Source organism: Equus caballus, chromosome 8 (assembly GCF_041296265.1).
Source record: "Equus caballus isolate H_3958 breed thoroughbred chromosome 8, TB-T2T, whole genome shotgun sequence".
Classification (NCBI taxonomy): domain Eukaryota; kingdom Metazoa; phylum Chordata; class Mammalia; order Perissodactyla; family Equidae; genus Equus; species Equus caballus.
In genome coordinates, this window is record NC_091691.1 from 47,889,752 (window position 1) to 47,961,840 (window position 72,089).

Sequence of the window (72,089 nt, forward strand, 5' to 3'; positions counted from 1 at the left end):
CTCGCCCGTTGCTGCACGTCCATCTGGAGGATGGCCACCTTTTAAAAATGGATAGTGACAATATTCCAAATGCAGCAGCTTTGATCTCTCGGCCAGAGGACATCTGCTTGCCTGTTAGGACGTTTCTACCTTCTAGGTCGGGGCCAAGATTGTCCCCCGCGCCCCAAGCTGTCTCCCTGCTGGGCCAGTGCGCCTGCTCCTTGGTTCCCTTGGCTTCATGTTATCACCTTCTCCTTCCAGCCCTTTTGCCTCATCCCTCCATGCAATATTTTACCTCGGACGAATAGAAATTCTGCAGCTGACAGGCGACTGTATGGCCTTTGAAGTGTGCTGGCTCGAGGCTGGTCTCTGGCTGGAGAAACAACTTACTGGAATTACTTAGAAGTCTCCTTTCTGCTTTTGTTTCCTTCTCTGTGTTTATTCACGGAGGAGAATGTCAGCGATCAGGAGGGAAAGTGCCAGACAGTCGGTTCTCTCTGGGAATCAGCTGAGGATGCATTTTCCCGCTTCCTCCCCTCCCACAAAAAGGGACAATATTGAGCCAAGTCCCTCTTCCCTAACTACCTCCATTTCCCAAGCTCCCCCCCTCTTCCTGCCAATCCCAGCATCACCCCGACCTTGGCACTGAAGTTTAAATCAGGTGTTATCCACCTGGCAGGAAAAGCCCAACCAGAGTCTCCCCCCAAAGAAGCATGTCCTTTGGGTTTCAGCTGGGCCCCTGCTCCCTTGGCAGAATATGAGACTGGCATGGGCCTCAGTGGGTTACAAGGAGATTTGTTTAACCGCTTCAAAATTATTATTTGCATGCAGAATAACATGGAACAAAAGCCCCTGTGTGTAAAAATGCCACAGGATTAAGCTTTTGTTTGAGTCCCTCCTAAAAAAAGTGTGGTCACACAAATCGAAAGGACACCTGAGAGCTAAGGGAGCTATCAAATGACCTGGAGACTCGGCTGAGAAACCCAGCCGGTGCACACCTCTGCGCCTGCGCACACCTCCGTGCCCGCGGCACTCTGCTCAGTCACGCTCCTCGACTGGCCCTTGTTTCTCTACAAGTTGTGCCTTTGTCTCCAATACAGGGGTCTGCCACCAGGCCTGCTGGAGGGGCCAGCAAGGATGTGCAAGGGGGTGGGATAATTCAAGGATGGTATCAGCGGGTGCACAGTGCCGGCATTCACAGGGACCCAGGAAATGTGACTCGATGAGTCATTTGGGCTACGAAGACCACGCCCCACCAGTGACCAACCAGGATGAATAAACTGGAGTTAAGGTCTCTCCCAAGACTCCTGCAATTCTTAATTCAAAGAGGAAGAAACTGACAGCAAACCCTGCTGCCATCATGTCCCCACCACCTGAACAGTGGGGAATCACACAATCTGAGTAAGGAAAGAAACCTGAGCATGGGGTTGTCCTACCTCTCCTGGAAGTAGAGTTCCGGGAGGTTAAGGAGAATGCCCAAGGTCACACAGCAGTCTGTTGCAAATGAATTAAAAGTCTACATTTTAGGGACCAGCCCGGTGGCGCAGCAGTTAAGATCACACATTCCGCTTTGGCGGCCTGGGGTTTGCTGGTTCAGATCCCAGGTTAGGACCTACGCACTGCTTGGCAGGCCATGCTGTGGAAGGCGTCCCACGTATAAAGTAGAGGAAGATGGACACAGATGTTAGCTCAGGGCCAGGCGTCCTCAGCAAAAAGAGGAGGATTGGCAGCAGATGTTAGCTCAGGGCTAATCTTCCTCAAAAACAAAAACAATTCTACATTTTAGTGTGGGACTTTCATTCATTCAGATGCGCGCTCTAATGGGGGCATCCTTGGAAGTTTTCCTGATAAAAATGAAGTCGTAATTGTCAAGTTCCCCTCACCAAACAGCATTCCCGAACGCCACCCACACAGGCGGGGTCCCAAGAACAGCGCAGCAGTCACCACCTGCCTGCTGGGCAGCCCTGGGTTTCCACAGAGACCCAAAGCCCCCATCTACAGTGAACTTGGCAGCACCCCCGATCTCCACTGAAGTCCACCAGCATGATCCAGGGACCCTCTTCTGCTTCCTGGGGGTCGGCCTCACCTCCTGCCTGGATTCCTGCCAGAGACAGCCTTCCCATCACTTTCCCTGCCTCAGCCTCCGCCCCTTTCAATCCGATCTTCGCACTGAAGCAAACTGCCAATGTCCAAAATGCACACTTTGCCCTGCTGTTCCTCTCCTTCAAATCCCCACGCCTCCCCAGGTCTAGCAGGACAACGTCAGGCCAGACGGTGTCACACACCCAGCCTTTTGTGTCTAGCCTCTGCCTTCATTTCCAGCCTCACTGCTCTCATCAACCACCCCTGCCGCCCTGCCATGCAGAAAAACTCACATGGTCCTCGTCACCTCTGTGCTTTGGCCTCTGTTATTCCCTCTTCCTACAATGCTACACCCGACTTCTAGCTCCTGGACATAAGTCTACTCATCCCTCAAGGCTCAGCTCAAATGCATCTCCTCCAGGAAGTCCTCCAGTACTGCCATAACTCTTGTCGCAACTTGTGCAAACCCTGACCATGTTGCTGAATTAATGCTGACATTTCGAAGTTTTTTTTTTTTTAAGATTTTATTTTTTCCTTTTTCTCCCCAAAGCCCCCCGGTACATAGTTGTATATTCTTCGTTGTGGGTCCTTCTAGTTGTGGCATGTGGGGTGCTGCCTCAGCGTGGTTTGATGAGCAGTGCCATGTCCGCACCCAGGATTCGAACCAACGAAACACTGGGCCGCGTGCAGCGGAGCGCGCAAACTTATCCACTCGGCCACGGGGCCAGCCCCCATTTCGATGTTTTGACTGAACTATAAACTCCTGAACAGCAGGGACAGGACTCTGTCCAGCTTTGTGTCCCAGCGTATTGCCTGGAATGTAGGAGCTATGGAAGAGATTCTGGTTTACTAGAAGAAATGAATCGACTTATTGAGCATCTACTATATGCCTGGCACTAGGGCTACAGAAATGAATAGAACAGAAGAAAAATCCTTGCCCTTCTGAAGTTTACAGTACAATCTAGTGGGGGCATTGGCCAACAACCAAATGTGTAACCACATCCTGTCAGCTAGCAACAAGCACTGAGGGAGACAGGAGCTCTGAGAGGTGACATTTGGGCCTGGACCAGAATGAAATAGGGAGTGCCATTATAGAGAAGAATAGGGAAGAGCGGTACCCAGGCCCTGGGTTGGAATCTGTTTGGCATGTTTGGGGAGCAGCAAGGAGCCCCAGTGCGGCTGGTGTGCTGTGAAGGAGGGAGAGGAGCACAGGTCGAGGTTGAAGATGTGGCCAGGCCACATGGATCCACGTGGGCACACACACGCACATCTGCCAGAAGGATTTCTTGAAAAGAGAAACAATAAAGACAAAATTCAAGAGAGTGGTTACCCATAAGGAGGGAGGGAAGGGGGACAGGGAGGAGAACACAGGTCGCTGGGAGTCACTGTCAGGCTTCTGGTCCTGGGGTTCACCAGTGGCTTTGTGGGCGTTTGTTATAGAGAGAATCAGTAAGCGGCAAAGCCGTGCACTAACTGAAGGTGAAAGTGTGTCATGAGCCAGGAGTGAGCACCAATCTGATTCTGTGCACTGGGGAAATACAAAGCAAAGTACTTGACCGGGAGCTAATTATCTGATCATTTGTACTTAAAGAGAACATAAGTTAATACCCACTTAAGTGAGAAATTCTCTCTAAAGATTCTGGTGGATTTTCCCCCAGTAATGTGGGAGGTGTGGTTTTTAGTCCCCTCCACACAGTGCACTGAGCAGCATGCGGGTCATGGTGTCTGGACCTCAGGGTCAAGGGCAGGAGAGACTGGGCCCAACGGTGCTGGGCAACGTCCGCATGACAGCTGGCCCTGACGTGGAGCCGGTGACTCGGCAAGTCTGGCACTCAGAGAGGACATCAAAGCACTGTGTGGGGATCAGATAGACCCGAGCTTACGTCCCAGGTCTGCTGGCCCTCACAAGCTAACCTGACGCAAGCCCCTTAGCCTCCCTGAGCCTCCGTTTCTCAAACGTCAGCTGGACGGTATCAGTTCTCCAGGGCTGCCCAAACGAAGGACCACAAACTGGGCACCTCACAACAGGACCCTGTCCTCTCACAGTTCTGGAGGCTCGAGGGTGTGGGCAGGGCCACGCTCCCTCTGATGGCTCTAGGGAACGACCATCCCCTGCTCTTCTAGCTTCTGGTGGCTGCCGACATTCTTTGGCATTCCTTCACTAGTAGGTCAACGAGAGAATAATGATATATAACTCAAAGGGCCAGTCTAAGAACTAAATTCAATAACGCATATAAAGCACCTAGCACAATATAAGCATTCAGTACGTTTTAGCTATTAATATATTTATCATCATCATCATCCATCATCTCAGAGAAATGATTCTATTTCTGAAAATATTCCATGACGCCAGTTAAGGTGACCACAAGTGAAATGGTCAAACAGGTTCAAATCTTGGCTGGGCAACCTCTGGCAAATTACTCGGCCTCTCTGAGCTTCAGTTTCTTTATCCACACTAATGGGGATATATATATACACACACACACATATATATATATATACACACACACACACACATATATATGTATAGCTAACACTTAAGTGGCATTTACTATGTGCCACTGTGTGCCAAATCTAACAGATTTACAATATTCTCTCAGTCAGTTCTCAGAACATAATACCAGTGAGTTAGATGTTATTATTTTCTCTATTTTACAATCAAGGAAATTGAATCAGCAAGTATTTAAGACAGTTGCCTAAGGTCACGTAAGAAGTAAGAGTGGAAGCAGAATTCAAACCCAGGCAGTCTGGCTCTGGAATTCCTCCAAGATGAGACGACAAGGTTTAAATGAAGCACTTAGCCAGCGCTTAGTGTATCCAAAGCTGTGAGTAAATGGTGGTCTCCTACCCAGGGCCCCTCCTCCAAACCTTCCCCTTTGCCGACCTCAGGACTGCCCTTGCTCTTCCTCTTTCTCTCAGTTCTGAGGCTCCGGTCAACCTCCGTTGACATTAAGCCAGAGCCAAGACCCCATGTTTAAATGTCCAGGCTGCTCATGTCCCTTCAGTTTCCTGGGGCATCTTGCCCTCTTTTTCATCTTGTTCTCATTCTGTCCTGTGACCACTGTGTCTGGGAGGGTCTGAGAAGGGGAGGGGGCCGCAGCTCTTTCTGGCAACAGTGAGCAGACGGTGCCTGCTTCTTTCTTGGACTGGTGACAGTTAAGCAACACCTTAATGTGTAAGCCCCATCTTGGGGACATCCGCCCAATGGGGCCACCCTCTGGTGTGCTGTCCTTGACACAAAGATTCTTGAGAGACCCATCGTGGAACAAAACCTCCCCTGGATTTAGGAAAGCCACCATCAGAGGGGAAGGAGGAAAATGGTCCCATTGAGGATGTGGATCTGGAGCCATGATGGTGTCAGAGGCAGGAGGAGCAAGCTGACTCCTGAGCATCCACCCTGGGACGCAGTGGGCTCCTAGCTAGAGTGCCCATCCTGTCACCCTGCCCTGCACTACCCTGAGCAGGAGGCATTCACACAGCTCTAGTCCAGTTTTCTGGGACATGGCGTCAATGCCACCTGCTGCTAGGGAGGCTCTGGCCCTGAGAGCTGGAGCAGCAGGAGCCCACCCCAGCCCCGTTCTCCTCCTGCCTTTCTGGCTATTGCCAGAATCAAAGCCCCGACACGGTGGCTGTCGCAGAAGCTCGGTCATTAAGAGAGTGTGCACCCTTACCCAGGATGGGGTACTCGGCAGAGCCAATGATAACAAGCAACTTCTGGGCAGATTTGTTCACTCTCCCCAAACCAATGGCATGAGGACAGGCTTGCTCCAAGAGATAAAGGGAGGGACAGCACTTGGCAAACTGTGATGCAAGCAGTGTGCAGCTGCTGCTCCACCCTTCCCCTTTTGGGGTCCCTGCTCCTCCCTCCCACGGACCTTGTGCCCCTGTGCCACGTGGAGGCACCCACCCACTGAAAGAGCCCTGCCTTCCTCCTTTCTCCTCATGAGACATCCCTTTCCTCGCCCTAGACTTTTGAGGGCTCTGTCTCATTTGGGTAACGATAGAGGTTATCAAAGGACCAGATCCCTGCTAACGTGTCAACTAGCTATTGGGCTGCCCTTCCCGGGTGCCATTCTGCCTTAACCCTGGTCAAATGTGCAAAAGATGCAGCTGGTGGAGAGTCTTTAGTTAATTCCTAAATTTGCTGCTGCTCACCTGCAGGCTGCTAGGATGAAGGCAGAGTTTACACTTGCTGCTGTGAGCTGAGGGGGTTTTCCATGAGCTGGTTACTAAGCCCGTGGAAACACACTAACAGAAAGCAACAACCTTTGCGCTGGGCGCTGCAGGGAAGCTGGCCAGAGCTCTCATCCTCCAGGCCTGAGCTGCAGCAGGACTCAGGACTTAGGTCACAGTCCCATCGCGGCTGCCCAGCGTGTGCCCGCTGCACACCTGCTGCATTGCGGCTGCCCAGCGTGTGTCCCTGCGCACCGCTACCCTGGCGCTTCCTGCTCGGCTGCCCTGCCGGCCGCGCACTATGTGCCGCCCGCCGGAGTCCTCGCGACGCAGCCCGGACATTTCCACAGAGATTCGGAGCTCCCGAGGCTTGACATGAATCGTGCCCTCTAGGAAGCAGAAATTATCACCAATTTCTTTTTCTCTCTGGACTCCCTTTGCTTGCCTTTCAATTCTGTCTGAAAGGCATGGAAAACAGATTTTTTCCTTGCCTAATGCCCTCCTCGTGCTTGTTAGTATATTAGGAATATAGTAGAGAAAAAAATGCACATTTATTATTTGTCGATTTCAAGTACCCCACCTAAGTGGAATCATATAATATTTGTGTGTGTGTGTAAATCTCACATATATGAGGTACCTGGAATATGCAGAGTGATAGAACGGAGGCTCCCAGGGGCTGGGAGGAAGGCATGGGGCATCAGTGTTGAATGGGGCAGACTTTTGGTTCCAGAAGATGACAAAGTTCTGGAGATAGGCGGTGGTGATCGCTGCACAGCAATGTGAACGTACTTACTGCCACTGAACTGTACATTTAAAAATGGCTAAAATGGTAACTTTCATGTTATGTATATTTTACCACCAATATATAAGATGTATATTTTATCCTTAAATATGTATACACGTGTGTGCGTGTGTGTGTGTGTTAGCTCAACTCATTTAAATACACTTATATAACTAACTTCAGGCAGTTTACATTTTACTTTTTGATCTCTCTCCTCCTGTTTCACATTGTGTGCCTTGGTTTGGGCCTTTTATCTGCTAAATGCTTTCTGGATTTGGGTTTCACACAAACCAGCGGAGCGCCATCCGATGGAAGCCGCGCCCTCTCCTCCTCCTGCCTTCCCACAACCACCCTCTGCCCAGTCGCTTTTAGGCAAAAAGCTTTACTAGTTAAGGAGAAAGTCTGTGATTTTCAGTGGTACATTTAATAATTCATAAATCACGAGAGGTTCAAACAGGTTCAAAGTTTAAAAGTTTAAAAGTTTTGCTGAAGCTTTAAAGTTTAAACTGTCAGAGGCTTTGACAAAAAACTTTTCCTGTCTGGAATATTTAAGATTGTTGTGCCATAGTATATTCAGGACTCTGTTATAACCTCCTCTCCCAAAATGTGTCTCCTAAGAAAATCCTGGCGTCGAGCGTTTTCCTTTGCGGCCCTGAGACAGTAGGTCCTGGAGGCCAGCAGGTACAGGAGACAGCCGGGGGGGGAAGGGGGCAGCCTATGACAACCCACACTTTGGGGAAAAGCACTCGGTTGACCAGAACCGCCATTATGCAGTGATTTCTCTTTAAAAGAATGAAAATTGTAAAATGAGATCCTGGCAAATGTGTGTAACGAGGTTTTGGCGGAAGACAGTGAGCTGTGCATAATCTGCTATTTCAAAATCTGGAAGCAAAGAGGCCAAATCTTCCACTGGCCTCCAGCTGACCTCTAATATTTCAGGCATAGTTACTGTATTTGCATGTGCAATTGAGTGAGGTGTCAGCCACCGACGCCAAAGCCGTTTTTGGAGTTGGTTGGGACAGTCGTGTCCACTTCAGACTCTGTTTGACCAAGCAAGCGTAGGACACAGAGTCATTTCTGACATTCCGGCCCTGGACTCTGACGCTGCGTGTACTATGTTGTGTTGATAACGTCACTCTATTTCCGAGAAACCTACTGTAGCTCCCACTGGCCTTTCAGGTCAGATCCAAGGACTTAGTCACGAACTTCCAGTGCCATTACACGTCACGCCAGACACTACAGACAAGCACACCCCCCACCTCCCCTCTCACCTGCCTCACTCACTACCGCCTCCCACCCTTTCCTGCTGTTCCTCTCAGCTGAGATTTTCTTTCTCCTTTTCACGAAACACTTCCTTACATTTCTTCAAAATTCTCCTCTTCCGTGGGGTTCCACAAGTCGTGAGCATGATCAAAATCTTTTCCTAAGTTCCAGGATTTGGTGGCTGGATGTTGTAAAATGATCCTGTGACGTGAGTGTAGTAATACAGGACTCCCAACTTCGGTACCCACCCTTGGACAATAAAGACAGAACTTTCAGGTAAAGTACCTCCTTTTCTCCTAACAACCTCCCATCCACGCCTTCACCTCCTGTGGTGAGCCATCAATCCTAGGTGCTCTGCTGGCTTCTCCAAGGATTCCTAATGAGAAAACCCAAGACTAATTTTCAGGTCTCTCCTACGTGGCCTCCTGGTGGCATCTGATACTACCCACCCTTCTCCACTCAAATCCTTCTAATCTCTTGACCTTCATTGGCTCGTTTTTCCTATTTTTGTGCCTACCTCCACAACTCTCTGCGATCTCCTTCTCCAGCTCCTGTCCCTACAGCATGTGGGTGCTCCCCCAAGCACATTTTCAGCCCTTCGCTCCACACGCTGCCGCTGGGCAAACTCCTTTACCAGTGGCTTGAGCTACGACCATATCCTAGTGACCCCAAGTCTGGGTCTCTGCTCCTCAACTCTCTCCTGGCCCCGGTGCCACGTTTCCATCTCTCCACGGGCTCCCCAAACTAGAATCCAGCAAACTCAACAACCACTTGTTGATTGCCTACCATCTGAAATAAAAATCAGTAAGAGACACAGCCTGTAGTGTGGCTCACTCTCTCACATCCATCTCAAACTAGTATTTCATTTTCTTTCTGCTGATGCTCCCTTTGTATTTCCTATGTAGTCAAATACCTGCTTGTGCAAAGTAGAAATCCCAGAGTCATCCTTACTGTCTTCCCGCCCTCACCTTTCCCATCTGACCCCAGAGCAGTCCCCGATGCTTCAGCACTACGGACCTCTCTCCCATGCTCCTGCTCTTCTCCCTCCTGCTACGGCTTCCTGAATTCAGTCTTTCCTCATCTCTTCCTAACTATCGCAGTTACCTCCTTTCTGGTTGCTCTCCCCAGCCTTTCCTGCTTCCAGTCTTTACAGGGCCTGTAAAACCTGAAAACAGTCATGTCATTGCCTGTCGAGCGACCCGCTTCCCAAAGCTACAGTCCACACTCCTGGAAACGAATACAAGGCCCTTCCCAGACCGACCCCCATCGATCTCACCAGCTACACAGTCCCACCACAGCCCCCCTCCTCATCTCTCTCTTCGCTCTTTGCTCCAGCCGGACCAGACATCGTTCTGTTTCCTGAGTGTGCAGCCTTGTTCACATCTCCATACCTTTGCATACAGTTTCTCGTACCTGGAAGGATGTCAGCCTCCTGTATGCCTGGTAAGCCCCCATTCATCCATCGGGCTCAGCTCACTTCCACCATGAAGCTTTCGGGGCCTCCCGTCAGCAGAGAGACACTCCGTCTCCCTCAGGCTAGACCACCTGCTCTACCCTCTGCTGGACGTGCCTTCCTTACTTGTGGGACTCGGGACTGCTTATCTTTCATCGCTCAGCACCTAACACAGTGTCTGGCACTGCAGTTGCCAATCTCTCTTCTGAATGAATTAAATCTTGTGGCACTAAATCTAAACGGCACCCTCTGGATAACTAAGTGCGGTTAGGGTGGGAAAGCACAGTCCCTAATTTGGATTTTTTTTGTTTCCCTTCAGCTGCAATCTGATAAAATTTTCACTATTCCCGGATGGTAAGTGTGAAGTATTGGAGAGAAGAGAGGAAAAATTCTCATTTAGATGAATCCTCTCTCCCCAGCAGACTCGTCCCCCTTTCTCTGCGGGTTGTAAAATCCATTTGTCCAGTGGAACACGTTTTAGGTGTCATGTGTAATGTTCTGGTTTCTAATAGAGTGGCTGTAAATCATTTTATGCTAAAACCATGCAGATATGTGTAAGGTTCGTAGTTGAGTCTCTCTTCTGGCATACAAATTAAGGATATCTCAGAGAAATACAGGCACTGTGACACTTGTGAGGAGGTTTTCCTTTGCTTCAATCTCTGCGGAGATGGCATACCCTGCCCTTGTGTATGTCAGGCTTTGAAGTCAGACAGACCGGGGTCTAAACCCTGGCTCCACCAGCACGTGACCTATCACTTCACCTCTCTGCCTCAGTTTTCTCATCTGTAAAATGGAAAAAGTGATGCCTCACGGGGCTGTTGTAAAGATTAAATAAGATCCTATCTTTAAAGCATTTATCACAGAGGAAGCACTCAATCATTGCTACCACTTACTGTGCTAAGTGCTTTAAATACTATGTAACTACATACACACCCACATACAAACACACACACACACACACAGCCTATAACAACATACTCCTTACAACAATCCTAAAATGTAGGTACTATAATTATTTCCACTTTACAGATGAAGAAACTGAGGCAGGTTAACTAATTTGCCCAAAGTCACAAAGCTAGTAAGTAGCAGATCTGGAATTTAAACCTAGGCAATTCGGAGTCAAAGTCCGTGCTCTTAACACACATTAAAATGGCTCATAACACCTCAATGCACTCTTCAAGTCAACAAACGGTAACCATCATCATCATCATCATCATCTTTGCTGTCCAGGATTACCATGTCTATCTCATATTACAACAGTGCTCTAGCTGGGCCGGCTGCTCAGTCAGCCCTGGGTCGGTGACTCTGTTGCACAAACAATATTGTGTTCGTCTGGCAGCCTCTGGGGCTGCCCCAAAGGCCAGTGTGGTGCGACGCTCATACTCCGGTGGTAGGAAATACTGTCAAGGGAGGCCTCGGGATTCCGAAAGAGTGAAGCCAGGATACAAGCTGGCACAAAGTCAGAGTGTGTGGCCCTGGAACAATTTCATTTGCTTGTTGTCTTCCCTCTTTTAGTTGGAGAAAGAAACCAATTGATTCCTGCCTCCCAACCGACTCCAGCCAGACTGTGAGATTTTGTAATCGTGTCTGTCTCGGATCAGGGCCCAGAGAAATCAGATATGGAAGCACTCGCTTGGGTTGTCCATGCATTTCACCCCGAGCCAGGAAACGAGAACTTCCAACCCATCGTTATTGTCTTGTAAAAATCACAATTACTTGTACAAGGGGGACTCAGTGGACATTAGTGCCATGGGCTTATTTACCAGAAATTTCATTTGGCCTGTGTTTTCTTTTCTTTCCTGTCATGACTTACACTTACTGACTGTCTTTTATCTATCGTCCCTCAATTCTCATCTCCAAGTATTTTCTTTGTCTGGACCCCTATCAAGGGTCTCTGTCCTCTGTAGTCTGTACAAAATATGCTTTCCTGAAATACTCTTGTTTTTGGTATCAGGCAGGTCTGCCTTTCATTTCTGACTCTGATTAGCATTAGGCAAGTTGCCCTCTCTAAGCCTAAATTTTGCATATGTAAAATAGGTATAATAAAGAACCCAACTTGATAGAGGTGCTGTGAGGATTATACACAATAATAACAGTAACACACTCACTGAGGATTAACACCTTGATTATTACGCTAGGTGCCTTTCCCAAGCTTGCAGACAAAAATGCTGAAGGAGGGAAGAGATTCTAAGGTCCCATGTCGCACTTGGCATCTTTCCAGAAGGCATGGCTCCTCCCTGACGGAAGGGAAGGGAGACTGTCTCATCTGTGAGACCTCTGTACACAGCACCAGGGCACAGGCATCGTCTCATTTAATCCTCACAAAAATCCTGTGAAGAAGCTATTGTTTCCATCCCCATTCTAAAGACAAAGGACTGACGGTGGGAATAACTTGCCCAAGGTCACCCAATGACTAAGTGGCAGAGGAGGTACTCTTAACTGCCATGCAATGTAACAGTAATAAACAGTAGCAATAACAATTAGTGGTTACTGAGACTTCACCATGTACCAGGCACCATTCTAGAAGCTGTAGGTGCATTATTTCACTTAATCCTCATACCAACTCTGTGAGGTAGATACTATTATGAGGTCCATTTACAAATGTGTAGATTGAGAGGAAAGGGTGCTAAATTACTTGCTGAAGGCAGTGTGACAGAGCCGGAACTTGGAACCGGGTGGTCTAAATTCAGTCGGAACCTATCTTATGCTATCTCTTGAAAATGGAATAATGAAATATGCATATAAAGGGCTTAGCCCAGTGCCTGGCACCACTAATCTTCAATATGTTATCACTGCCGTTGTTACCACCTTGTTAATGATAGTCAATATTTGAACATTGCTCTGCTTTGTCATCTCTTTGCTCATCTGCAGGATGTGACCTCCAAGCACAAATCTGAGTGGACAGGAGCCATGTTCCTTGATTCATTTGATCTTTGCTCATCTTAACTGCCTTCTGCAAATGACAACAGCAAGATCCCCATCCTAACCCAGGTTTGTCGTCACCTCAAGCTTTCTCTTCCAGAAGCCCTTCAACTAAATGATCCCCCAAATCACTTTTTCTTTCTGCAACAGCTCTATATTAGTTTTCTATTGCTAGATCAAAAATTATACCAGGGGGCTGGCCAGTAGCATTGTGGTTAAGTTTGCCTATTCTGCTTCAGCGACCAGGGGTTCACAGGTTCAGATCCTGGGTGCGGACCTATGCACTGCTCATCAAGCCATGCTGTGATTGCATCCCATATACAAAATAGATAAAGACTGCCACAGATGTTAGCCCAGTGGCAGTCTTCCTCGAGTAAAAAGTGGAAGACAGGCAACGGATGTTAGCTCAGGGCCAATCCTCCTCACCAAAAAAAAAATTACCCCAAATTTAGCAGCTTGAAACAACCACCTTTGTTATCTCACAGTTTCTCTAGGCCAGAAGTCAAGGCATGGCTGAACTGGGTCCTCTGCTCAGGGTCTCACAAGGCTGCTCGTGAGGTGTTGGCCGGGCTGCGTTCCTTGCGGAGGTAAGAGTCCTCTTCTGAGCTCATGTGGTTGTTGGCAGAATTCAGTTCCTTGTGGTTGTAGGAGTGAGGGCCCCTGGTTCTTACTGGCTGTTGCTGGAGGCTGCCTACTGGTCCTGGAGGCCCCCTGCAGTGCCCAGCCGTGTGACTCTCTCCATGGGAAACCACATCAGAGCAGCTTGCTACTTCAAGGCCAGCCGGAGCATCTCTCCCTCCAGTCTACTAAGATGAAGTCTTACAGAAGAAAACACAATTGTGGGAGTGACATCCCATCACCTTCGCCATATTTTATTGGTTAGAAGTAAGTCACGGCTCCTACTCACATTCACGAGGAGGGAATTACACAAGCTGGGTCGTGGGGGGGTCACCTCAGGCTGTGTCCACTACAAGTTCTTTGGCTTCAATTTTTATTTCTCCCTCACTTGCCTCAATTTTGTTTGTCATCCCCTAAGAATACCATCTCTCATTCCGTCTCCATCTTCACATCCACAACAAAGCACCTTCTTACAGCGTCTGTAAAATTCTAAGATTCATTCTCCTCTTTTTTCCACATCAGTATAAAGTCAGGAATCCAAGCCAAGACCTCTCGTTTTCTCTCTGTTTCACCCAAGACCATAGTTTATTCATTTTTAACAGGTTTATTGGTATGTAGTTTACATACTATAACATTCAAAGAGTACTGTTCAGTGTATATTTACAGAGTTATGCAACCATCACCATAATACAATTTTAGAACATTTTTCATCACCCCAAAAAGAAACTTCATACCCTTTAGCAGTCAACACCATTTCCCCCTGTCTTCCTCAGCCCTAGGCAACAATTAATCTATTTTCTGTCTCTATAGAGACAGAATAGACTCTATTTTCTGGACATTTCATATAAATGGAACCATACACTATGTGGTCCTTTGTGACTGGCTTCTTTCACTGAGCCTAAGCTCCTAAGTTTCAAGGTTCTCCCTGGTTGTAGTATAAACAGTATTATTAAGGCTATATAGGATGTTTAGAGTGCTGTAGACAAAACAGCCAGAAAATGAAGAATTTTAACTTATAAAAGTAGGGTTAGGAAGAAGTATCTTTATTCAGTTTTCACCTCACAATTTTTTATGAAAGCTTACTATCTATAAGGCCCTGGAGAGAAGAAAAAATATGTAAGATTCAGCTGTTGCCCTTAAGGAGCTCAGACTGTAGAGAAAACAGGCAAACATACAACTCACACACCCCAGGGCTGACTTGTTATTCAGCACACAAACATCAGAGGAGGGAAATGCATAGTGAACTTTCAACTCACTAGGAGGAAATAGAAACCAAAACTAGTCTCTCTAAGATGTGAATGGTTTTTTAGGAAAAAAATGTTAAACAACACTCTTTGCTTTTACTTACATGCAGCTTAATGATTTTTGAAAATGGGGTGGGGGCTGTTTTGAGAGCTGTCACGTGTTGGGCAGGCAGAGGACTGGCTGGTCCATTAAGAGAACTGCAAGGGAGGGCAGGCTTTAGCACAGGCGCTGGTGTTCGCTGTCTTGACACCAGCCCCAGCGATCCCATTCTGCACGGATGTGCTCATGAATGTGTGCTCCAAGCCTGGAGGAGTTTCACTGCGACTTGACAATTTTTCATTTACCCAGAGGCCAGCATTTGAATATCGAAAACACTTCTGATTTAGACAAGCTGGGGAATGAGGAGACTAAATGGTTTCTGTCAGCAGGAGCTAACCTACATGTGGGAACTTTGGATGTTTCACAAAAGGGCAAGTTCAAGAATCCTTAAAACTACGAGGTGTCTATCACATCAGCTGAAGAAAACAGGAAGATAATGAAACATTTACCACAAATGTAATATTCATAGTGTTTCCAAACATTCCTCTGGGATAAGCGAGATTCTTGCTCAAGATTTTCAGACGGGGCCTCACGATTTCAAAGTCTGGTCATGGAGCAAGGCCAGAGTCTCGGCCATGGGACCAGCCCCTCCCACAGCCAGCAGCCTGGGCCTCCCGTTGCCAGCTGCTGGCCACCTTGGGGCAGAGCTGTCCTCAGGAGCAGACCTGTGGGAGCCTCAGGAAGACTGCTCACCCACGAGCCCCTCTCCCACTTGGCTTGTTGATCTGAAATTCCACCCTTAGAAATTTATATCCTTGCTCCAATGCAGATACTCCTGGGAGAAGAAACACATCTTCTATCAGCCATTTACACCTCAGTGCAAATGTGCTTATCAGAGCCCTTGCCAAAGAGTCTGTTCTTGGAGGGGAGGAGATGAAAGGAACTAAGAACAAAAAAATGCCTGAGGATGAAAAGTAACCAAAAGCCACAAAAGGACGGAAAGGAAGGCAGACAGGATGCACCAAAGACAAGGTCTGCGTCTTCCCAGGAGCGTTTGCTTAAGCGAGGCAAGAACTGACTCAAACTTGTCGGGATCAAATGGAGGGAAGAGGGGTGTGAAGTGGTTACAGAGATGCCGGGACCTCAACACTGTGCCTCTGGCTGGAGGAGTCGGGATCAGGACCTGGCCCCTGGTTTGGACGCGGTGCCTGTCTTCTCTCCAGAGGGACAGTCTCGTGATGGGGAGTCATCTGTGCTGCCCGGACAAAGGAGGAGGAAGCCCGCACCCGTCCTCCGACCTTCACCTTCGACCGTCGCCGTCGGGGGAGTGCTCTGTCCGCTCTAGCACTCCACCAAGAGCCTCACGTCTACTTAATCCCACACAGGCTTTCTGCATTTAAAGAAAGTGAGCAGTGTTGTCTAGCAGAATGTGATCGCACACCCTGTGAGGAAAGACCAGGCCCCAACGCTCACACTGAGCTACTGTTTCAGACCTACCAACAAGGTGACCCCAAAACCTGGCGAGAAGATTACCTGTCTACATAACACAATGATCTCACAACACTCAAAGGGGATTACAACTCAGAGCTATCCAGTGCCACCGGAGGTCAGGCAACCCAATGAGAAGTCGCTTTAGAATTAATTAATTAATTGCATTCAAAAAACTCCTCTTGGTTTCCTGTCGTTGGTATTATTCCTGAGAACCGTAATCCATAGCCTCTTGGATGAGCCCAAATTTCCCAAACGTGTAGCCAGTTTACGTTACTCGTAACAAACCCACAAATAGTTGGACTGTCTCTGCGTGCAGACCAAACCTGGGATATTGATAAATGACAGGAGTCAAGGGAGACATTTAACATCTATCCTAGATATGTGTATATCCCCATCGTCATCTTTAAGGTGAAAGTGTTTAGATAGTTCTTTTCCCAGAAAATATGTGAATTGCTATGCTCAAAGAATAGGAATGAAAGATTTACACAGGGGGCTCCCCAAATAATTTCATCTGCTGAAAACACAGTGGAAAAGCCTAGAAGAAGCAGCTCCAACTCTCTTTAATTTGCCTAACATCCGATTCTCATTCTAGAGAATTTTTATTCTGGACTTTGAGGAAGAAAATGCCTACCTCAGGAATTACAGTGTTAAGAGATCCTCCTTGTAGGTGAACGTTTAATGAACTGTCAAACCCATCATAAAACACTTCATATGGCTTTAGTTACTCCTTGAGCCAAACTACGCCTCAGGCATACAAACTGATACCTTGCTCATCTTTTCAGATGCCACGAGAGCCTAGATTCACAGTGTTCCTTTTTTCCCATCCCAGGGCTCTTTTTTTAAAACCTTTCTTTTTGGTTAAAAAGATTGGAGAATCTAATTGTATTTCTCTCCCTAGAAGGGACTGGTTCTGAAATGCTTTTTAAAGTATGTTTGTGGCATCTGAAAGTTCCCTACCTCCCACACTCAAGTTCTGAAGCTTGAAAGAATACATCATTTCTAGTTTGATGAATATCCAAAACTGAGAACACAATGCAAGGGAGTGTCTGCCATATTTCACTCCACAGCGGAGTCACCGATTTTCCTTAGACATGGTTTTAGCATAAAGTAAATTGTATTTCCAGGATTGCTGCCAAACACAACAACACAAATAATGACGACCAAAACAGCAAAATGCGAGTGAACCAGAAGTGATGATGTTTCATAAGGAAATCCCATAAATGTTCTAAAGATGCTTTGGTTTTACTTGAAGATTAATTAATTAAACCAGATTGGCAAAGTCCCAGCATGTAAAACTGTAGTAAAAGAGAATTCAATAGAAACCCAATGGGGATCCAAATAGAGATTTAACACTTCTTAAAGCAAACGTTAAGTTGCATCTCAGCAGTCAATGATTCTGAAGATGAAGCTTAGAGTAGTCTAACTGAGGTTTTTTTTGTTCTTTTAGTTTTTTTGGACTTGGCTAAATACTTAATAGTGACTGTTTTCCGGAATCTCTAAGTTACTCCATTTGCAGATTATAAGTATTTCTAGCAAATCGTCACATCAGCATCAAATCATTCGTAAAGCGTCCGTGTGAATGTGACTCCATAATATTCTTTACCTGATGAAGGGGGTGGGGGGAGGGGAACTAGCACTGATTCCACACGGGAACTCTGCCAGGCTGCTCCACGACTCTTCACGTCATCCTCACACCACCACCATGAGTTAGGTACTATCATCTCTATTTTAGACATACAGACATTTAAGTTCTGAAAAGTAAATTGTTCAAGTTCAAACATATTGCAGGTTTCAGAAAAGGAAACAAATAGGGGCTTTAGAAGAGCATTGCTCTATATACCCGACTTTACGTCGTTCAAGAAATTCCAGGGAAGGCATTGGCTTAGTTTAAAACTGCTTTCGACTCTGGCACTGTGTTCCGACAGCAAGGCTGCTCTGAGACTGCACCAGGTGGGGCTCAGTCCTACAGGCCTTCTGTCTTTAATGGTGCAGTGCTTTGCAAAAGTGAGAGACAAAAGGTTTTAAGCAGTACTATAATATGATAAAAAAAATCACTGAATCAAAATTATCCTTTTTCACTTCTGCTTTTCTCACTGAGGTAAAATTCACGCAACATGGAATTGAACATTTTAACCATTAACTTTTTAACCATTTAACATTTTAACCATTTTAAAGTGTACAATTCAGTGGCTTCTAGCCCATTTACAGTGCTGTACCTACAGTACTTTGCCTTCAATCCTTTAGTCTGTGTCACTGGAAAAAAAATCTCAGTTTGGTGCTGGTGTATCTTTAATAACTCTCTAGTATCTGGTAAATCCCCTTTAAAAAAAAAAAAAAGAGAAGCAGACTTAGATCCTTTGGTAAATAAGCATACAACTAGAATTTGATCATATAAATTTGGTGTCTTATTTGTATTTATTTTTTATTTACCCTGAATTTCTATTTATGTAGTAACAATGTCCTTATTAAATAACTATTTAACTAAAATAGTGAGTTGATGTAAAGAAAAATTTTAGGTAAATAATACCATTAGTGGTACATAGAGATGGCAAAAAAAAAAAAAAAAAAACCATAAAGAAGGGATAGTAATGACTGAAGTTCCAGAACCACTCTTCCGATGGTGGGATGGACAGTGACAACGTTCAGGTGACGAGCGTTTAGAAGGAGGAGGCTGGGCAGAATGAGATCACCCATCAAAAGGTTGTAGGGGTGAGGGGCTAGGACCTGGGAGGGTAGACACTAATAATAAATTCTGGAATGTGGGCTGGTCCTGAGTCCTCTTTCCCGTTGAAAGTCCACTGGCCTCGCCCGCCTTCCGCAGTGTTTCTGAAGGCCTGGAGACCCTGGAGTTGTCTCCACTCTGAATTAGAGAAAAATAGCCGGCCTCAGAGCAGGAGCAGGTCCACTCCAGAACAGCGGGGCAGCAGACAATGAAGGTTGTCCCCACAAAGGACAGGCAGGTAGGAAGCCCAGAGACGGGCCGAGAGAGCTCAAAGACTGGGCCGCAGCTTAACAACCGCAGGCTGTGGTACAAGGAAACATTGCCATCTCCCAGAGAGCTGTTAACGGACGAAGATGAGGAGGAACCGTAAGGCCAGGGGCTGGAGGTGACCTTTAAATGGAGTGCCTGTCCCTTTGCCCTCAGGCTTTTAGACGGAGGCTGTAGGGAGCACGCGTGTGGGAGTGTGGCTGTGTAGGGAGTCGTCTTTCTTCCACGGATCTGCTCACAGGGCCCATTTGTGCAGGAAACAGACGGCATGCCTCAGCCCTGAGGCTCCGCTGCTGGAAGATCCTCTCCGCAGGCAAATCTGTTTCTAATGACTCACCATTTGTAAATGGAACTCCCATCCCAGGCTCTTCATTAGTAAGAGGTTATCAAGAAGAAAAATGGGGCACCCCTCTCGAGATAAAATTCCCTGATGCCTAACAGATTGTCAAGAAGATTTCCAGCCCACTAGATGTGAAGACAATGCACGTACACACACACACACACATACACTCCAGAGCTAGTGTTTGCCAGAATATTCATTCATTCTAGGTATCCAATGTGTATTAGACACTCTGCCACACGAAAGACAAAGTTCCTCCTTTTAAAATGCAAATATATATAAAGGAAACCATACGTTAAGACATCAGTCCTGTACAGATTGTAATGTGATGCTTTCCCCTAACATCTTGGAGAGATCAGATAAACTGAGGAAAATGGGAGTTTGAGTCATAGAAATTGCATTTCCTTCCTGTTACTGCCACATTTCTGTGTTTCCTTCCTGCAAAATTTGTCTCATGAGCTGTTCGTGTCCCTTGTCTGTTTCTGCATCTCCTGTCTTCAGTCCTATCCAGCTTCCACCCGCACCACTCCGCTCAAACCGGTCTTGTCAAAGTTACCCGTGTCTTCACGTTGTCAAATCCAGTGGTCACTTTTCTGTCTTCCTCCTTCTGGACTCTTGGCAGAATTTGACACAGTTGAACTCCCTAATTTGAGGCACTGTCTTATCTTGGCTTCTGCAACATGAAACTCTTCTGATTTTGATCCCACCTCTCTCGCCACTCCTTCCCATCTGTGCCTCTTCTAAAAGTAGGAGAGCCCCAGGGCCACACCTCAGCTCTCTTCCCTATTCACAGCCTTTCCCTGGCTGATCCCATCTGGTCCTGAGGCACTGAAGGCTGACAACTCCAAATTTTTATCTCTAGTCCTGACTCCTGCCCTGAGTTCTGGGCTCAAATATCCAGCTATCTAATTGATAACTCTAATTATGTCTAATAGGCATTTCAAACTTAATCTGTCCTGAATAGAACTTTGATTTCTCCTCCCATATTTCTTTCTCTATCTTCCCCTTCTCAATAATGGCATCAATATCCAACCAGTGGCTAAAAACAAAACCACCATATCTTGCCAAGACTATTGCCTCCTAGCTGGTTTCCCTGCTTCCATTCCTCTATTCGAAACCCTCCAGTGGCTTCCCATCTCAAAATAAAAATCTAAATACTGATCTTAGCTTATGACTTGCCCACCCACCTACCTCTCCCTGACCTCGTCTCCTTCCTCTTCCTCTCTGTTCACTCTGCTCCCGCCACCAACGCCACCGCCGCCCTGTCTACATGCTGCTCCTCTACCAGGCTGCATGCCTCCACCCCAGGGCCTCCGCACTCACGGCTTCCTCTTCCTGGAGCACCCTCACCTCAGCTATCAGCATGGCTTACTTCCTCACTTCTCTGCTCAAATATCACCCCATCAAAGAGGATGCCCCTGATTATCTTATCTAAAACTAGCCACCCTGTCACTCCTCATCCCCTCACAATGCTTTCCTTACCTTCACTATCACTCCCTGACATGTGTGGTTTATTACCATCTGTTTCTCTCCACTAGAGTGTAAGGGTTAGGAGAGCAGCGACTGGATGTGTTTTGTTCACTGCTCTATCCCCAGAGCCTAGAAGAGCGCCTGGCATGTAGTAGGTGTTAAATGAATATTTGTTGAATTAATTAATAAATCTTTATTCTTCTTTCCTCCAACTCCTCATGTTCAATCCATCTGAAAAATCATCATGTCACCTCAATCCCAAATCCATCCAGTTCTATCCTAGCTTAAGCCACCATCATATCTTGCCAGGATCACTGCTTAGCATCCTGACTGGCCTCTCTGTTTTCTCTCTAAAATCCATTCTCCAAAGCACAGCCAGTGATTTTTTAAAAACACAAATCAGACCCCTTTTTCAAAACCTGTGAATGGTCCCCGTTGCTCTGAATAAAGTACAAACCTTTAACCGCGGTCTACAGGCCACGTATCACCTAGCACTGTTGCCCTCTCCTTGCTTGCTAAACTGAAGCCAGACTAGTCGTCTTCCTATTTCTTGAATACACCAAGTTTGTTCCTGCCTCAGGGATTTTGCACATGCTGTGCCTTCCGTACAGACAACTCTTCCCCAGATAGCTACACAACTGGCACCTTCTCTTTATCCAGGTCTCAACTTAAATGTCAACTTCTCAGAGACCCTCCCTGGGCACAATCTAAGCTAGACTCCACCCAGTGACTCTCCTTCATGTTAGTGTGCTTTAGTTTCTTCACAACACTTATAAACATACTATTTATTCGCTTGTATTCACTCGTTATTCACTTGGCCCCTTTTTTTTTTCAACTGCTCTTCCCAGTAAAATAGTCTGTCTTGTTCTCCATCATATTCCCAGTATACTATATAAATAATGGCGTCATTATTATTATTATTATTTGCACATGGGTAGTTATTCATCAACTATTTGTTAAATTGAATTAAATTTAATAGCCTTTAAAATTTTTTCTTAGACAAGTAATTTTTTTTTAGTAAAACTGTTGTAAATCTTGAGATGAATTAAAGATATCATTATTTGTATTAGTCAGACTAATAATGCTAGCAAACAATACCAGTGAAAGTATATTTTGCATTCATTTCACTGTTTAGTGATGATATTATATGGGCAGCATTCCACACAATGATTCCAGGACCCAAGATCTCTCCATCTTATGGCTCTGCCATCCTCCACCTTCAAATCCTCCGCTGCATTCTCTTCATCCGACCAGTCAGCATGCAAAGAGAAAGAGCAGGCCAAGGATCTCCTCGGAGACGTTGGAGGCCAGGTCAGAAGTGAAGGCTATCACTTTACCCACCTTCCATTGACCAGAACTAATCATACAGCTCCAACTTAACGGCAGGGAAGGCGAGGGCTGCCCACAAAGAGGATTCGGGACTGGCGAGCATCTCCTCAGTCTCTGCACGGCAGCGTGTGTTCTACAGAGAGCACCCTGACTTCCAGCTGTCTGCCGCATGAACGAGCTTGAGGTTCACAGGAACTGACGAATCAACCTCAGCGCAGAGGGAAGACCAAAAGGTAGCAGTTCCTTGCCCGGTCAGAGCCGATGAATGTGGAACTCTGCCAGAACGATCCTAACTTGCCCAGCAGCTGCCTTCATGTTTCTCAGCATTCCTAGGAGTACCATATTTGGGCTTTAATTCCAGCCATAACATCAGCCCAAACTTACGGCCTCCAATAGCTAACCTGAGCCTCTGAATTTCAAAGCTTCATTTCTCGCTAAGATGAATGGATTTGGAGAGCCACAGTTTTGAGGTAAATCATCTTTACTGGTGGTTTCCTCCTTTCTTCCTTTTAGTTCTTCTTAACCTACCTATTTTCGTTTGGCTATACAAAATATCTTATCATGGATCTTAAGATATATGATAGTTTATCCAATATCATGGAAACAGACTACATAAATCAATTCTCAATAGCTTAGGCAAGATGGGAACAAATTCAAATAGACAGCTGGACCTTGCTCTAAATTTGAACATTTTCAAATTTCTTGTGAATTAAATCCAGCAAGGGTAGGCCACAGATCCCAGGAACATTTTTACTTCTCTTCTCCTTCCTTGGTTTAATCTCATTCGCCCTGGGCTTAATCTGTGCTCTGCATCTCATAATTGTTTCACTTAAGCAATTAATGGAAATTACAAGGCCATAAAGATAAGGAACAAAGCTATGTTTTAGAATAATGTGGAATTTTATGAATAAAATGAAAAGAGTCAAACCCTAACCCCACTATAAGAACAGGTATGGGGGCATTAAAGTGAAACACGTGAAATAAATGTGTTGAATCTCATGAGCTTCTCCTACAACTGATTTCTTTAACAAAAGTCATTACCAAATGACATCCAGCTAGACACATTTAGGAACAGAAAGCAGATAAAATAGACTAGTTGAGGAGAGAAGATGTATATAAGTAGAACAATTAAGTAACAACTTTAAGGCAATCTTCAATTCACTTGAAGTAATTTGGTAAATGCAGATGAAGTCAGAAATATTATACAGAAAAGACAAATGACTGAGGAATGGGATGAGAGCAGAAAATCTTCAGGATATTGAAGGAAAGGCCTCATGTGGATTAGCGGAGAGGAGGAGAGGAGATTCTCCAGGGAGGGCACAGTATCAACGGAGACATGAAGATAGACTATATGGGTAAAAGAGAGAAGAGAACATGAAGACAACTTACTTGCTGGAGTAGGGCGTGCGGAGTGGGATGCTCCATGGAGAAGACGGAAAAATATGATTTACTGAGCCAGGCTCATTGTTTGCAGGCTAAGGAGTCCAGACTTGTAGTAATCAGAAATAAGCCAGAGTGTAGGGTCTTAATCGGGAGAGAGAGATGATGAAAGCAATGATGACTCTGGCAGCCATCTGTGGGACAAATCGAAAGTGAGAAGATCAGTGAAGAGGCTGCTGTAGTAATTTCTATGGGACTTGATAGGGGCTTGGCTCTGAGAAGTGGCAGCTGAAACTGAGAGCCAGGGACAAATCCAAGAGACTCTGCAGAGAAAGGAAAGATACTTGTGAATGACTGGACACAAGAAGTGAAGGAGAGGAAGGAGAAAATTAAAACCCTGGGATGGGGCAGTGGCGGTGGCCCTGAACAGGAGGAATTTATGAAGATTATGATGTGTCTTTCAGATTAAATTTCGTAACATTTATTACTGAGCTAGTCATCGTGGAATGCTTCCTTTTTAATTTCTAATTCTAAGACACATGGTTAAAGTTAAGGTTAATATTCTTGTTGGCTTTCGTTTCATATAACTTTGAAATTTACAAAGTTGGGGGGGGATTGAGCATACCCATCAAAATAGTGTATAGTTGCCAGGTCATGTTTTAATCTATAACAGAATAGCAGAAGAGTGCTACGCGTAACCAAAACATATTTTACTAGGACAGGCAATCAGGGCTCAAAATCAAAATGGTTGTTGAGTAAGTGTAGCTGGTATAAGACAGATAAAGATAATTGATCTTTTAAGTATCATGTAAACCTTTTACCTGACGTTTCTGCTCTTTTCCATAATTACTTCTGTAGCAAGTAGAAAAAGGTGAAACTGATGCCAAAATCCAAAACAAAATAGAGACTCCACACAAAGTGAGGCAGCCACCAGGAAAGACGTTCAAACCTGGTGAAAAGCAACGCAAGCAAATTTCAGGAAGAAAGAAATGTGAAATGAATGTAAACACGAAGATGTGCCAGGAGCAAACGGGAAAAGCAAAAGAATGAGCAAAACCTCCCCACCCACAAGTGGAGGATTTAGGAGAAAGCTGTGGTAAACAGATGTGAACTGGAGATCCAAAAATTAGAAATGTATGAATTAGTATGAGATGAAATAAAATATTTAGCAGAGAGCTTTAGCCTTTGACGCTGTCAAAAGTAGAATCTTTTCTCAGATTCACGAGGCTCCAGTTTACCAGAAAAGTCCTTCAGTGCCAGAACAAAGGTGGCATAACTCGTAATGCTATGGAGGGTGGGGAGGGCCCATGGCAAAACAAATCAGCTCTTCATTAAAAGAATGACGTGCAGGATCTCCACCATGGTGTTCCTGAAGGCTCGGAGACTATAGAATTAAATAGTTCCCAAACAGCAACCCCCCTTCTGGGTGTATATACAAAGGAGAGGAAAACAGGATCTCAAAGAGACATCTGCACTCCCACATTCATTGCAGCATTGTTCACAATAGTCAAGAAATGGAAATGACCTAAGTGTCTGTCAATAGATGAATGGACAAAGATGTGAGAGAGAGATATATAAAGTAGAATATTATTCAGCCATGAGAAAGAAGGAAATCCTGACATTTGCAACAACATGTATGGATCTTAAGGGCAATATGCTAAGTGAAATAAGTCAGACAGAGAAAGACAAATATTACTGTATGATATCACTTACATGTGGAATCTAAAAAAGCCAAACTCATAGAAACAGAGAGTAGAGTGTTGATTACTAGGGGCTGGGGGCAGGGAGGAGAGAAACGGGGAGATATTGGTCAAAGGGCACAAACTTCCAGTTATAAGATGAGTAAGTTCTTGGAATCTAATGTACAGCATGGTGATTATAGCTAATAATACTGTATTGTATACTTGGAGGATGCTGAGAGAGTAGATCTTAAATGCTCTCACCACAGAAAAGAAATGGTAATTATGTGACACAATGGAGGTGTTAGCTGATGCTGTGGTGGTAATCATTTTGCAATATATAAGTGTATCATATCAACACGGTGTACACCCAAAACACACATAATATTATACGTCAATTATATCTCAATAAAGCTGGAAAATGAAATAAAATAAATAATTCCCCAAATTTGGATGCTTAGATGAGATTATCGAAAGAGGAAGTTGGGAATTTATGTGGAATTAAGGTATATATAGGGATTTCTAGTTGACCTCCAATATCGAATCTTCCCTTCTTGCTCAGTAACAGAATCCCAAAATATTAAAAGGGCACATGGCTGCCTAAAATAAAGACTATATTTCCCACCCTCCTTTACAGCAATGGTGTAGTCATCTGACTAAATTTTGGCCAAAGGATTACAAGAGGAAGTGGTGTGTGTAACTTTAGGAAATGTCTTTAAAAGAAGGGTGCATGCCCTGTTCTTGTGCATTTTTCATTCCTGGTCACTGAAATGTAAGCGTGACGGTTGAGACCAGAGAAGCCATCTCAGATCTCAAAGTGAAAGCCACATGTTGAGGATAGTGACACAAGAATACAGGACCCTGGGTGCCTGACAATAAAGGCGCCAGCATACCAATCATAGATAACGTTTACCTGAAAGTGAAATGAACTCCTAACTTGGTAGAGTTCCTGATAATTACCTAACTAACAAAGTTGTCTTTGATAACTAGAACTTACAGAGGCAGGACAGGCTCAACCCAAACCAAGCTGCTATGAGGCTTCTAGCACTAGAAAGCTGACAGGATCTCTTCACAGTAAATATCAGAACAAATCTGATCAGTGTGAAGGAACATGAGTTTTAGCTGGACATTGAGAAAAAAAAGAAAGTAAGGTAATCAAACCACCTAATTAGACAACTGAGCAGGTGGGGTTTGGGAAAGTGAGCAAACACACAGAGCACCCTCTGTGCTTAGAAACACACACAATAGAAAAGGGGGATTCGGCTCCTGAGCTGAAAGCGAGGGGCTTTACACAGCAATCATTAGAAGAAGGAAAGTCAACAACGCACTACAAGCTGCCCAGTTACAAACATGGGCAAGGATGCAGGGTGTTGCCTAGAAAAGAGGTACATTGTGTGTGAGGCACAAATCAGCAGCAGCCTTGGAAAATTCTTGCAGGGCTAGGAAAGTACAGTAGAACTGTTCTATGCAGAAATTTCTCAGTTAGATCATGATTATGTTACTATGGAATTTTACCGTAAGCCAAAAATCTGTGAGATGAGACTAGAGATGTTAAATGAAAGTGAAGAAACCACAAGATCAAGCTAGGCAGGAAAATGGTAGACCTTGTTTTATCATACAAACTGATGAAACATGTTTGATAAGGCAGGAGGCACAGTCTCAGGATCACACAAAGGACTGCTCTCGAGAACCCACAAACAAAGGGAACATCGTGGTCTTGGCTTTGAGTGCTAGATAAGAACTTACATAGAAAGTGTTTTCACAGGAACCACTGTGTAATAGTAGTTACAACACGATTTAGTTCCACATTCTGGCAGAAAACTCAAAAATCCATTATGTAGTTACTCAACTTTTAAAAGGGAACTATGACCAACCCACAATCAGTACATTGGAAAAAAGGAAGAAAATGTTAAAAGGAATCATGTAAAGAGAAATTAATTGAAAAAGCCAGGTTACTGCTTAAGCATTACTAGAAGCCCAAGAAAAGTATTTGCCATGAATAAAAAAGATGTTTCTTTTTTACAAAAAAAAAAACTCTATATGACCACTAACTGTTAAAAACAAACAAGGAGCCGGCCTGGTGGAGTAGTGGTTAAGTTTGGTGCGTTCCACTTCAGCAGCCCGGGTTCACAGGTTCAGATCCCAGGCATGGACCTACACTGCTCGTCAGCCACACCGTGGCAGCAACTCACATATAAAATGGAGAAGAATTGGCACAGATGTTAGCTCGGGGCTAATCTTCCTCAAGCAAAAAAAGAGCAAGATTGGCAATAGATGTTAGCTCACGCTGATCTTCCTCAGTAACGAACAAACAATAAAAACCACCTCTCTTTTAGGAGGAAAATCTTTTTTTTTTTTTAGTGTATATATATTGACCAGTGAGAGGAACAAGGAGACACACAGTGTGAAGGACAGGTGTAAACCAGAAATTGGGCAGCAAAACAAACGTAGGGCCTGCTAGGGAGCTACAGACACAGGGGTAAGAGAATACAGAAGTTCGCTGGAAGGCTGTAGGACTCCTTTTGATCATGGTACAAAAGATTTGAAGATGAAAGGAAAAAAGAGAGACTAAATGGAGTTTCTGGAAAATTTTGCCTCCCAAATTCAGTTTGTAAGTACACTAATGGGAGATATTAAATGCCCAGAACATTCTAGACCTGGCTGACAGAACAAACGTCATCAGGGCCAGAGAGCAGTTACTCAAAGGTTCTGAAGGAACTATTACCCGAAATGTCGAAGAGGCCGTCATCAGTGCATGCCTAGCAGACGGCCAGGCAGAGTGTCGCCCACGGGAAAGTCCTGAGAAGCATGTGCAAACGAAACAGGAGCTTCACTTACATGACAGGTCAGCTGCTAGGAGAGAAAATCCAGCAGAAACCCTACATACTTTTAAAATGTGGCAAAATGGGGGAACTCATGCTAAGTAACTCTAGTATTTTAGGAGAGAAAGAAATGTAAAGACAAGAGGAATTGATGGACATAATTGATTTTGAGTCTCAAAGTTCTTTACACAGCTACCTGAACTATGACGGGGCCTGTTTTGAAAAACAAACAAAACCGAATTCAGATCTGACTCAGGCCTTACAAAATGATGTCGTTTTTCTTGATGATTTCTCGAGGATATGCAGGCATCTGCGTGGCGTCACTCATCGTGTAGCAATCTCTCTCTTCTCCTTCTCCGGGTCCTTCCCCCTCGCTCTGTACTCCCCTCTCCACTGTGACGGCCGCCGCCGCTTGGGCTCCGCTTCACCCTTTCTCCCTCTCCAAAATCCTGGTCATCGCACACTCCCCACCTCACCCCCGTCAGCCACCCAGACCCAAAAAGGCCAGAGCTCGCTCAATGGCATTCCGCAAGAGAAAACTCCCTCTTTTAGCCTAAACATTAACTACTTATAGTTCTTGACGCTCTTGGGAATACTCAAGTCATAAGTCATATAGGATAGGAAATGTTTTAGAAAATAATTAAAACATTGTTCTAGCTTTGCACACATGGAAAAAATGATGATACCAAGAGCTAAGGCTTTTGTAGCATTTTCTAACATTTTATGTATATTAACTCCTTTAATCTCTCTATCGTCATCATCGTCCCCTTTTTACACGTGAAGAAACCTAGGTCACACAGCTTAACTAGCAGGACAGGACTAGGAACCCTGCTCTTTAGTCTGGCTCCGGAATCCACCTTCTCAACTACTACACCACATGGAATCTCCTCTCTCCCCAGTGGGGTTCTCTTCCTGAGTTTTCCGTCTCTGTGGATGGCACCCCTGCCTATCCACACCCCCTCCCCACCCCCATCCACTGAGTGCCCTGGGCCGGATGGATTCCTGCAGCAGCCACTCCCAGCCTGTGCTTTTGCAGGAGCATGTACATTCACTCACACACACATACACATACCATCTTTCACCATATGAGGCCAGAATGTGTTGTGTCCAGCACTTAAAGTCAGTACTTTAGCTTCTTGTTTAATAAAATTTGAAAAACAAACACATACACACCAGAAAACAAGGAACACAAATATCCACTTTTTAAATTATTAAAACAAAGTTTTTTGAGTGTATACTGGGATGTTATGATACTAGATCTCAACATTTCTGAACTCCTGAGGGTGAAATTAGGGACAAAATATTTTGGAAATCTTCCAGAGATTTGCTTCCTGTGGCTCTAAAAGTGGAAGTAAGAACATGTCTCTTGGGCAGGCTCTTCTTGGTCCTGGGGGGAGCAAGTTAATGACCTCAAGGTCGTGGCCATTCGAGGTCCACGTGGCAGTGGATGCTGGAGCCTGTCCCAAGCCAGCCCTCCCAAGGTTGCTAGCACCCAGGGACTCGGCAGTGAAGCACAGGATTTTAAAAGTAGGATGTTGGGGTGAGGCCCGTTTGAGGTGGGATAGTGTGTGTGCTGGGGTGGGGGAACGCTGTTGGGGCCAGGGGAACGGTAGGTCTGACAGGAGTCGAACCCCTTTACCCTTCAAAGAACAACCGTGTGCCTACAGCAGTAACCCCACAAAGACACCCAGACACGGTGTGAGTTTTGGTGCAGAACCAGCAACAACAAAATGTTGGAACTCAGCAAGGAGGTTCCTCCAGCCTCAAGGGGCACTTGGGTTCTGAGCCCAACCCAAGGAGATAGGTACAAACAAGACCCTGTCGACTATTGGCCATATAACAGGGAGAGAGGGGCTGAGAGAGAGAGAGAGAGAAAGAGACTGGATTTTCTACTTATCTGGCCATGCGGGGAGTAGAGAAAGTATTATTTCCAAAAAGGTAGAATGTGATTTTATTTGTCTCTCCATGTACCTGAAATGGGTCATATGAATTATATTGGCTATTATTATAATTACTTCCTTCTCCTTCTCTTCATTCCATCTCTGAGATCATGGTCTGGAACTGGTGCCTCCTCAAACTTTCCTGAACCAACACCGTATAACACTGTGTTTGACACTCCTCTGCCATGACATGATTTCTTCATCAAAGGAGACTTACGCTTTGATGAGAAGTTCATGCTCTAGTCTGGTTCTCAAATTTTCAGGACCACAAAATGCATTCTATCTATTCATTCTGTATGATCCAGTGGCTGGTGAATTGATTCATACTAATTAAACCCACAAGAGTGTGATTCGTGAGCTGGGAGAACACCACGTTAAATTACAGAGAAAGATAAAACTGGCCTGAAAAGCAAGGACGTGTATTTGAACTGGACATAGTGTTTGGGGTGAGTAAGTGCACCCTGGAAGCCAAACAATAAAGTAAAGCATTGACCTATCGACACAGAATCAAAGCAAAGATGTTTGCATGTTCTCACATGAGATTTCTAGAAAGCTCTGGTAGACTGAGAACTTGCCTTCCACGACTGCTATGCTGGAAAAGCCAAGACCAGTATTCAGAATGACATATCCCTCTCCCTTGAGGACGCCAGAGTGACACATAAATTCCTACAGCCCAACCCTCATTCTTCCCACTGTCAACGAGAGACACTCTAGTTCCATTTGTTCTTGTCATCATGCTTAGAATTGTCACTTATGGGTAATTTTCATCAATTATATTTTAGTGGGTAATTTAGATTGTGGTTAATAAGTCTAAGCATCACAGCATACACCCAAGAGCTGAAAGGACGTCAGCAATCATCTAGCTACTGGTTTTCAAGTTCTGTGCTGTGGACTCACGGGCTGCTGGATGAGGAAACTAGAGGTACAGGAGGAGTCTGCGCAGACAGGCTGTCGCTGCCCACCCCCTTGCAAGGAGTTTGGATTATTCAAAGCTCAGAAACCATTGATGTTTCTGCATGTCGGATGAAGTTTACGTTTTAAATAACCAACTTGAGGAAAGTGTTTGGAGGAAGGCAAGAGAAGTAAGCAGACCACCTAGGAAGGTATAGTATTTGTCCAGGGGAGACATGATGGTCTTGGGGGTCAGAGTAATACCAGCGGAGCTGGAGAGAAATGGATGAATTTGAGATGTAGTTAAAAGATAGAATAGATTGGACTTGGTTAGTGAGGGAGCAGAAGTTATCAAGGATTCACTCATTTATTTACCCCATGCAGGAAATTTACTGAGTGCTTACAATGGGCTAGGCGCTGGGCGGGGTGTTCAGCTAGACGGGCAAGTCTCTGCCCTTTCCGGAGTTCATATTCTAGTGGAGGGAGACAGACAATACACGGGCATACACAAAGGTAAAATAACGTGCCAGGGAAGAGCTTGGGAAATCAATCGTAGGGCTCACACTAATTGTTTCTCTTCTCTCAGGGACCATTGTCCTGCACCGCCTGTTGTCCAATAAACCAGTTGTCCAATCCTCTGAAAATCATTTCATATATTTTACAGTTTTTCAGCCTATAAGGTGGAAGGGTGAATTTACTCCCTGTTATTCCATCATGGCTAGAAGTGGAAGTGACTTTTTCTTGCATGAATTTGATATAAGGGATAAAGGAAAGGGAGTCAAAACTCACCACCAGGTTCTGACTTTAATAGCACAGTAGATGGTCATGAGGCAGACCCAGATGGCCTTGTTTCTTCTTTTCTTCCATTTTCCCTTCCTTCCTCCCTCCTTTTCTTCCTTCCTTCCTTCTTTCTTTCCTTCTTTCTCTCCCTCCTTCCTTCCTTCCTTCTTTTTGTGTATGTGTGTTTTAAAATGTGTTTGTTATGAAGATTCTTGAGAGCAGAGTGCTGGCGGAAAGGATGGAAGTCAATGGACAGGTTTTGGACATATTGAGTTTGAGATGCCTATAAGACATGTGATGCTAGAGTTCAAAAAAGAGAAGTAGGCCAGAGAAACCCTTGAGCATCTGGGCATATGGAGGTAGAGTTCATGAGATGGAGAATCCTGCAGGAGGAACAGATTTATGGAGGGAGATCTGGAACTCATATTTTAAGATGCTAAATTTGAAATGTCTATGAGACATTCAAATAATAGTATCAAGTAGGCTGTTCAGTATTGCCAACTGGAGCTCAGAAAAGAGAGCTGGGCCAAGACATCAATTTGAGACTCTTCAACATATAGGTAGCATTTAAATCATGAGAAACGATGAGGTTACTCCAAAAGAGAGGAGAGAGAGAGAAAAGAAAAAGAGAGAAAAGGAGAGCAGAGGAGAGGAGAGGAGACAAGATGAGAGGGTGCAGGAACAAGTCCTGAGGAATATCGGCATTTACAGGCTGCACAGAGGAAGAGGAACCGTCAGAGGGAACTGAAAAGGACTGGCCATAGAAGAAAAGGGAACAGAGGGTGTATTTTCAAAGGAAAAGGGTATTTCAAGAGGGAATATCAATTGATTCAAATGTTACTGAGAGATCCAGTAAGATGGGAATTTAAAAGTATCCATTGGATTGAATAAGGTGGAAGTCATTAGCAAGCTTATCAGGAGCAGTTTTGGTGGGACGGAGGAGGGGAATTTGGGTCAGAGTCGGGGAAGAATGAATGGGAGGTAAAGTGGAGCAGCACGGGCAGATGGCTCTTTCACGGGAACACAAAAGCAAGGTAATTCTGGAGAGACACAACGGGTTAGTAAAGGTTGTTTATTTTTAAGATGAAAGACACAGAGCACATTTGAATGATAAAAACAAGAGGTTACGAACGCAGAGGGAGGGATTAACCTCCTGAAAGGTCAGGGATCCAGAGCCTCCTTTCCAGTGGCCTTACCGCCCTCCCCCGCCCCATTCAGCTCTAAACGCAGGGTCACCCCCTCAGTTCTCTTCTGAGCCCACATGTGGCTGAGCACACAATAAGTGTTTGAAATGTTTCTTCAATAAATTAATGTCTACATAATGCAAATGAAGGAATGAAATGTATCTGGTAAAATCGCCCTGAAAAGAGGAGCACAAGTGGCTGTGGATTTCATTACCTTGAGACCAGAAAACACTTTCTGTAGATTTTGGTTAATGTCCCAAGAGTAGAAAATAGGCACAATAAAAACAGAATTCTTATTATTAATATTTTAGAGACAAGGAATGTGATTTTTTTCCAAATTAATCACAGCTGATGAATAGCTGCTTCCTGTGTAGGTCCGGGGCCGCCTTTCAGCATTCTGGGGCCAGAGAGTAATTGCTGTATTTTACATCTGAAATCCATTCTCATTTATCAAAAAACACTTTCGTTTGGAAAGTGCTACATAATTATTTCCATAACATCTCTATATGTTGACATAGCATTATTATGCCATCAATTCTCAATCATTAGGCTAGGGATAGAATCAAATCCTGGATAATCCAAAGCAGTGACTAATAGGGCAGGGGACAGCAGGTTTGTCATCCTAATTTGGGCTAATAGCCCACATCAACCCACTGATGACAGAGATTCAGCTCAGAAGCATTTTGTGCTGCCAGGCGTCTGCTCAGGATTTTTTAATTTCTGAGGTTTATTCACAAAGTGGGTCAGGAACTGGCGAAAATGATAGACTCATTTACAGGAAGAAGGTTATATTGTTCAAGGACATGGCAAAAGACAAAATTAGATTCATAGACTTTAGAACTAAGAACTAGATCTGAGAAATCACTCAGTCCTTCTCTCTCATTTTCTAGATGAAAATAAAACCCAGAGTGATCACAAGACTTGCTCAAGGTCACACAGCAAGTCAATGAAACATCCTCACATTAAGCGACATCTCATGTTACTCCCACTCCGTTGTTCTACCCCATCCTGCATCCCCAAAGAGTTCTTGTTTCCTTTTGTCTTCTCTGCAAAAAGAATTGTATTCAAATTCTAAAGGACATTTAAAAATGTAAAGAATAAATTGAAATCCAAGATAGATAAGGCATTAAGGGAAATTCAGATTTTTGAAGCTTATGACACTTCCAGCTGTTAACTCATGTAATCCTTTCAAGCCTCAGCCCTTTACAGATGAGGAAACAGAGGCTACATAGACTAAGTAATTCACCGCAGGTCACACAACTAGCACATGATGCAACTAGACAAGAATTCAGGTCTACAGCTCGAGATGCCCTTCTCTTTCTGCTATATCACACTTTAAGTGAGATCACACCGTCCAGCCCAGACAGATCACAGCTCAGAGCACTGAAAGACTCGGAGATGTAACTATGCAATCACTGTTGGCAGTCTTTGGGGGGGAAAAACATGAACAATAAGGAGGTGCCAGAAGACTGGAAAATAGTTGTTGATTGTGAAATTTGAGAAAGCCTAGATTCTGGGAACTACAGTTTGGTCAAAGCAAATTCTTGATGTCAAACCTTGGCAAAATTCTAGAATAAAATTACTAAATAGATGGTTCATGAACCAGTTAGAAAAGAATGCTGTGATCACATGGAGCCAACATGGGTTCATCGAGGTCATAATGCCAACCATCAACATATCCACCAGGAAATGAGGTGAAGTCTGTTGGGATGTCACTGTGGTCAAATTGAAAATACGTGATTAATAGGACAGTTGGATATGTTCACAAATGGTTGAAGTTGCCAGTGGCCTAGCATGTGACCCTGCCTAATATAATCCCATTAAAAATTTTAGCAATGTCCTTTACAACTTTGAAAATTGTCAGATTTGTGGATAACCCAAAGTTTGAAGGGACATGTTATATGATAAAAACCGATGATCATTTTGATAGACTGAAATGATGGTCAACCCCTCTGTTTCAGATTTAACAGGGAAAAGTATAGTTATACATTGAGGTAAAAATAAATGATGACAGATGATGATAGATGATAGATACATAGATAGATAGGCTCACATAAGTTCCAAATGGAGAAAAGCTGACTGGACTGAAATTCGTGGGAGAGAGAAGACTGAAGTTTAATTGACCTCAAGTTCAGTACAGATCAGCAGTAGCACACAGATGCCCCATAACATAATGTGTAAGAGCTTGAGCTTCAGCATCAACAAACGGGACTCAGAGTAGAAGTCTGCCACTTAACAGCTCTGTGACCTTGGGCAATTTGCTGAACTTTAGCCTGAGGTCCCTATTCTATAAAATGAGTGTTACACAACGTCACATTGTTAGTAGAGAACTTGGATAACAATTCAAGTCTTCTGATTGCTCGTCTGGTGGTTTTTCTATGGAGGGCTACCTTCAAATGTTTGAAAAAGACATTTTAGGAAGAAGGATTAGAATTATTCCATGAGACTTTAGAAGGCCAGCCTTCTGAACATCAGATCAATATAGGGACATTATCAAGAAGCCCATTTCAGCTCTCTTCCTGGAAGAACATCGTACCTGGCCGGCCACCGTGAAATAGTAACCACGGCGCACTGAGCAAAAAGGCAGCAGGTGCACAAGCAACTGTCAGGAACTCTGCCACAGGGATTCCAGTGAGAACAAAGAAAAGGACCAAGGGGCTCTGAGGTCTCTCAGGCTCTCGGATTCAGAGAGTTCTGCAATTCTGGAATTCTACGATTTGGTAAGAGATGTGAAGAAAGGTTTTCACCAAAGAATTTATCGTCATTGACTTTGCTTTATGGCAAGCCAAATTTACATGTGCTTCAAGTGACAGGGAAAGAGAGCTCTTTTCTCAGTATTCACCTTAGGGCAAAAGTAACAGAAAGCACACATGATTCTGAAGTCCCCCACAATTCAAAGCAGCCCACAGAACAACTGGGAGTTGCTCCCTTATTTTCTGACAATTACCTCTTTGCCTTTTGGCGAGTCTGTGAAATATCATTGGCGCTGAACACAGCCCAGCGTAATTCTGTTTTGCTCCTCTATGCTGTCCCCTGCTGCAGATGCCCCACCTCCTCATGCTGTCTCCTGTCCCACTGAACCCAGGTGTAGGCAGCTTCATTCTCCCTAAATCATCAGCATATTCACTCATTCATCCATCCATTCATTCAACAAGTATCTACGACTCACTGCTTATAAAAACAGTTCCCATTTAATGAACACACGGTCTGTGCCTGGAGCTTTACACACGGAGCGCGACTAATCATCTAAGCAACCCTAGGAGATTTACACCATTCTAAGATAAGAAAATTAAAACACAGAATCAAGTTAATCCACTCAAGATTGCACAACTAAAAGTGATGAAACTATGCTGTTCTCATCTTCCTACATTACTGTAAATAAAGCACTACGCTGAGTAAGCTGGGGAGTAAGGCCACAATTTCTTCTGCTCATCAGCTTACCCCTGAATAGTGGATATCATGTGCACACAGATAACCAACTACATTAGGAGTTTGCGCTTGGTCATTAGATGCAGTAGTCCCCCCCATCCCCTTTTCTGTAGGGGATATGTTCCCAGACCCCTAGTGGATACCTGAAAACAAGGATAGTACCAAACCCTATATATACTATGTTTTCTCATATGCGTACATATTTGAGATGCGACAGCAAAACTTAGCACAAATACCTTTTTCCTTCTTCACAGTTTCACAGATAGAAGACTCATTCTTACTGTGGATCTTAGCAACCTCAGCATACAATTTTTTTCTTTTCTTATTAAGTTGAGAACTTTCACCTTTTTACTTAAAGAAAGCACCTTATGGCTTCTCTTTGACATATCCAAATTGCCCATATCACTATTCTTGCACTTTGGGGCCATTATTAAGTAAAATGAGAGTTACTTAAACACAAGCACTGCAATACTGTCACAGTCAATCTGATAACCGAGACGGCTACCAGGTGACCCACAGGCAGGTAGCGTCTACAGCATGAATGCACCGGACACAGGGATGAGTTTCATCCCAGGTAGGACGGAGTGGGATGGTGCAAGATTTCACCTCATTTCTCAGAATGGTGTACACTTAAAGCCTAGGAATTGTTTATTTCTGAAATTTTCCATTTAATATTTACGGATGGCAGTTGACCTTGGGTAAGTGAAACTGTGGAAAGTGAAACTGTGGAAAGGGGGACCACTATAATACCCTTTAGATGGAAACATGATGAGAATAGCCATCTGGGGAGCAATTTGATAACATGCATAAAAAGTCTTTAGAAGTTATAATGGTTAATTTTGTGTGTCAACTTGACCCGGTAAAGGGATGCCCAGAGATCTGGTAAAATGTTATTTCTGAGTTTGTCTGTGAGGATGTTTCTAGTAGACATTAGTATTTGATTCAGTAGACTGAGTAAAGAAGATCTGCCCTCACCCATGTGGGTGGCATCGTCCAGTCCCTGGAGGCCCTGAACAGAACAAGAAATGCAGAGGAAGGGTGAATTCTCTCTCTCTCTTCGTGGGCTGAGACATCAGCATCCATCTTCTCCTGCCTTTCAACATCAGAGCCCTGGTCTTGGGCATTCAGACTCTGGGACTCACACCAGGCCCCCCACCCCACCCTCCCCATTCTCAGGCCCTCACCCTCAGACTGGGACTCACCATCAGCTCCCTTGGTTCTCAGGCCTTTGGACTTAGACTGAATTATACCACCAGATTTCCTGGTTCTCCAGCTCGCAGACGGCGTATCTCAGCCTCCATAATCACATGAGCCAATTCTCATAATAATCTCCTCTTATGTATCTATACCAGCTCTGTTTCTCTGGAGAACTCTAACACAGAATTCCATATTATTTGACATTAAATGACCGCTTCTGGTAATTTAACTTTCCAGCTATGATATAGTAGGTTGTAGCAGACTAATGCTCCTACAGAAAAAAAATATAAAAGCTGAATATAATAAAAAAAAGAACAACTGTCTGAGGTCATGAAGGAGCTGTTCAGGCAGCCAGGACATGAGGACCCAAGATTCTAGAATGAAGAGAAGGTCGTCGAGGTAATCCCAACATTTTACTTGCAACGTGCTTTCCCCATGACATTTGTGGGTTCTTGGTGGAGTGATAAATGACAGCTTCTAAGAAGCAGGATGTCAACAGATCTTTCAGCAATCCCAAAGGATTGGGGAGACAAATATTAAAATTGGGGGAGTATGTGAAAGGTACAGACTTCCAGTTATAAAATAAACAAGTCCTGGGGGTGTAATGGTGACAATGATTAACAATACTGTATGGTATATTTGAAAGGTGCTAAGAGAGTACATCTTAAAAGTTCTCATCGCACACACAAATTTGTAACTATGTGAGGTGATAGATGTTAACTAGATTTATTGTGGTGATTGTTTCACGACATATACATACCTCGAATCACTATGTTAGACACCTGAAGCTAATATAATGTTTTATGTCAATTATATCCTCAATTAAAGAAAATAAAGTTCCCTCCATCTTAGATCATTAGGGCTACCATAACAGAATACTACAGACTGGACGGCTTATAAACAGCCAACAATTATTTCTTACAGTTCCAAAGGCTGAGAAGTCCCAGACCATGGCGCCAGCAGCTTCAGTGTCTGGTGAGAGCCTGTGTCCTCACTGACAGCCATTTTCTCACTGTAAGCTCACATGAGGGAGCTCCCTGGGGCCTCTTTTATAAACACTAATCCGTTCATGAGGGCTCCTCCCTCATGACCTAATCGCCTCCCAAAGGCCCCACCTCCAACATCATCACATTAAGTTTCATTATATGAATTTAAGGGGGTGCACACAAGCAAAACAAATAAAATTGTAGGAGTATGCTTCTCAGGCAGCTAGGACTTGAGGTGGCAAGATCCCTGAGAGAATGGAGGGACAGAAACGTGAGCCTCACATTCAACACTTACGTTTGAGGCACTTTCCAAATTCTTAAGCTGCACAGGAAAAGAGGCATTAGTCTCACTGTACTGAAGATTAAAGAAAAAAAATTGGAGTGTAAGACCTTCCAGGAAGGGACTGCCTTAGTAAATACTTCAGTCTCAGCTGAGATGTCCGGAAGCGCACACCACAGAGAGGAGGAACAAACCAAACACAGACAAGCCTTACAGAGACCGCAGCTCCATCTCAAAACAGCCCGACTTTAACTGCCTATGAGAAGATGGTGCGAATCATTTCTGGAGGAAGATCATTTCATCCAGAATTTCTTATATTTTTTATACAAAATGTCTGGCCTTTAATCCATGATTACCAGCCATGAAAAGAAACAAGCCCGAAAAATAAATAGGTAGTAGAAACAGACTTATGGGTAACCCAGACATTGGAGTTATCAGAGACAGACTTTAAAATAATTGAAATAACTGTAAGTTGTATGTTCAAGAAAATAAATGACAAATGGAAATTATCACCAAAAGGGGAGAAGAAACAAAATAGACAGAAGCAATACATGAAGAGATAATATTCTAACTATTTCAAAAACTCACAAAAGCCACCAAGGAAAAATCCAGCTCTAGAACCTTAGTAGGATAAACATAAAGAAACCACACCTTGGTGTATCAAGGTAAACTGCTGAAAACAGAGACAAAGACAGAAATCTTAAAAGCAACCAGAGAAAACATACGCATTACTTTCAGAGGAGCAACAATAAAACCAAAAAAACAAAGGAATGATGTCTTGAAGGTGCTGAAAGAAAATGACGCCAACCTAAAATTCTATATCCACTGACTGAAAATATCCTTCCAAAAAATATCCATCCAAAAAATGAAGATAAATTAAAGACATTTTCAGGCAAATAAAAACAGATAATTCATTGCCAGTAGACTACCATCAAAGGAAATATTATGTGGTGATGGATGTTAACTAGATTTATTGTGCTGATCATTTCACAATATATACAAATATCAAATCATTATGCTGTACACCTGAAACTAATATAATGTTATATGTCAATCATATCGCAATTTAAAAAATTTTAAAAAGGAAATATCAATGAAAATTCTTACATAAGAAAAATAATACGAGATAGAAACACAGAAATGCAGGAATAGAAAGCCTAAATTTGTGACATATTAATTTTGACTGTATCTGCAGCAATAAAAGCGTTTCATAGGGTTGGAGATGTATATAGAATTAAAATGTATACCAAAAATAACAAACAAAAAGAGTCAAGAAGAGGAGATGAGTTATTATCTAGGAAACACTGTTTAACAGGAAATGGTAAGAGTACTAATGACATTAGATGCAAATAAGTCAAGGAATGATACTGTAATCACTAAAGTAATAATCAAAGAACAGCAAAAGAATAAACAGGAGCTGGCCCAGTGGCACAGCAGTTAAGTGTGTACGTTCCACTTTGGCAGCCCAGGGTTCATGCTTCAGATCCCAGGTGCAGGCGTAACAAGGCTTGGCAAGCCATGCTGTGGTGGCACCCCACCTAAAAATGGAGGAAGATGGGCAAGGATGTTAGCTCAGGGCCAGTCTTCCTCAGCAAAAAGAGAAGGATTGGCGGCAGATCTTAGCTCAGAGCTAATCTTCCTCAAAAAAAAGAATAAACAAACAAGCTAATAAAAGGCAGAGTGCAACAGTAAAAAACATTTGATTGAAAGAAAATAAGGCAAAAAAGGAGAGAAAAGGAACCGTAAAACAGGTGAACATAAAGAAAGTAAATATTTAGAAGAGAGAGATAAACCAAATTACCTCTGTAATTACACTAAATATAAAGAGTTTTATTCCACTTAAAAGACCAATATCATCAGTCTGTATAACAACCACAAGAATAATAAAATCAAAACCACTATGCAGCTTATAGTGCACACGCCCTAATATGAGGATGTGATGGAAAGTCCTTAACCACAAAGAGGTCAAAAGGAAGAGATAGAAAAAGATAAGCCATGTGAATGCTAATGAAAAAGCATTATAACTATATTAATATCAAGCAAAGTAAACTTTAAGGCAAGAAACATTGCTAAAGATAAAAGACAATCATAAAGATAAAAATGTAAATCCTGGGCCAGCCTGGTGGTGCAGTGGTTAAGTTCATACATTCCGCTCTGGCGACCTGGGATCGCTGGTTTGGATCCCGGGTGCAGACATGGCACCGTTTGGCAAGCCATGCTGTGGTAGGCGTCCCACATATAAAGTAGAGGAAGATGGGCACGGATGTTAGCTCAGGGCCAGTCTCCCTCAGCAAAAAGAGGAGGATTTGTGGCACATGTTAGCTCAGGGCTAATCTTCCTCAAAAAAAAAAAGAAGAAAAATGTAAATCCATCAGGAAAATATAATAATTCTAAATAATATAGCTTCAAAGTTGAAGAACTGAAGGATAGTAGGAGACTTTAACAAATGTCTTTCAGCATAAGAGAGGAAAAAAGAGGCAAAAAGAACAATAAATCAGTAAGGCTACAGGAGATATGAATAACAAAATTAACAAGTTTGATTTATCTGACGTATGCAGAATACACCACTCAACAATAAAGAGTGCTCCTTCATTCAAGCACACACGGAACATCTACAGAATTGGCCTAACGCTATCCATAAATAAATTCTCAACAAATTTCAAATTATTAAAATCATTCAGAGTATACCTGCTGACCACAGTGAAATGCCCACATTTGGAAATTAAGCAATTCACCTTTAAGAATAAACTAATATTTTTAAAAACCCACCCTGAGTCAAAGAATAAATCACAATAAAAATTAGAAAACATTTTGAACTATACTATAATGAAAATATGACATCAGATACCTGTGGAAGGTGACTAAAATTACGGCCAAGGGAAAATGTGTAGCGTTAAATGCACACACTAGGCAAAAGAAAGGGCTGGAAATCAATTATTTAAGTATCCGTCTCAAGAAGTTAGTACAAAAACAGTACATTGGATCCAAAAAAGTAAGAAAAAATAAAAATAACAACATGAGTTAATGAAATAGAAAAGAAATGTACAGGGGCCGGCCCCGTGGCCAAGTGGTTAAGTTCGTGAGCTCTGCTGCAGCGTCCCAGTGTTTTGTCAGTTAGAATCCTGGGCGCGGACATGGCACCACTCATCAAGCCATGCTGAGGTTGCGTCCCACATGCCACAGTTAGAAGGACCCACAACTAAGAATATACAACTATGTACCGGGGGGCTTTGGGGAGAAAAAGGAAAAATTTTTTTAAAATTTTAAAAAAGAAAAAAAGAAAAGAAATGTACAAGAGAGGAAATCAACAGTTGGTTCTTTGAAAAGATAATAATACCTAGTAAGACTAATCAAGAAAACAAAAGGAAAAAATTGCCAAAATCAAGACTGGAATGAAAAAGGAAACATCACTACAGAGTCTATAGACATTCAAAGGTAATAAGAGATCCCCTCAGAGGCTCCAGGAGGCCAGGTGAGGCCCCAGGTAACAGGTCTGGTAAGGCGCAAGAGGAGTCATCGTCACTGCACAGAGGCAGGTCCGAGGGGCGTGCTGACCCACACCAGGGCCTGCTGGGAAGTGCTGACTGACCCTGCTCTGTCCACAGATTAGGATGGGGGCAGTCACAGTGGCAGACTGGACTCAGGTAAATGCTGCCTCCTTCTCCAGGCCCTCACCCACCCTTACTCCAACCCAAATCCTAAAGCCCCGAGTGAGGGAGGCGTGCTCACATCGCTGCAGCCCAGGCCCCTGTGTCCAAGCCAGGGAGGCGCTCCTGGGTGGGGACCCTGTTTCTGACAGCGAGTGTGATGGAGTGTGGGAGAGTGTTGCAGGCAGAGGGACCACCACGTGTAAAGGCTTGGAGGTGGGACTGAGCTGGAAAGATTCAGGAAACTGGGGTCCTTCCTGCGTCTGTAGAGAACAAAGAGTGTGAGCAGAGTCGCGCCCGGAATGGCAGGCTGAGCAGTGGTACTTCATTGTGAGGTCCTGGAGGGTTGTGAACAGAAGGGGGAAAGTTTGAATCAGGGTTTTAAGACTTTTGCAGAGGCTGCTCAGAGGCAGAACAGACTGAAATGGGGGTGATGGGGACACTGAGTTATAGGGAAGTTGATTTCTTGTTGGAGGTCACAGAGCTGGCTAAGAGGCAGGACTGAAGCACAGAGGTTAGTCTGATGGCCTGAGGTCACCTGGCTCCAGAGGGAAGCAGAGAAATAAGTGAGGCCTGAGCCGGTGGAGCCCAGCCCTGGTCACCTGCCTCCTCCCCAGGTTCCAATGGCTGATGAAGCACTTATGGAATCTTCACAGGGAAGTGGAGGGTGTCCCGGTCCCTCCCTGGTCCCACCCCCTTGCATATAGTCTCTGGGATTGTGGTGTCCTGAGACTCTTTACCTGCTATTTTCCAAGCCCTTTGGTCTGGGGACCTTGGAGATGCCCCCCAAGTCCAGGCCCTTAGTCCAAGACAAGAGTTCTATGGAGGGGTTCCCATTTTTGGGAACCAGTGGTAAGAGGTATGGACATTTATCCCAGGAACTGGTACCAGGATATGCAAATTAGTAGAGGTAAAGCCAAGTTGGGGGTGCTCAGGAAACCACAAGTCTCCTCTTTTTCAGGTGAGAATAAAGAGGATAGAGCAAGAGTCTGGACTGTAATAGCTGCCTCAGAAGTTGGGTGTCTATTATGGAGGTAATAGGAGGTTTCGACCAGAGGAGGGAGGTGGTCTTATCCAGGCACAAATAGGCTCCATCTGGCTGCAGAGTGGAGAAGAGATGGGGGGGGGGGGGGGCAGTGCGTGTCAGGGGGGAGCAGGTAAGAGAGGAGGTGGGGAGCCCAGGAAGAGGCTACTGTAAAGTCCAGAGGCATGCTGTTGGACCAGAGTGGTGGCCTTGGAGGTGGGAGAAGTGCTTGGATTCTGAGTCCATTTTTTAAGGAAGACTAAGCAGGTTTTTGGATGTTGTAGGTGACAGAGAGAAAAGGAGGAGTCAGGAATGACCCTGGGGATTTGGGTCCCAGCAGCTGAAGGGATGGGAGCTCCACCAACTGGGATGGGTATTATGGCCTGAATTGTGTCTCCTTAAAACTCCTGTGCTGAGGTCTCAATCCCTTGTCCCTCAGAATGTAACTATGTTCAGAGATAGTCTTTAAAGAAGTGATTAAGTTAAAATGGGGCCGTTAAGATGGGGCCCTAATTTGGGATAAATGGTACCCTTATAAGGAGAGGAAGAAACATTAGGGCCGCATGCTCGCAGAGAGACGACCACATGAAGAGGCAAGAAGAGGGCAGTAATCTGCAAGCCAAGGAGAGAGGCCTCCGAGAAACCAAACCTGCCACACCTTATCTTGGCCTTCCAGCCTCCAGAACTCTGAAAAAGTAAAGGTTCTGTTGTTTAAGTCAAAATAAGAGAGGGTACCAAGAAGATTCAACGGGGGAAAAGCAGTCTTTGCAACAAATGGTGCTTGGAGAATTGGATATCCACATGCAAAAGAGGGAAGCTGAACCCTTACCTACACCATACCCAAAAATTCACTCCAAATCAATCAAAAATCTAAACATAAGAGTTAAAACTATAACACCCTTAGAAGAAAACAGAGGGGAAAATCTTCATGACATTGGACTTGGCAATGAGTTCTTGGATATGACACCAAAAGAACAGGCAAAAAAAGAAAAAAACAGGTAATCTGTACTTCATCAAAATTAAAAACTGCTGTGCAGCAAAGGACACTGCCAAGAACATGAAAAGACAACCCATAAAATGAAAGAAAATATTTGCAAATCACATATACGACAAAGGGTTAATATCCAGAACACATAAAGAATGCCTACAACTCAACAACAAGAAAATAAGCAACCCAATTGAAAAATGGACAAAGAACTTGAATAGACATATCTCCAAAGGAGATTTACAAGTGGCCAACAAGCACAGAAAAAGATGCTCATCACTAATCATTAGGGAAATGCAAATCTCATGGTCTCAAAACCATGAGATACCATTCACACACATTAAGACGGCTATTATAAAAAGGGAAACAAAAAAACAAGTGTTGGCAAAGATATAAAGAAAGTGGAACCCTTGTGCATTGCTGGTGGAAAAGCAAAATGGTACAGCTGCTGTGGAAAATAGTTGGACAGTTCCTCAAAAAGTTAAACACAGATTTACTATATGATTCAGCAATCCCACTTCTAGGTATATACCCCAGAGAACTGAAAGCAGAGATTCAAACAGGTTGTTGTACATCCATGTTCACAGCGACATTATTCACAATAGCCAAAAGATGTAAACAACCCAAATATCCATCAACAAACAGATGAACAGATAAACGAAATGTGGTATATGCATACAGTGGAATATTATTCAACCTTCAAAAGGAATGAAACTCTGACACATGCTACAACATAGATAACCTTGAGGATATTATGCTAAGTGAAATAAGCCAGACACAAAATGACAAATATTGTATGATTTCATTTATATGAGAGACCTAGAATATTCAAATTCATAGAGACAGAAAGTAGAACAGAGGTTACCAGGGGCTGGGGGAGGGGAATGGGTATTTATTGTTTAATGGGTATGGAGTTTCTGTTGGAGATGATGAAAATGTTCTGGAAATGAATAATGGTGATGGTTGCACAACATCGGGAATGTACTTAATGACACGGAATTGTACACCTAAAAATAATTAAGATGGTCAATTTTATGTTAGGCATGTTACCACAAGAGAGAGTTATACAGGGAAAATTCAATCAATGTAACTCACCATATTAACAGAATAAAGAAGAAAAATCATGATCATTTCAATAGATGTAGAAAAACCATTTGATAAAATTCAACACCTATCTGAGATTTTTAAAAAATGGCTTAGCTTACTAGGAATGGAAGGGAACTCCTTAACTAAATATCTTTTAAAATCTTAACTACCTTTAAAAAAATACAGCAAATATAATACTTCACAGCAAAATATTGAAAGTTTCCCCCCAAGATTGGAAATAAAATGAGAATTCTCACTATCACCTCTTCTAATCAACATTATTCTAAATGCCTATAAATCAAGAAAAAAATTACAAGTTTTAGAAATTGGAAAAAAGAAATAAAACTGTCATTATTTGCAGATGACATGATTGTGTTCACAGGAAATCTAAAACACTCCACAAACAATTATAATTAATAAGTGAAGAGCAAGGTCTCTACTTCCAAGATCAATATACAAAAATCCTATATACCACAACAAACAATTAGAACATTTTTAAATGATAACATTTACAATATAATTCAAAAAACCAAATACCTAGAAATAAATCTAACAAAATGTGAACAAGACCTCTACACAGAAAACTATATAATACCATCGTCAGAAGTTAAAGAACACCTAAATAAACACAGGGATGTACCATGTGCACGGACCCAATACAGTTAAGATGTTAATTCTTCCCAATTTGAGCTATAGAGTCAACACAATCCCAGTCAAAATCCCAGCAGGAGTGTGTGTGTGTGTAAATTGGCAAAATGATTCTAAAATTTTTATGGAAATACAAAGGGCCAAGAGTAGTCAAGGTAATCTTGAAAATGAAGAAAAAAGTTGGAAGACTTTTGCTTCTTAGATATAAAAAGTCTTGACCTTACACCAGAGACAAAATCTGTTCTTCTTGGCTGTAGATCTAAATGTACAATAAACCTATAAATATTCTAGAAGAAAGCAAAGGAGAATGACATTGTAGGTAGAAACAGATTTAAATTGGATGCAAAGAGCAATGTAGTCTGGAGGCAAGAGTGTATGTTCTGGAGTCAAACTGCTTAAGCTTGAAGTCTGATTCCAATCTTGGGCAAGTTATTTAACCTTTCTGTGACTCAGTTTCCTCCTTCGTAAAATGAGGGTAACAATAAGCAGAAGATTATTGTGAGGTTCAAATACAATGATCCCCATAAAGTGCCTAGAACTGCTCCTGACACACAGCAAGCGCTTCACAAGCATTGCTGTTATTACTCTTTCCATGAACACTGAAAGAGCCTCCTTTAAGGGGGAGGAACTTGTCATTTTGTGTAGAAACCTTATGTTCAGCACTTGGACATATGATTTTTCATTTTTTAACTTGGAAATATTTATATTGGAGACACTGCTTCTCAATCCACAGCATTTGTTGAACACTTGCCTGCCGTGCGCTGGACTCCAGGTGGGGGGCAGAAAGAGGAGGGTGGGGAAGATGCTTATACAGGAAGCAGCCAACAGATTTCTTCCCAGTCACGAAAAGCTTCCCGTATAATTCAGCAGTCAAACATAGACCTGAGAAATGATTGGAGAATGTGATAGGTATAAATAAGTGCATGCTCCACTTCACAACGTAGATAATTAGAAAATGTGACAGCCCGTTACAGTTGCTAACTATACATACGGATGTGAGCATTCTAAGGAGCTGGAGGAGGGAGAAAGCAAAGGCATGGATGAAACAGCGATGCTGAGTCATGAGGAAAAGCCATGAGGAGTTGCTCTAGAATACAATTCATAAAAGGTGGCAACCTCTAACACTGGCCTGATTTGTTCTATTTGCTTGAGAAACACCCAGAACTGGAATTGCCTGGGCAGGGATTACAGGTTTGGACGATGGAGCTCTGGCAGGGAGACGAGAGGGAGGAAGTCATCTGGGGGACACCCACCCACGGCCCTCTCCCTGCTGACATCAGCCCTCTCCCCAGGCACTTTGTCAAATGATAACTCTGAGAAGCCCTTTGTATGCGGTAGGGCACTTCTGATCCATTTTCAGCATCTTCTTCTCCTTCCCACTTTCAGGTTCCTATTTAAGTAGATTTGGGGAAAAACCAAATACCGTCTCTCATTATCATTCAGAACTCCCCAAAATAAAATGACTCAATTTAAAAGAAATGAAATTTGAAAAACGCATATGCAGTTCATGCTGCTAACCCACGCAAAGAGGCACACTGATCTGAGTTCACAGATCGACCAATCTGAGGATACATCCCCACATTCGTTCTTAACCTCTCCCAGTCTGGCCTACTGGATACTCCAACCTCTACCTGACTTAAGTGGGAAATTATCAGTTTGTGGATTATCCAAGCCGCTGTTTCTCCCTCTTCCTTCTACTGGCTTCATTTTTTGCTATTCACCGCTTATTCTAGAATCTCCATCAGAGATAATGGGGAAAAAAAGAGAGGGGTTGAATGCAATCAATTAAATGTCAGGGAAAATATCTGAAGTCAGGGTTTTGAATTATTATTATTCTATGTCATCTTCCTCTCTCCAGCCTCCCTCGTTCTCAAGCTGTTAAGCGTCTCCCCCTACCTATCCTGCATTATTAAGGTATTTGGGCTTGGATGTTGTTGGTCCTGGCTGAGAACATCTGACTGTGCAACTTCCTGTTTTGACATGCTTTCTGAGGATTTTGTTATTACAAATAATTTCTTTGATGACTGAATTCCGGAATGTATGAAGTCCAGAATTCCAGTAATGAAAGAAAAGCACATTTGAATCTTTATCTTCTTAGACCGTAGGTAATGAATATAACTAAAATTTCTTTCAAAAGGAGCAAAATCATTTTCCACCCTCAAAACATGTTCTTCTTCCTTTATTCTAAAAATACCTCAGTTGGTGGCACCACCATCCACTTGGATGCCTAAAGTAGACACCTGGGAGTCATCCTTGACTCCTCCCTTCCCTCGCTTTCCACCCTGGGCAATCACAAGTCCTGGTGAGTCCACCCACTACTGTTCATTTCTCCGCCACCCTGCCTCCTCCCCTTCCCCAGAGGAACTGCCCACATCCCCCTCCAGCCATTGCTCCCGCAGCAGCAGGAGTCTAGGACCTGACCCTTGCTTCTGGTTTCTCCCTCTAATCGTCTTCCACGCAGAATGATCTTTCTCGAATGAGAATATATATTCAAGCAAGAGCTCCCCGCAGCCTTCAGGATGAAGGTCAAAGGCAAAGGTGGAGGATGGAAGGGCTCCAGGATCAGCCTTTCTTTCCAGCCTCTTTGCCCACCATTCCCAGATTTGCACTTTCTACTCTGGCAACCTGACTTCCTTGGGTTGTCCCAGTGCCCCCTGCTGCTTCTCACCTCCATGCCTTACTCAAACCAGAAGCCCTCCCATTCAGTACTTTCTGCATCTAAATCCTTACAGGTTCCCCCTTATCACTCCATTCTTAGGCTGGTGTATATATAACCACCAGGTTATGTGCCACCTCCTTGACTCGTTCAGGGACTGTCTTGCCTCTGCACCACCAGCATCTAGCTTGGCACACAGCAGGTGCTCAACAAATATCTGCCGAATGCGTTGGATGAAGAGTTTCATTGGCAACACGCACATTTAAATAGCGTAGAGGGGCCGGGGCTGTGGCCGAGTGGTTGAGTTCACGCGATCTGCTTCGGCGGCCCAGGGTTTCGCAGGTTTGGATCCTGGGCGCAGACATGGCGCCGCTCATCAGGCCATGCTGAGGCGGCGTCCCACATGCCACAACTGGAAGGACCCACAACTGAAATATACAACTGTGTACTGGGGGGATTTTGGGGGGGGGGGGAAGTGGAAGGAAAAAAGAAAAAGAAGATTGGGAACAGTTGTTAGCTCTGGTGCCCATCTTTAAAATAAATAAATAAATATATAGTGTAGAAATTAGGTCTATAAAATATAACATATGAAAGAGTAAAAAACAAAGATATTTTTGAAACTTTTTTCATTGCTTTGGATCCAGAGCACAGAACCAGTCCTTTGTTCTTCCCACAAATCAGTGGCATACAGCCAAAGCATTGGACTGTGTTTGCTTCCTGAATAATCAGAGTAAACATCTATTGCATTACTTATTAAATGCAGGTGCGGAGTGCTTCCCATGGGTTGTCTCATTTAATGCACAGAACTACCCTTACCAAAGGTAGGAGCCATTGTTACGCGTGAGGAAACTGAGGCTTAGTGAAATTAGTGTTAGTTGTTGGTGGAGCTGGGATTTGGGATTTGACATCTGACCCCAAAGTTCATGCTCTAACCCTTATAATTTCCATGAGACTTAGGGTCAGAAGGCAGTATATTGGTGAAAAGCATGTAGAGTTGAAATTACTCTCGGAAATTCCTTTTCATCAGAAATCTGTACCTCTTTGGCAGGAAGATAGAACATGTGTTAAAATTCATAGGCACATACTCAGAGTTCAGGTCCTCCAGGCACAAGCCAAATGCCCTTTCCGTCTTCACTCAAATCTTCTACATATTTGACTTGTCTCCTTAACAATCATTTTAGTACTTGATGCCACAGCTTGATGACTTTTTTCTCTCTCAAATCTTCATGACCCCTGTTAGCCTGAGCAAGGCCATAATTGTGAAGCATGTTGGAGACGGACAGCCCATCTCAGCACAGCCAGCTCTTGCACTAGAGTTGAAACTAACCACCGAGTGTTGGATGAAGATGATGATTTGCATCTGGGAGTCAGGCTGTATGGGAATAAAAACTGCAAGAATCACAGTCAGCAAGGTGAGGTGTTTACACTGAGAGCATGTGAGGAAGCCCAGTTGTGAACTAGCAAATTCCTGGACCCCCATCCTGTCTTCCTGTGGGACCTGGGAGGCAACGGTAGGCCTGACTGCCAGCTCTATTTACATAGCTCCCTCCTCACTCCAATGTGTGCATTTTTGAATTCATGTAAATACCCAGATGGAATGATTCCATTACATGAGGACCCTCCCATTGCCCTGAGGGTCAGGGCATCTGATAAGGGCAATGGTATCCATTTAATTTGGGGATCTCTGTCTTGGGGAAACGGGATAACTGACCTGAAGTTCTCCCTTTCCTCTGCCCTAATCCCTTTAGGTGCATCTTAAAACGGTCTCTAGCTGCCTTATTCTTCTCAGAGGTGGAGAACTGATGCCCTATCCCCATTTGATCAAAAGAGGTACTTGCAACTCCTAAAACTTACCTGTGATGCCTGTATTTCTTTCCTTTGCAATGATAAGATTAACTCAGATGTTTGCAAGGTCCTTGAACCATAGATAAATAGATAGATAGATAGATAGATAGATAGATAGATAGATAGATAGATGATATAGATAGATAGATAGATAGATAGATGGATGCAGAACTGAGAATATGGGCCAATAAATGCCTTTTAATCCTTTGACAAAGTTTACGGAAGCCTACTGTTTTCTCATGGGAAATTATGATTCAGGCCCTTTTTCTCTGTTTACACCAAGTTCACTATAGCCACACTCTAATTAACTTTAGGTAAAAGAGGTCAAGAACAAAAGGACTGAATTAACTAGAGGAATCATCAACTCTCACTGAACACAAAGAGTACAATGGAATCTACTATATGACTTTTTTTTTTTGGTGGACACAGTAGCTTAGCAACACATATTTACTTCCTGTTATAAAAAAGATGGGTCCTATAAAATGAAGAGTTCCTGCCTGGTGAATCATATACACAGCCTCATTTTCCTTTAGAAATTATGTGTAGAGCTTTAGGAAGATGGTCACAAGCCATCCTCTTATCGGAAAAGTACATGTCAGTAGCAAGGTCGATTCCAGAAATGAAAACACTGCAATGACAAGTCCAAAGCTCCTAGCAGAACATCCCAAACGAATTGGGTGCTCCTGATGCTGGATTTCAATGCCGTGGTGACTCATCACAGCTCAGGGAGCCTACCTGGCAGCAGAAAGAGCTGGCTCCCAGAGGCTCTTTTGTTTGGGTCAGGCCACAGTCCCCCAAAGCTAGCAGAAGAGACTAGGCCTCCCCATTCCACACACCCTTCAGGCTGCATGCTGCATTCTTCAGGATCCAGTGTTTTTAAACTCTTGCTTTATTGTTTTTAATTGTGGTAAAACACCCATACTATAAAATTTACCATTTTAACCATTTTTTTAAGTGTACAGTTCAGTGGCATTAAGTACATTCACATTGCTGTGTAATCATCACCACCATTCATCTCCAGAATGTTTTTCATCTTGCAAAACTGAAACTCAGTACCCATTAAACACTAACTCTCCATTCCCTCCCAACAGCCCCCAGCAACCACTTTTCTACTTTCTGTCCTGATGAATTTGACTCTTCTGGGTACCTCATGTAAGCAGAATCATACAGGATTTATCCTTTTGTGATTGGCTGATTTCACTTAGCATGATGTTCTCAAGGTTCATCCATGTCGTAGCAGTGTCAGAATTTCCTTCCATTTCATGGCTGGATAATATTCCATGCGTCATATTTATTTTGTCCTTCCTGTAGAATATTTGTGTGTGGTAAGGGGAGTAAGAGGCTGATAATATAATTGGCCCACTCCCCTCCCTATGGGATGAACTTGATACCTGGATATCACTTTGTTTTTATCACTAATGAGATCACAGAGCACTCAGAAGAAAAATCCCTTATACAAAAGGTTGTGAAAACCTTAGGTTAGACCAGGGATTCTAAACTGGAGTCCATGGTTGGGCTCCAAGAAGTTTTTGAACTCCCTGAAACTGAAACCAAAACGGTGTGCCTTTGTCTTTTTCTGGGACAAGAGTCCTTAGTTTTTATTATCTTTTTTTTTTCTTGGTGAGGCCGATTGGCCCTGAGCTAACAGCTGTTGCCAGTCTTCCTCTATTTTATATGGGATGCTGCCACAGCATGGCTGGACAAGTGGTGCTAGGTATGCACCTGGGATCCAAACCCTTGAACCCCGGGCCACCATAGCAGAGCGTGCGAACTTAACCACTATACCACCAGGCCAGCCCTTTATTATCTTTTCAAACGGGTCTTTGACCCCCAAATGCTAAGCAGCACTGATCTCAGCTACATCTCATGAAGGTTGAACTAAGAACTGGATAATTGTTATTGCTCCCTTCCATCTTGGCACACAGTTCCATGAAGATGTCAGGGCTGCAGTCTTCTGAAATACCTACAACAATGGAAACTCTACACAGTACCTTGAACCCTAGAGCACCTGCTTCTCGGGAATACATTCAAAGGATGATGGAGTCGGCTGTGCTTGGTCTCATTACTCTTCACAGGGTATGAGAAATCATTTCTGCAAACACAGCAAAAAATTTAATACTCAAAATATTTTCACTGGATTCAATGTCAAAATAGTATGGTAATGGGAGGTAGAAAAGACATACAAAGCTTGGTTCCTGATCTTGAGGAACCTAAAATCCTGTGAGAGAGGCAGAGCTTGGACACCATCGGTGAACATTACTAATGAACTCAGTACTACCAGCGAACAACACAGATACAAGCCAGATGTGTGGCATCGACCCGAATTTGCTAGAGGAATTTTCTTACGGTCAGGGTCTGTTTAAATCATGCTGCCCCCATGGAGAAAATTCCTATTCATGCTAAGTTCTAGAAAAACTCTCACTTCCGATACAAATTGGTGTGCTTTCACTTCTTTGACAAGGAAAACTACGTAACTGACCCCATCTTCCTTTCAAAGTTGGCCACCAGGAAGCTCAGAGTCATGTTTCTGGCTCAACAACAGCCGGGATGCCGGTCCAAGTGATCTCCACACACTTGTTTATTATCCAGCCTTCTTCTCCCGTTCCTTGCACTTGACCTGTAATTTATGTTTTCTGTGGTCTGGATTCTATTTTTGCATTTATACTTATTTCTTCATTGTGTGTTCTCACTGCACACTGGTGCAATCCTTTGTGGAATGAGATTTTTTGTCTGTGATGCAGACGGTGAATGAGAGCTGGGGTGGAACTAGGAGACAAGATCGACGGCTGCCATGCTGGGTCTTTTCCTGCTTCTCTCCAGATAAACTCTCCACGCTTCTCCACCCTGCTCTGGGACTCCCTGCCAGGCTGTGGGGGGGCAGTCGCTTTAGTGACTGAGAATATGGCCTCTGGGTCATAAAACCTTCAATTCGAGTCCCAGTTCTGTCCCTCACTAGCTGTGTGTCCCTGGTCAAATGACCCAAACTCTGTAAGATGCAGCTCTGTCATCTGCAAAGCGGAGACAACATGGTACCACCACCTAGGGCTGTTTTGAGTATTTATTGTTTATAGATGTAAAATGTGCAGCCCATGACCTGGTGCATAATGCAAATTCTCCCGTTTATTTTATTTATTTATTTATTTTAAAGATTGACACCTGAGCTAACAACTGTTGCCAATCTTTTTTTTTTTCTGCTTTTTCTCCCCAAATCCCCCAAGTGGATAGTTGTATATTTTTAGTTGTGGACCCTTCTAGTTGTGGCATGTGGGATGCCACCTCAGCATGGCTTGATGAGTGGTGCCATGTCCGTGCCCAGGATCCGAACTGGCAAAACCCTGGGCCACCACAGCAGAGCATGCAAACTTAACCACTCGGCCATGGGGCCAGCCCCTATGACTTTTATTTCATGCTTAATTTCTAGGGCAACTCACTAAGGGGAAAATCAGCTAAGATACTAAGTAAATAAAATTATAGAAGTTCTACTAAACTTGTCCATCATATTCCATATAAGAAGGGAAAAAATTCTGACAGGAACTTAAAATGCTGAATCATAAACACAATATATCCCGTTTTACTTTTTAATAACAAAAGTTCCCAGGTTTTGAATTCCTACCCTCGTTGGGCCTAGGTTGAGCCCTTTTCACGCTTTATCTTAACTCCTCACAACAACCTCAAAGTTCGGCGTAATTTCCCCGCTTGGAAGATGAGGAAACTGGAACTTGGAAGGCTACTGGGCTTGCTGAAGGCCACACAGCTAGAGATGACAGAAACGAGGATGGGCCCTAACGTCTGTGCCTGTCCTGCAGGGTCACCATGCCTTCTCAAAGTGACATTTTCAGTGTCCCTAACATTATTTAGATGAAGCTGTTAATGGAAAACATGGAATTCAATGGCTATGTCTACCAGAAAACCTCTATGTGTTTAAGAAGAAGAATTTGCTGCTTAGTATAAGGGATGAATTTCCAACCGCTGATCTATGACATCCATTTGCATGTACAGAAATGTATTCTAAATTCTTCATTGAAAGTTGAACATCTGTCGTGTTGGCCTCCTTCTCCTGCATAAGCTGGTCCCCTGCAGCACGCGGGGCACCTCTGAGCCCCCATGGAGGCTGCTGGCATTGGGCAATCAGCTTGCCAGGGAAGTCAGGGCTTGCCCCCGTGCGCTGGGACAGCTCTAAAATTCCTGTCTCCATGTGTAATGTTTGGACCGTTTCTGAGCACCATCACCCGGCCTGTATTACATCCTTGACACGTCTGCAGATACTCTGAGAGAGGTGGAGTTGAGCGAAAGAAGTGAAGCCCAGGAACAACTGAGCAGTAATAGTTCCAGTCCGACACAAGTGCTATTTTGGTATCTTGGCCTTGTACCTGACAAATGGATGGGAGTTCTGAGTGGAAACATAGATGTCCATTAGTATGAGAAATCAAGGAACGGGTGCGCCCCTCATAATGCCCTCTCTACTCTCAGCTACTTGGTCACTTCACCTTGTTCCCTCTTAGGACAGGAAATATGCTGGGGTCATCTGATGTCCAGACCCAACTGCCACTTTCATTTAGCTTGTCCTTAAAATGCCCGACAGGAAAATAAAAGACAAATTACGATAACACTCACTTTAAAGCCTACAAAACACACAGTGTCCTGTGAGGCATGTGCTCTTCACAGCAAACCAGAGGGTCAGCAGGGCTGATGCTACTATGCTTATCTTACCGATGAGGAGATGGAGGCACAGAAGTTAAGTCAATTGGCCAAGGTCATGGAACTGGTGACATCAAAGCTCAAATCCAAGATTCAACTGGTCGGAATTCAAGCCCAGTGCTCTTTTAGCTCACCATTTTTTTTTTTTTTTAAGCACAACCACCAGGGCTAGAAGCAAAAATGCATAGAGAAAATGTGGGAAAGTATGAGGGCAGGGTGCTAGAGTGAGGCTCTGTCCCACTCAAAGACCCCCGGGTGGCAGCCCTATAAATGAGTGCTGTCATCTGCCCCCCTGAGCCTGGCCACCCCGCCCCCTGCCATGGCCTCCGCTCCTTTCTGCTCTGCAGCCACTCTCCTCAGCAGGCCTGCTGGTGTCAGGAGCCACAGGGCTGCAGCTAGGGTCCCCTTGTATTGTCCAGAATCATAAGGAAACAGGTGCTTTGAAGGGGTCAAGCCTTGACACCATGGCTTGGCCCCTTCCTACTCTTGCCCAGCCCTGCCATGTCCCGGAGAGCCACTGGCCACATCCTGCCTGCCCTGTGAGGCCGACCAAGGCTGAAAAACACAACTCCATATTAATATTTGTCATTTATTGGTTTCTCACTGGTAAGGAGATAAATATCCTTTTCCCCAGTTTACAGAAGAGCAAACAGAGGCTCAGGAAAGAATATTGACTGAGCCCAAGGTCACATAGCTAGTTCACGGCACAGCAGGGACCACAACGGAACAAAGGCTGCCCTTTGCTAATCTCGGTTATCACATGAGCGCACTGCAGCCCAGTGCAGGTTAGTGGGGACCTTGAGGCCCAGAAGAGGCCAGGTTGACAAGCCTGGGAAAGGAGCCCAGCTCTCCTGGCTCCCAGGCTGGGCCTCCAGCCACCGGACCACGCTACTCCCCCCGAGTAAAATAATCTGGAACTGGACACTGGATCTCACTAGACCAAGCCAGGCAGGTGCAGAGGTATTTTCCAGATGAATATTACGGAAAAGAAAAAAAAAAAGGGGTTTAGGTTAATGTAGAGATCTATGGCCCAAAATACCAAAAGGGAAAGTACGGTAATTCACAGAGGGCTTAAAAAGAAAACAAAGGAGGGAAAATTGAAACAAAAGCTATCTCATTGACGATCTGCCATTTCCTTTTTTCCAGTTGCTTTTTTTTCCCCTCTTGGGAAACTGGCATCTGTCTCTCTCCTCACCAAGCACATAACATGTAAAGACAGGGTCTGAATGGCTGGGTCTAACGAGGCATTAATAGAATGCGGCTGTGGAGCCCAGATATTCACAGTTCCCCGCAAGTACACCAGGCTGCTCTGTCCACGGCCAGGCAAACGGGCTCCCACCTGCTTTGGAAGCTATTTATTGACACTTAGTGATTTAGACAAGGCCATGGGCTTTAAAACAGGCCCCTTTCCTGAATTTTATTGCCTGGTTCCATATTGTTTGACTGAAAATAATTAACTTTCCATAACATTACTCATGCTGAGCTTTCATTTAGCAAAAGCAAGGTTAAAAACAGGCAAAAGCTTAGCATAAAACAAACAAATAAGTAAATAATCAAAAAAGAAGGAAAATCCACCTCTAAGCCATTCACCTTTTTTTAAAGTTTGAAAGAACTACCAAACTTTTGTGAAGTTGCTAAACCAAGGGAGCATTTAAAGGAGCCCTGTGGTGAGGCAAATCGTTCTGCTCTGCCACCAAATGAAGACAGGTGATTCTCAGTTGTCCTTCCTAATGGCTGTAGCTAAAATGGACACACCTTCCCAAGCAGCTTTGGCGGGTTCATTTCATCTGCTATCAGATCTGATGGTAGGTGAGGTAGGCAGGATTTCTAGGAACGTCCCCCAAGATTCCACACCCTGATGCCAGATCCTGGGAAGGTGTTGAAATATCACATCATGTTATGTCATATGGCACAGTTGACCTTCAAAAGGGGAGATAATCCAAGCGGATCTAATCTAGTCACATGGGCCATAAATGCAGAGACATTTCTCCAGCTGGTGGCAAAAGAGGAAGGCGGAAGAAAACAGAGAGATTGAAGTATGAGAAGGACCCGATGCACCACCAGAGGCTTGAAGATGGAGACCACATGAGAAGGAAGGCGGGCACCCTCTAGGAGCAGAGAGTGGCCAGGCTGACAGCCAGCAAGAAAACAGAACCTCAGTCCTACAACCTCAAGGAACTGGATCCTGTCAACAACCTAATGAGCTTGGAAGCACAATCTTCCACACAGCCTCCAGACAGAAGCCCACCCAGCTGCCATCTTGATTTCAGCAAAGCCCAACAGAGCCCACCTACACTCTTGATCTATAGAACTGAGATAATAAATGGGTTTTGTTTTATGTTTATGGTAATTTGTTACAGCAGCAATAGAAAACTTACACAGTTGCCAAAGATGAATCATGACAGCACTCAAAGACTGGGGCAGAAACAGAGAAAAAGCTAAAAATCAGGGCAGGACTGTGGAGAAGAAAGAGCAGGGACAAGATTTCAGGCTGGGACCCACTAAAGGCCACCTACTGCCATTTCAAGTCCTGGTAAGGTCAACCCAGATCATCAGAGAACTTAGAAGTAACTAGAAAAGTCTCTTCTGATCTCTAAGAGTTTTTCTCTTTTCAAATAGTGAGTTTTTCTGCTCCTGACCAATGGGTTCCAGATTTTCCTCAGTCAGGAAGTTCTGCCAGGTGTGCCATGAGGATGATTAGAGCTGTGTGAAATATCCACAAGGCATAGCCTCCTGGCAGAGAATGAAGAGTGCCAGGACAAGGAGGAGAGGCCATCCTCTCATAGCCTACTACCCCCAGAACCACCCCCCCCCCCCCACCAGGGCTCCCTGTCCCCTCAGCCACCAGCTCTTTCTCATCTTGTTCTAAAAATCCCTCCCTGTCTCTATTGGCTTTCCTCCTTGTCACAATCCTGGCCCGATTCAATTTCTTTTCTTACCGGCAGTCACAATACATAGAGAAGAAGTATTATTTGGGGGAAAAAGTTATTTTTTACTCTTCTGCTCAAATCCCATCTTTTCCTTGATGTTGAATCAATTGTAAATAAAATTGAAGTAAACGAGGATTATGGGAGGTTTCAGGGACCTCGTGAAATTTAAAATTTCAGATTCATTCTTCTATGATTTCATCCAAGGGCTCTTCCTAGCTGAGGTCAGCCAAGAATTTAACTTACTCCTCAAGTTTATTCAAAGTTTCACTTCAATCCAAGAAATATGTATTAAGGGTCACTTATGCATGTACTAGGCACTGGTACTAATGGGATTCACTCACAGCAGGGAATCTTGGCACAAATAATTAAAAGACAATCACCTAATTGAGCTGGGACTTTGGCAAGAATATTGCAGAGATTGGTAGCCCCAGTATCATCGCCCCAGGGCCACTGGGCAGCAAAGCCACCGTACAGAAGGAGGCAAGCTGTGGTGGATCCCAGCAAACTGCCGCGCACGTAACCCAAGCATAAAATTCTGGCACATCCATTCACTCCACAAATCCTCCTTGAGCCCTTTCTCTATCTAGGCTATGGGCTGTGAGAGCCACAACAATAACTTCCTCCAGTAGTTTGCATCCCAGTAGTGGGCAGTACTGGCACACAAAGGTAGCCTTGGAAAACGAAAGCCCGCCTGTTTAAAGATCCAGCCAAACAAAAGAATGAGCCTTTCATTTAATTGAACTCTTTTGGATACTGATCCACACACAGAAGGAAAGCTTTTGTCTTTCTAGCTCTCCCATGTCTCTTCTTCCACCTTCCATCTCATGGCTGTTGTCTCCCAAGAAAACCAACTCAGGACGTAGAGTGCCGTATTGCTGTCTTTTGCTGGTCCTGGGGCAAGAACACCTGGTGGAGGTGGAATTCTAGTCCTGACAAAAGGAGCAGTGTCACGCTGATGGTCCCCACTGTCTACTGCTCAGCTAAACCCCCAACTGTGGCAGTCAGGCCATCACTGAGGAGCTTGGAAACTGCTTTTTAATGGTGAATTGTTCCTAAGTCTTCAGAAAACAAATCTGTATGTCCAATGTTTCCAGGGGGTCTCTTTCCAGAGTACCCCTCTATTTTTCAGTTAGTTTATAAAACAGGGATGATGTTGCATATCTTTCTGTATAGTCTGCTCATAATGATCAGAAATCTTTACATAAAGCACCTAGCATGGCGGCTAGTAGACAGGAGACAGCCACTACATGGTAGCTTTTGTTGCTGTCGTGATTCATGATGATTATGATCATCCCTACTGCCTTCTGAGCATTTGCACCTAGACGTCCCAAAGCCTCCTCAGATTCAACATGTCTAAAACTAAACATATGATCTACACCCCCAAATGCGTCCCCTGTCTGCTACATTCTGCTTTTGTCTAACGATGCTGCTACCCACCCAGTCACCCAAGCTACAATACTGTATGTTATCTTCCGCTCCCTCCTCCTCCTTCTCTTTCATCTTCTCCTCCCCCCACCCCACCCTCCTTCTCCACTTCCTCTTCCTCCTTCTCCTTCTCATTTGAAAAGGATGGGTCATTAGGTCCTAACCATTCTATCTCCCAAAGATGTCCTGAATGCATCTCACTCACACCATATTAGTCCAAGACTTTATTATTTCCTGCCTAGACAATAGCAAAAGCCATGTAACTTATATCCCTCTCTCTATTTCTCCCCTGGTACAAACCATCCTCTTCACTGCATTCTACAACTTAAATGTGATCATGACACTCCCTTCACTGAAACCTTTAGTGACTTTCTGCTGTGGACAAAACAGTGCCCGACTCCATGGCGCACGCAAAATGCCCTTCAGAATCCAGCTCCTCCCTACCCTTCCAGCTTTGTCTGCTGCCACCTACCACCATAACCTGTGCTCCAGCCACTCCAACCTTCCAGCCACTTCCCAGATATGCCATTCCTTTTCATTCCTCCATGTCTTTGCAAACAATTGCTTCTGTTTAGAATGATTTTTTTTCCATGCTTTTCCACCTGGAAAATTTGCCTCTCAACATTTGCTCATTCAAATACTCCTCAAATTTGAAGCCTTCATACATCTGGGTGTCAGATATCTGGATCAAAAGTAATCTCTCCTTCCCTATGTTCACACAGCATTTTCTAACAGCTTTATTGAGATATAATTCACATAGCATAAATTCACCCGTTTAAAGTAAACAACTCAGTAGTTTTCACTATATTCATAGAGCTGTACTACTATCACCACGACCTAATTTGAAAACATTTTCATTACCGCTAAAATAAACTTTATAGCCATTAGCTGTCACTCCTCCTCCCTCTGCCCCAGCCCTAAGCAACTACCAATCTTCTGTCTCTACAGACCTGCCTATTGTGGATGGTTCATATAAATGGAATCATACAATGCCGAATCGTACAATAGCTTTTGTGCCCGGCTTCTTTTACTGAGCATAATGTTTTGTTTTGGTTTTTTGCTGAGGAAGATTCACCCTGAGCTAACATCTGTGCCAATCTTCTTCTATTTTGTATGTGGGTCGCCATCTCAGCATGGCCAACAATGAGTAGTGTAGATCTGTGACCAGGAACCTAACCCGGGTTGCCAAGGTGAAGCGCACCAAACTTAACCACTAGGCCATGAGGCTGGTCCCAGCGAGCATAATGTTTTTAAGGTTTATCCACGTTATGCATATGTCAGTACTTCATCCTGTTTAACTCCTGAACAATATTCCATTGTATGGATATACCACATTTATTTACCCATCTGTCATTTGATGGACATTTGGATTGTTTCCACTTTTTGACTATTAATGACTAACGCTGCTGTGAACATTTGTGTACCTTGAAGCCTGCTCCCCCACTGACCCCTGTTCCTGCCTGCAGTGGAGGACCCCGAGCACTTCCCAACACCACCCAGCGGGAAGGGGCACAGCCAGCTGGGATCCCAGCTTTTCTCTTCCCATGCCTACCACTCTCCTTCAGTCACAAGGCTCCCAGTTCAGTTTCGAGACCCACATTATTCTAATCCCACATTTTTCATCCCCTGTGGGCATGAGACATGATACCTTCAAGAAGCCACTGCAGATCACATGTCTGTGGTGCCCACATGGAAAGCCAGCAGGACTTTCCAGGCTCATCTGGAGGTCAAGGCAGAAGGACTGTACCCAGACACTCAGGGCCAACACCAGCAGCCAGCAGGGCACTTGCTGAAGAAGGACTCTCTGGATTCTCCTGATGGACGATCTGAATGAATCATAAAAACTCCCATGGGCTTGTCTCCAGAATGGCCTGGAGTTCACCTCTATGGAGAATATGCCTCATCCTCTTTTGAGCTGATTAGAAAGGTCAAAGCACTTTCAAAGGAGAGAGCACGAGCCTGGCCGGTGCTATTTAGAGCCCCCGACAGGCTAGCCGGGCCTCCAAGTGCCTGCCTGCCCCCTGACCCCGGGCAGCCAGAGCACAGGATGCAGTCGCCTCTCAGGATTCATTCAGTCACCTCAGGTGACAGCTCAGGATGCACAGACCCTAAAATAACTGGTTAAGAGGTGGGTGCTATTTCTAAAAAGTACAGCCTGTTCTGCTTTGGATGCCAGGGGATTATGTCACGTTATCTGCTCCCATCACAAAGGGATGCTTTTCTGGCCTTCAGAGTACCGCTCCCAACGCCTACTTCTCTAAGTGGCTCCTGTGCACGTCTCGGCCAGGAATACCAACCAGGTGAAAGGTAGGAGTTTCGCCTTCAATCCCAAGTGAGGGATATTCGAAAACATTCAGTAAAGAGAACAGGCATTCTGTTGAGGTGTTTGCTGTGTGGGAGGAGGCACCGAAACCATGAAACTCACAGGACTCCCAAGCAACCTGAAACGGCCGAGAACGGAGGCTCTCTCCCCGGCATGGAGAGGAGCTTTTTTTCCTCAAGCATGTGACAGTTGATATCAGGGGAGGAAAAGTGGCCAAGGACTTTTGCCACTGTGCCAGGAGTAAGGATGCAGTGTCTGACTTCAGCTTCTCACGAAGGAGGAAGAATGTATGTGATCCGCGACCACACCAGCCGTAAACCAGAAGTCTTGAAGAGCCGACTCAAGACTCAGGCTGCCTGGGTTTGGATCCTAATTCTGCCACTTAGTAGCAGCGTGCCTTGAGTAGTAGGCCCCAACCATCCCTGCCTCTGTAGAAGGAGGCCAATGTTAAAATCTAGAGTATAGAATGTTTACAAGGATGAAATGAATGAATATTAACATTTTAAACATTTTTTAATGGCCTGGCACATAAAAAGTGACATGTAAGAGTTTGTAACAAATTAAAAAGTTAGACTTCCACCGGACTCCAGAAGGATTTTCATCTAACCATCACACTGCTGCATCTCTGCGTTGATAAAGCCTCGGTACCACAGTCAGAAATCTGTTCATGTATCGGCTTCTAAGACGAGGGGACTAAAGATACTGTGAGGGAGGCAGATTTTAAAATGGTTTTTAAAACAATTACAATAAAACAAAGGCCAAGCCTGCCCCGCCAATATGGTTAGGTGACGTGTTCAGATGCTTCCTTTCTACCCTTCAGAAGGCCAGGAAGGCCTGTGATTTGGGGAGCTCTTCTAAAAGTCAGCTTGGGACGGAAGAAAAGAGTCTTTTTTCTCAATTCCTAAATATTTCAAACTCCACAATAGATTTCAGAAATTATTATAACCGTTAGTTTCTGTCCGGAGCAGGAAGTAACTTTCCATGTAACAATGGAAGGCTGGAAGATCGTTGGGTCCCAAAATATCAAATGCTCTGTGACCTGTTTCAATATTTTGGGGGGAGAATTTTATTCATTACAAAAGAAATTTCACTTTTCTGTTCAGGGACACAGTACGGGCTGAATTTCAACTCTGGGCTGTGGGGTGCACCTGTGAAAACACTCTTCCACCCGGACATGCCAAAGCCTGGAGCGTGTGCGCTGTCGCCATCCCCAGAGTGTGGGAGGGAGGGGGGTGCAGGCAGGCCTGGGGGTGAGGCTCTGCCCACAGGCTGGGGCTGACGGTGGCTGCACCAGCACTGAGAAATGAGCCTCACGCTCGGCGGGGTTTCTGACTACAAAGCTGCTGGATGGCACGACAGCTCCCTATTCCCGCCTCCTTTAGTATTGTTTTTAACTATATGTTTACGGCCACCAGGATTCCCACCTCAGGAATGCTATCTGCCACCTGCAATGGGAAACTTTTCTAGGATTTGAATGATATCTGTGTGAGGATATGCCTCTTACTTACTACCATTTTAAGACGTATAATGAGAGAAACAGGAAACCGTGTTTTCTCAAGAGGAACATCTCAGGAACGTAAAACCAAATACATGCTCCGAGGAAACGTCTGTAAGGGTTCAAGAAACAAAAATGAACAAGAAGACTTTTAGATCATGGAGACAAAGAAGAAAAAACCCTTAGGTGAAAAGCAGGTGTGACCAGGCTTCCTTTCCTCAGCAGTGAGAACAAAGTCAACATGAAATAATATTCTCTGTTTTATTACTCACAAAAAGGGGTGGCAACTCATTCCCTCACTTAACAAATGCCTATTTGGCACCTGCCATGCGCGAGGCATGTTGTAAGTGCCAGGATCCATCAGTGAGTCGCACGGATCAGCATCTCTGCCCTCATGGCGCTTACTCCTCATGGAGGAGGAGGACCAGCAAGGGAAGCGTGTGCAATACTGGACGCTGCTAAACGGCATCACGGAGAGCAAACAGGGAAGTCGCTGTCTGCGAGTCAGGGAGAGAGGCTGCACAGAAACCGAACCTGCTAGAACCTTGATCCTGGACATTCCAGAGTCCACAATTGTGAGAAAATAAACTTCTGTTGCTTAAGCCGCCCAGTTTGTAGTCGTTTGTTAGGACAGCCCAAGCAGACTTGATTTGGGTACCAGGAAGTGGAATGCTGCTGTAACAAATACCTAGAAATGGGCAAGCAGCTTCGGAACCAGGTAATGGGTAGAGGCTGGAGGAGTTTTGAGGTCCATGCTAGAAAAAGCCTGAATTGCCACTCAGGGATTGCTGGTAGAAAGATGGATGTTAAAGGCAATTTGAGTGAGAGCTCAGAAAGAAAGGAGAGCTAGAGAAAGATCCTCCAGCTTCTCAATAATCATGAACAGAATGCTGGTGGAAATGTAGACACTAAAGGCCATTCTGGTGAGGTCTCAGGAGGAAATGAGGAACATGTTACTGGAAACTGGAGGAAAGGGGATCCTTGTTATAAAGTGGCAAAGAATTTGGGTGAATCATGTTCTAGTGTTTTGTGAGAGGTAGAACTTGCAAGTGGTGAAACTGGATATTTAGCTGAGGAGATGTCGAAGCAAAATTTTGAAGGAGTGGTACAGTTTCCTTTTACAACTTATAGTAAAATATGAGAAGAAAGAGATAAATTAAGGGAATTTTTAAGCAAAAAAGAACTAGAACTTGAAGATTTGGAAAATTCTCAGCTTATTCATATTGCAAAAAATGAGAAGAAAGAGCTCTGGAGAGAATACCAAGGATGTGGCTGAAACACCATTTGGAAAGGAGATCAGTACCGGTGTGAACCAGGAATTTCATCAGCCACCTGAGAAGAAGCCAGGAAGAGATACTATTATACCAGCAGAAATACTGCCAGGATCAGGGAAAGAGAAATAAAAGACAAAATGAATGAAGGCTGTGGATTTCTTGAATTTTACAGGACTGGACAATAGAGCTATTTGGCAGCAATCGTTCACTATTCTTCTAGAAAAGGGAAGGATGATCCAAGGTGATTCAGAGACCTAATTAGCACCGTCTCCATCCTGGTTTCAAAGTGTGGTGACATCCTGGTTTCAATAGGCCGTGCTGCCACCACCCAGAGCCTTGCAGGTGGGACCCCCATCTAGCAGAGTAACTTGAAAAAAAAAAAAAAGTCCACTTAGCTTTATCTCAGGAATGCAAAGAACTAAGATTGTTGCCCATGCATGTCAATAATGAATTGATTTTCATTGTTTATCCTTCAGAAGGCAAAGCCTCCTTAGGGAGTGAGGACAGTCTGAGTATAAGCCGACTGAAGGTAAGATGTAGGAAAAGTGCTACAGTCCTCCGCCCTACCTGCTGAGCTGTGGCCGGGAGCGCCGTGCTAAGTGGGATGAGTCAGACAGAGAGAGACAAGGACTGCGTGACGTCACTCAGTGTGGAATCCAAAGAAGCCAAACTCACAGCACAGAGAGTAAAATGGTGGCTACCAGGGGGTGCGAGGTGAGGGGACAGGACAGGTGGGGTTTAGGGGTACAAACTTGCAACAAGTAGTAACCAAGCCCTGGAGATCTAAGGCACAGTAAAGTACATATAGACCAACAATATTGTATGATATTTGCTCAAACTTACCAAGAGGCTAGATGGTAATTATTCCAGCCACTAAGAAGAAAGGATAATTATGTAACTTGTAACTTGATAGAGGTGCTAATTCTCACTATAACAGCTATCATATTACAATATATACATGTATCCAATTAACATGTTGTACGCCTTGAATTTATACAATGTTATATGTCAAATATATTTCAAAAAAAATTTTTTTTAATGTGGGAAGCTGCCTCGTTGTTCTCGGTTAGTCATTTTTCCCTTTATTCATGCTCTTTGATATGTGACTTTGTGGCTGTTTGGGGAAATTTTTTTTTCTGTTTCTTAAAATATATAGTGTTAGTTGTTTTAAATTAGCAATAATAAAAGTAAACCTTCATCAAATGCTTACTATATGGAGGAAGGCTTCATACGATTAACTTTTCTTACAGGATTTGTAGGGAGAATTAAATGCAGAGATTTCACATCACAAAAGCAGGATACTGTTTAAAGTATTTAATACCCTACATGGGGTTTATAGTTAGAACCGTCAAGCTTTGTTGTTGTTTTTCTTTCTGTGATAACAGAGAAAATGTGGATGGCACATTCTAAGAGTGACATGGGTAAATGAGAGTACATCCTGAGGAAGTGACGGGATGGCAGAGGGTCTGGGAAACGAAGCCTGTAAGGACCCGTTAAAGGAAGTGGAGGTGTTTATACTAGAAGGAGAAGGCTTCAAGGAAACAGAACTGCTTTCAAATCTCCAACAAGACAGGGTGTGGAAAAGGGATTACATTTATCCTGAGTAGTTCACAAGGACAAACTATAACCAATAAATGAAATGCATACGATGGAAGATTTTGGATTGAAAAAAGGAAAATTTACCAACAATTCAAGCTGTCTCACACGAAGTGGGCTGCTGCCCTCCGATTCCTGGACGTCCACAAACATCCGAGCTTTGGAGAAGCAATTCCTAGATTATGTAAAACATTATACCAGATGATATGAAGGACCATTCCAAATCTAAGCTGCTATTATGTGACATCTCCAAAATTACAACTACTTTGATTCACTAAACTTAGCATCGAATATTGAAATATTTACTTCATATATAAACGTCCGAAATGCACCTGCCGTGAGGTCAGTCTGCATATAAGTGATGCGTGTGAACTTCAAGTACACAATAGTCTGAGTGAGGATGAGAGGCTGTTATTGAATTATTGATTCATCATTTGGGAAAGAATGGGTATTTTAAAAGAAATAGAACAATATTTAAAGTCTATAAAATAAGCACGTATTGGGCCACATACTATTTATTTCTTGTGCCTCTCTATTACATGTTTAAAATCATCACATCCATTTCTGACCAAGCCTCAGCTCTGTCCTCTGCTGAGGATTTAAGAGATCTCATAAAGGAGGTACTTTAAAGAAGGGCTGGTCCTCAGCCTCAGGACCCGGGCAAGACTCCGAATCCCTCCAGGGGATGACAACAATCCTGCTTCAGGGCCAAAGCGCAGGGGCCCCCCCCCACACAAGCTCTCCAGGGAGGTAAATGTGACCCAAACAGAGTAAGGAAGAAAAACTCAAAAGACTTAAATATGGCAAGAAGGGTCTTTTCTTCCCTTTCTGAGTCAGCTGCAGTTTGAATACATGCTTTAGCTTAGTTCATCAGAATGGCCGTCAGGACAGGAAGGAGGGTGCTGCTGGAAAGGGGCCGCATGAGGAGGTCCCTGGGGGCGCTGGCACGGTTCCATACCTTGAGTAGGGCAGTGGTCACTCAAACATGCATGTGAAGTAAAACCGCATACAACTGCACACACACAAATGTGTGTCAAACTGGCGAAATCAGAATAAATTTCCTGGTTTTGATATTGTACTAAAGTTACGCAAGATGACACCATTAGGGGAAGCTGGGTGAAGGTTAAAGAGGACTTTGTACTGTTTATGCTACGTCTTGTGAGTCTGTAATTATTTCAAAATAAAAAGTACAACACAAAAGGGAGGAGGAAGGAGAGGATGGCCCTTCAGTCACTTGCCTCAAAGCTATGAAAGAAGAGGGAAATGTAAAAAAGAAGGGAGGAGGAAAACACCTCAAGAACTGGGTCGCCCATTTCCTGGATCCCTTAGCTGTAACAAGCGCCTAAGTAGACTTCCTTCTCAGTCCTCCCTCTCTCAACTCCATCTTTCTCTTGGCCACCAGATATAGTTTTTAAAAACTCTGACCAAGTCTCTCTCAAGCTTGCCCATCATTAACAGGGCACCTCGTCCCTACTGCTCTCTCCACCCTGTGGACTCAGCTGTCAGGGATGTCTGCGCACAGCTTGCCTTCTAACAATTCCCTGATTGGGCTCAGATTGATGCCCCTGCCTGGTACACCCCTTCCCTCCTCACTCACCTAACTCTTCCCCCTCTTTCAAGTTGTCACTTAAGTAACCCCAGTTCGGAGGTGCTTATCCTCCCCCGTCTCAGGACTGAGCTGAGTCTTCCTCCTCAGTACCCTGCTTGCTTCTGTCCAGGCGATATTCAGTTCTGTCTGAGCACTGTCCACCCAGAACAGGAGCCCAAACAGTTAGAGTGCAGGCTGGGCACATGCATCAGGTTTGGCTGAACCCAACATTCTGAGGGAATTTCAGCACCTCTTCTTTCTACCCCTCAATTCACCACATTGTCTTGAAATGAGATGTTCATGTTTGGTTCCCCTACTGGACTGGGAGCTCCTCAAAGCAGAGATGGTCTTTCTTCTCTGGACCCTTAGTGCCTAGCAGAGTGCCTGCTGCAACAATTCTACATTCAGCTCCCTTGACCTAGAAAACAGACTCCTGGCCACACTTTGCTTAGAAGCAACTACTTCACATCCAAAACCATGAGGCAGCACGAGCAGCCTTTTGTGAGATTGTACAAAGGTGGTCAGAGAAAGCATTGTACCGGAAGTCAGTGGAGACCAAAGGGAGCATTGAGTGCAGCATCTGAGTCAAATCAGAGGGAGCCTGGGAAGGCTGCAATGCCAGAGCCGATGGCATGGCTCCTGGCCAGGATGGGCAAGGTGGTCAGCACAGAGCAGTGACCAGCCACATAGCCAAGGAGAGGGCTCCTCAGAGAGAAGTGTCTCCCATGACATAGAGAAATTCATCAAATTTAGCAATGTAAAGAGTCACAACAGCAGAGAAGCAGTAACAATTAAGGGAGAAAGCTGCAGCTGGCCTCTGTCTAGATATGGAAGAACAAGGGAAGAAGATCCAGATCAGCAAGGACACGTGTAAAAGCCAAGGAGACAAGGAGAGGGTGACACGGAGGTGAACCGGAACCGCAAGAGCTGGCCAGTCTCGCACATTCCCGAATGATGCAGACACCACAGCCAAAGCTTCTGTAGTCTCTTCAAAGCCCCCCAGTTTTGTCTGGGTACTTCTCAATCTAGCTTTCCAAACTTCTGAGCGACAGACTCTCAACTAAGTACTGTGAAAGGAGAAACGATTTTAACCAGTGGAATTAGTTATCATCTCAGCCTGACTTTAATGTCTTTACTGTGACGGCCCATAACTGAGTCATCCAGGCCTCCAGTCTCACAGACACTAGCTGGCCAAGAAGGCTCTAACCTAGGGAATTCCATAGATCCAGGCCTCATCTGACCTTGCAAAGACTCAATGACTTGGCTGTGGTTTGCACTTGGGGAAGCCCTCAAGTACATGTGACTCGGGAAGACAGTTGCTGAGGAAGAAGGGGACAACTCAGCCCACTGATGCTTAAAAAAGGACATGGGACTCCTATGTGTACAAGTATAGAGTCGTTCAGGCCACCAGGGAAAAGCAGGCAGGTCAAGTCGGCTCCCCTCCCAACACATTGCCCAGGCTGCCCCTTCTCCTTGAAGGCTGCCGTAGGCATCCATTGAGACCTGGACTATTTCATTTGCACAACTCTATTCTGGAGAGGAAGCTCTCGACCAGCAGCTATGAGCCTCCTTCTCTCCTCGCTGCCCATTCCCCCAGCCCTTTAGGATGCTAACTCTGAGTAGAAGCGTCTACCCATCGTGTGAAATGGGAAGCAGTGGGAATACAGAAGGATGCTTATGTTAACTGAGTACCTATTTGGTGCCAGATGCTTCTCATAGATGATCTCATTTAGAACAAAGAATAAAAGGCTTCACTAGCAAGTGAGAAACATAAATAACTCCCAAAAGATCTGCTTTGTTTCCATTTTGATAGTTTCTCTTTGTCATCATCCACCACTTTCTAAATTTAGGGAGGCCCCATGGAGAGGTAACTCTGCCGGGCATCATTCCTTTAGCTTGGAATCCAAGGAAGATGGGATTTTGCATCTCGCATGGAGCTTCTGAATGTCAATCTCACACCAAGTCAAAGAGATCTTGCCCTGAGATCTCCAACTGTGGGAGCTGGGGCATGCCTAGTACAGGTCTGCTTTTCAAATATATTTACATTCCAAGGTAATTGATGGGCAGTATCTGGAAATTAGTCAGGGAAAATGTTATTTTTGGTAAATGCCAACCTCCTAACAAAACAGAGCTCCCTTTTCCCATTACTCCCTCAACAGCTAAAGAAGAAAAGGGATGAAGGGTGGGGAGCGGGCAGGGAGGAGCATCCCAGGTTATTTTGCAAATGGCCTTTGTGCAGGAAGCGGAATAATAGTAAGTGAGGACAAGAGTGCTTAAATAAGAAAAGCCGATGAAAAAGCAAAGATTTTACAAGCAGGTGCCATCTTTGGGCCCAGTTTGTGATCCCAGAGCTAAAATTAAAAATCATCACCCTGATAAGGACCCTGGAAGACCAGTGTGTGAAAACCCCATTGCCAGACTATGCCTTACACCAAGTAGTGGAGATTTGCTGAAGGGCACTTCAGAGGTCAGCCCCACACAGAAGGGGAAAGAAGGACGAAGATGGAGAGCAGCGCCCTGTGGAGAAGGGGTGTGAGGCCTACCCAAGGTTATTGCCCCCGGAGCATCCTGAGGGGTCTCTCCTGAGGCTCACTGACTCAGATAATATTAAACTGTAGTGGTTCCAGCCCCTGCATTTCACCACGAGGACACAGAGGCCCGAAAAAGTGATGGGCTGGCCCGGAGTGCAGAGCAAGGCGGCAGCTGGCCCCTGGCATGTGGAGGCGTCTTCTTAAATTTAAAGCATCAACTTGGACTAACCGGCTTTGCTGACCCTGAGCAGAGGGGCTGCCGTCGGCTGCTCCCTCCTACAAGAGACCCATCGGTGGTGGCCTGTCCCGTCTGCCATCAAAGGTTTCCCAAACAAACAGAGAGTTACTGAGAGCAACACTCAACCTGGATTTTTCTTTTTTTAGCAAAATGAAAAAAGAAAAAACTAAATAAATAACCCAGAGTCTTTGTGACTAACAATTTCTAACACAACTGGGTAAAGTATTTGTAGAGAGCCATTAACAGCACCATTTGGAAAGTTTTGTATTGTTTTGCTAAAGGCCCACGCGCTGCCCGGAGCCGACTGCGAGCTTGAAAGACTTCGCCCTGACACTTTCCACTTCCTGCTCATCCTCCTGTTACCAGGATGTGAATGGGGTGCGGAGGATGAGAGAAACTTCCTGCTGCCGCACAGCTGAGGCTCCCCTGACCCAACCTGGAGGAGGCTCTGTCCAGCACAGCCCGGGAGGAGGAAACCTTGTTTCCTCTTAAATCACCCGAGAGGCAGTGCGGAGGAATGTGTAGGAAGTCAGTCAATTGTTGCTGAAGTCACAGGCTGTTTCTTAAACATGAGGATCACAACTCCGGTTACCTTAGAACAGACAGAGACGGGGTAATTGAAGGCAAGTTCTCCTCAATCACTCGAAGAAGCAGCTGCTTGGTTGAAGAGTTGCCATTGGCTCAAAACAGGTCACTTGACACTCCCAGCCATGAGATCCAGAACCCAGGCTCCGTGAGCGCATGGCCCTCTCGTGACCACAGGCCCTGCGCCCCACTTCGCTTCATGCACTGCCAAAAGCAAGCAGGAAAAAGTCTAGTTTTAAAAGCTGCTCCTCTATAGTTCCAACAGGCCCATTCAACATGCTTGGGAGGGGGCCCAGGGAAGGAAGGCATTTGTGAACCATTGTTCACTGCAGAAAAAAACATACACTCTGTAAACACGCATAAATGGTCTGGGTAACTCAGTTGCTCAAGATCCTGTTGAGAACTTTTACTCATTACTCTTGTTATTGTTATTATCGGAGACATTCCCTCCTACACATCCTTCCTTGCTCCTGGCAGGAGACATGTCAGGATCAAAAGCAAAGAATATTCACTCTCCCCTTCCTTCCACACATGAAGGATGGGGCTGCTCGGGGTGAGGGGGAGAGTCCAGCGTCAGAGCAGTTTTCCACCATTAGGAAGGAACGGGAATTTTTATAGGCATTAGCCAAACAGAATAACTTAATCCAAATAGTGACTTCTGAAAAGGAGATACAAGGCCCATGATTTAGAAAGCTATGAAGAGCAATTTAGGCATACTCTTCGGGAGGGAGACACGGACAACACGCTTTCTATCAAGCCCTCGGAGACAGGAT

General features: G+C 44.3%; 1 long non-coding RNA gene across 1 annotated transcript; it reads right to left on the reverse strand.

Moving 5' to 3' along the window:
• Positions 1-19,558: 19,558 nt before the first annotated feature.
• LOC111774705 (uncharacterized) lies at positions 19,559-50,643 on the reverse strand. The gene is made up of 5 exons (XR_002809851.2): positions 49,874-50,643; positions 49,049-49,236; positions 46,884-47,014; positions 23,564-23,748; positions 19,559-22,503 (listed from the first exon to the last, which is right to left on the reverse strand). It is a non-coding gene; the product is annotated as an uncharacterized lncRNA (long non-coding RNA).
• Positions 50,644-72,089: the final 21,446 nt, after the last annotated feature.